Source organism: Phoenix dactylifera, unplaced genomic scaffold (genome assembly GCF_009389715.1).
Source record: "Phoenix dactylifera cultivar Barhee BC4 unplaced genomic scaffold, palm_55x_up_171113_PBpolish2nd_filt_p 001656F, whole genome shotgun sequence".
Taxonomy (NCBI): domain Eukaryota; kingdom Viridiplantae; phylum Streptophyta; class Magnoliopsida; order Arecales; family Arecaceae; genus Phoenix; species Phoenix dactylifera.
In genome coordinates, this window is record NW_024068959.1 from 1 (window position 1) to 71,615 (window position 71,615).

General features: G+C 39.7%; 6 protein-coding genes across 7 annotated transcripts; 2 read left to right on the top strand and 4 right to left on the bottom strand.

Moving 5' to 3' along the window:
* Positions 1 to 7,057: 7,057 nt before the first annotated feature.
* On the bottom strand, positions 7,058 to 8,403 carry LOC120108943 (phospholipase D delta-like). The gene is made up of 2 exons (XM_039122662.1): positions 7,444 to 8,403; positions 7,058 to 7,093 (listed from the first exon to the last, which is right to left on the bottom strand). The coding sequence occupies exons 1-2, from the start codon at positions 8,401 to 8,403 to the stop codon at positions 7,058 to 7,060; spliced, it is 996 nt and encodes a 331-aa protein (XP_038978590.1).
* Positions 8,404 to 9,436: 1,033 nt separating this feature from the next.
* On the bottom strand, positions 9,437 to 28,807 carry LOC103703853 (hippocampus abundant transcript-like protein 1). Its single transcript, XM_039122661.1, has 14 exons — positions 28,435 to 28,807; positions 26,049 to 26,160; positions 22,214 to 22,326; positions 20,727 to 20,849; positions 20,428 to 20,636; positions 18,903 to 18,978; positions 16,628 to 16,714; positions 16,400 to 16,480; positions 16,256 to 16,288; positions 13,741 to 13,794; positions 13,591 to 13,632; positions 10,196 to 10,274; positions 10,044 to 10,114; positions 9,437 to 9,967 (listed from the first exon to the last, which is right to left on the bottom strand). The coding sequence occupies exons 1-14, from the start codon at positions 28,597 to 28,599 to the stop codon at positions 9,878 to 9,880; spliced, it is 1,335 nt and encodes a 444-aa protein (XP_038978589.1). The 5' UTR covers positions 28,600 to 28,807; the 3' UTR covers positions 9,437 to 9,877.
* A 3,122-nt stretch (positions 28,808 to 31,929) lies between these two features.
* On the bottom strand, positions 31,930 to 33,719 carry LOC120103782 (24-methylenesterol C-methyltransferase 2-like). Of its 2 annotated transcripts, none has more exons than XM_039122663.1 (2): positions 33,378 to 33,719; positions 31,930 to 33,267 (listed from the first exon to the last, which is right to left on the bottom strand). In XM_039122663.1, the coding sequence occupies exons 1-2, from the start codon at positions 33,548 to 33,550 to the stop codon at positions 32,106 to 32,108; spliced, it is 1,335 nt and encodes a 444-aa protein (XP_038978591.1). In that variant the 5' UTR covers positions 33,551 to 33,719; the 3' UTR covers positions 31,930 to 32,105. The 2 variants fall into 2 exon arrangements, with proteins under 2 accessions (XP_038978591.1, XP_038978592.1); XM_039122664.1 differs by having other exon boundaries at positions 33,410 to 33,527.
* A 4,314-nt stretch (positions 33,720 to 38,033) lies between these two features.
* Positions 38,034 to 39,269, bottom strand: LOC103703827 (thioredoxin-like protein CDSP32, chloroplastic). The gene has a single exon (XM_008786836.4). The coding sequence runs from the start codon at positions 39,183 to 39,185 to the stop codon at positions 38,292 to 38,294; it is 894 nt and encodes a 297-aa protein (XP_008785058.1). The 5' UTR covers positions 39,186 to 39,269; the 3' UTR covers positions 38,034 to 38,291.
* A 10,256-nt stretch (positions 39,270 to 49,525) lies between these two features.
* On the top strand, positions 49,526 to 50,267 carry LOC103703826. Its single transcript, XM_008786835.4, has one exon. The coding sequence runs from the start codon at positions 49,595 to 49,597 to the stop codon at positions 49,991 to 49,993; it is 399 nt and encodes a 132-aa protein (XP_008785057.1). The 5' UTR covers positions 49,526 to 49,594; the 3' UTR covers positions 49,994 to 50,267.
* Positions 50,268 to 54,949: 4,682 nt separating this feature from the next.
* Positions 54,950 to 56,743, top strand: LOC103703850 (putative pentatricopeptide repeat-containing protein At5g40405). Its single transcript, XM_008786867.4, has one exon. The coding sequence runs from the start codon at positions 54,982 to 54,984 to the stop codon at positions 56,476 to 56,478; it is 1,497 nt and encodes a 498-aa protein (XP_008785089.3). The 5' UTR covers positions 54,950 to 54,981; the 3' UTR covers positions 56,479 to 56,743.
* Positions 56,744 to 71,615: the final 14,872 nt, after the last annotated feature.

Genomic DNA, 71,615 nt, shown 5'->3' on the forward strand with positions numbered 1-71,615 from the left:
GAACGTGCCATTGGCATGGTGATGAGGATTCAAGGGAAGATAGTAGCATGGATCCAGGTGCCTTGAGCTTCAAGGACTTTCATCACTGTCACACTATCATTCGAAGGTGGATCAAGGGTGTAGCGCAAGGATACAATAGAAAGATATAGTACTGGATTATAGTAGAAAGCTAAGTCATGCCTACTCCTAGGATAAAAAAAAGTAAAACTAAGATAAAAGATACATAATTCAATAGATTGATCATCAAAGGATCCATATACAAAATACAATTCCATTATTTATACTAAACTACAATAATTGTCCACTCTTGACGGTTGTTATTCACATCCTCCACTTCTAGCGGTTCTAGTAACTGACACTGGTTGCCTTCTCACTATTGAACGATCATTAGGAATCCATTATCTGTCAAAATCGATACTCATATTTATCGATCTTGGATCTATCGTTCATTGTTTTGACCTATATACCATTGGTCAGTGTTCCTTAATCGTCCTGCAACAAGATCTTCTGCGTCTTGGAACACCATCAAGGCCAATTTACTCATCCCTGTATTTGTTGTTGATCATGACATTCGGCCTATTCATAGCTAAATCTTCATCTTTGAACTTGTCCCCTCCATACTTGGAATTTATCACGATCCAACTCTATCAAGCCTGGTAAGGATCACGTGAATTTTCACCTATTTGGACTTCATCCAATCGATCCACATGGCACTTCCTTTTTAAGCTACCATTTAAGCTATCGAGATAAGTGTAAACAATATTGCATTTCCATTTTTTATATAAATATTTATATTTAAATCTTATAGTAGTTAATATGACATGTATTACATAGCCATACCATTCTTTAGGCATGTAACATGAAATATTAAAGTATATAACATTGAAACATCAAAAACAAACTCAACAAATTCCTATTTTCTATTTAAAAGTAAATAAAACTTAAAATACTAAAAACAAAAATTATTTTTTTTTTTGGGTGTACCAATATGGTTCAATATGGTACCTCTCCTACCGTACACAACCCAACACTAAGATTAGGAACCTAGAACAACATTGCATAAGATAAGAATTTATTCAAGTAGATTTACTTAGACTAGAATGGACTATATTTAACTTGAATTTGAGTTTGCTCAAATCCACACATCAACTTTATTTAGATTCAAACATGATTAGGTGGAGATCCATAAGAAGGTTGTGCGTCCTCAAAGGAGACAAAATGGATAGCCTTTCAAAGAAGGCCCATCTCATATTTCTCTGTTCTTCTTTTAGTTAATAAACAAAGAAAGAAATCTGCTTCCATCACTTTTTTCTACTTCTCTGAGCATTAAGTGTTGGAATATTTCCAAAATTCCGAGTCTGCCCTTCTTTGTCTTTTGTCTTTTTGTCTAGTGTACTTTCTTTTAGTCCCACATTGGAAAGGAACAAAACTCAAAAGATCTTTATATAGTATTCAACCTTTTAACTTGGTGAAGCAAGAAAGAAAGTAGCCCACGCGCGCATGAGCCCAATGGAGGTCCAAACCAAAATTGGCGAATCCGATCCGGAAACAGTTTAACCGGGCGCGTTGCGATTATTCACACGCAGGGGACCCCCCCCCCCCCGCGGGTGTGGGCTTGAGTCAGGTTTCTTTTTGCCGTTTTAATTTTTTGAATTGTTTTGATAAACGTCGCGTCTTTAAAACCGTCGCACTCTTTCGTAAAACGACATGTCTTTTAAATACGCCTCTTCATTTCTTTTTAAACCCTATCAGATCCGATAGAGTTAATCAATCAAAAAGCCTCTCTCTCTCACTGTTCCTCTGTTTGTTCCCGAGAGGATACTCTCCTCTGTTCTGTTTCTGAGAGGATACTCTCCTCTGTTCTGAGCGCTTCTGGGCTGTTCGACAAGATCACTGCATCTGCGAGTGTGCGCTTGGAGTGATCCAGTTGTTGTATCCTGGAGGATAGGCCGCCATTACCTGCTACACCGAGATTCATTCTCCGAGGGGCGCGATCTATTCTTAAGGACAGTGAAATCACGCCTCAACTGATAAGTTCTTCCTTCTCTCCATCTATCATTTTTCTTACAATCTTAAGAATAGATCGGCATGGATTCTGCTATGATTACTGCTAGATCAATTCCTGATACTTCTAAAATTGAGAGTTTCAATGGTATGTATTTTAAGAGATGGCAAGAACGTGTTTATTCTGCATTGGATATGCTTAATTTTGCTCAGTATTTAAATCAGTCAAAATCGATAGAAGGGTCTGAAGATTTTGACACTAAATTCAAAGAGTGGGAACATGGAAATAAAATCTGTAGACACACAATTCTGAGTACACTGTCCAATGAACTTTTTGATGTCTACTGTTCATACAAGAAGCTGCAGAAATTTGGAAAAATTTGAATAAAAAATATGTGTTAGAAGATGCTGGAGTACAGAAATATGCTATAGGAAATTTTCTGCACTTTCAAATGTCCGAGGATAGGGATGTGTCATCCAAATACATGATTTTTATAGGTTAGTCACTGATCTTAAAAATGAAGATATAATGCTTCAAGAAGTTTTCCTAGCCGGCTGTTTGATTGAAAAATTACCTGAGTCTTGGAAAAATTATAAAAACAGCATGAAGCACAAAAGGAAACATATGAGTCTTGAAGATGTTATTGTTCATATTAGAATTGAAGAACAAAATCGAGTCAGAGACCGAGAACAATTGGCCAAGGAAATGACTTCCAAAGCCAATGTAATAGTCAGCAAACCAGGTGGGTCTCGTTCAAAGTTCAAGAAGCCTTATCTCAAAAATGATAAGAAACCTAAGTTCCAAGGTCTTGGTTTTAAAAGAAAGGGAACTTGTTTTGTTTGTGGAAAACCTGGACATTATGCTAATCAATGCAGGTTTAGAAAAAGGAATGATATATCTGTTAAACCAAATGCTAACTTGGTAGAGACAGATATTATTGCAGGCAGTTGTGTCTGAAACCAACATGGTTATGGCAGCAAAGGACTGGGTGGTAGATTCTGGGGCTACCAGACATATTTGTGGCAATAGGAGTGCATATACTTCCTACACTCCATTAAATGAAGGCGAAGAACAAGTGTTCATGGGTGATTCGAGACCCTCGCCAGTGGTTGGCAAAGGAAAAGTACTCCTCAAGCTAACATCAGGAAAAGTCCTTTCCCTGAATGATGTGCTGCATGTTCCTAATATCCGTTGGAACTTAGTATCTGTATCTTTATTAGGAAAGGCTGGAATTAAAGTGTATTTTGAGTCTGATAAAATTGTAATGACTAAGAACAATGTTTTCATTGGGAAGGGTTATTGTAACCAGGGTTTATTTGTCTTGAATGTAACCGAAACTATGAATGAAAATGCATCATCTTTTGCTTATTTGATTGATTCTGTTGATGTATGGCATGGTAGATTAGGACATGTTAATTTTTCTTATATCAAGAAAATGAAAGACCTAGGCTTGTTAAATAATATTACCTTTGGAAATGTGAATGATAAATGTGAAGTGTGTGTAGAATCTAAATCTACTAAAAAGAGTCATAAGTCAATAGAAAGAGAAACTGAATTACTTGGATTAATACATTCTGATTTAGGAGATTTGAAAAACACTCCAACTAGAGGAGGAAAAAGATTTTACATAACTTTTATTGATGATTATTCTAAATACACTAAGGTATATCTACTTAGGACTAAAGATGAAACTTTTGAAAAATTTCAGCAATATGTTACTGAAGTAGAAAATAAATTTAATAAGAAAATTAAAAGAATAAGGACTGATAGAGGAGGAGAATATGAGTATAATCTCTTCAATAAATTTTGTGAAGATAAAGGTATAATCCATGAGATTACCCCACCATATTCTCCTGAATCTAATGGAGTTGCTGAACGTAAAAATAGAACTCTAAAAGAAATGATGAATGCTATGTTAATAAGCTCAGGAGTACCTCTTTATTTGTGGGGGGAAGCTATTCTCTCCGCTTGTCACATTCAAAATAGAATACCTTATAAGAAAATTGGTAAGACACCCTATGAGTTATGGGAAGGTCATGTACCTAACCTTACATATCTTAAAGTGTGGGGGTGTTTGGCCAAAGTTCTATTACCTGAACCAAAGAAAAGAAAGTTGGGACCTAAAACCTTTGATTGCTTATTTATTGATTATGCATTAAATAGTGCTGCTTATAGATTCTTGGTATTAAAATGTGAATCTAATATTATGGAACCCAACACTATAGTAGAATCTAAAAATGCTGATTTCTTTGAACATATCTTTCCTATGAAACTAGGTAAAGAAAAAATTGACTCTCAGTCTCATAATAAACAAGAAAAGGAGGCACATGAAAATTATGAAATTGATTTAAGAAGAAGTAAAAGAACTAGAAAAGAGAAAAATTTTGGAAATGATTTTTACACCTTTCTTGTTGATAATGAACCTCAAACTTATAAAGAAGCAATAACTTCAGCTGATGCACCTTTTTGGAAGGAGGCTATTAATAATGAAATAGAGTCTATTATGTCTAATCATACATGGACCTTAGTTGATTTGCCTCCAGGTGCTAAATCAATTGGTTGTAAGTGGATTTTTAAAAGAAAGTTAAAACCAGATAATTCAATTGATAAGTTTAAAGCAAGATTAGTAGCAAAAGGATACTCACAAAGAAAAGATATTGATTATTTTGACACCTTTGCACCAGTTTCTAGAATTTCATCTATTAGAGTACTCATTGCATTAGCATCCATTCATAATTTAGTAATTCACCAAATGGATGTAAAAACTGCATTCTTGAATGGAGAATTAGATGAAGAAATTTACATGGAACAACCTGAAGGTTGTATTGTTCCTGGTAATGAGCACAAAGTTTGTAAATTAGTAAAATCCTTATATGGATTAAAACAAGCACCTAAACAATGGCATGAAAAATTTGATAAAGTATTGGTATCTAATGGCTTTCTAATTAATGAGGCTGATAAGTGTGTTTATAGTAAGGTTGTTAATAATGTTGTTGTGATCATATGTTTGTATGTTGATGATATGCTTATAATGGGAACTGATTTGAATATAGTTATAGATACTAAGAAATTTTTAGCTTCAAATTTTGATATGAAAGATATGGGTGAAGCTGATGTAATTCTTGGGATTAAAATAACAAGAAGTTCTAATGGACTTATGCTATCACAAGAACACTATATTGAAAAAATTTTAAGAAAATTTGAGCATTATGATAGTAAACCCATATCTACTCCATATGATGCTAGTATACATTTAAGGAAAAATAAAGATAATGGTATTTTACAAATAGAATATGCTCGCATCATTGGTAGTTTAATGTTTTTAGTTAACTGCACTCGTCCTGATATTGCTTATGCAGTAGGAAGATTAAGTAGGTATACTCATAATCCTAGTAAGGACCATTGGAGTGTTGTTCATAGAGTACTAAGGTACTTGAAAGGAACCATTAATTATGGTTTGTTATATCGTGGATTTCCAGCTGTACTAGAAGGGTATAGTGATGCAAATTGGATCTCTGATTCAGATGAGATGAAATCCACGAGTGGATATATCTTTACTCTTGGTGGGGGTGCAGTATCTTGGAAATCATCCAAGCAAACATGCATCGCTCGGTCTACAATGGAGTCCGAGTTTATTGCCTTAGAAAAGGCAGGTTCTGAAGCTGAATGGCTTAGAAATCTTGTGGGAGATATTCCATTATGGAATAAACCAACACCTTTTGTGTCTATTCTTTGTGATAACCAAGTTGCTATATATCGAGCTAAGAATAAAGTTTATAATGGAAAGAATAGACACATAAGGTTGAGACATAATATTGTAAGGCAGCTGCTTGATGATGGGATTATATCTCTTGAGTTTGTAAAGTCAGAGTTGAATTTGGCCGATCCTTTGACAAAACCACTAGGTAGAAAACTAGTGAGTGAAACATCGAGGGGGATGGGACTAATGCCTATATCAAAGTCAATAACAACAGAAACCCAACATGTGTGATTGGAGATCCCATGAAGCATGTTCATATGGGTAATAACAAGTCGCTAGTTGACTGTGAGTACACTATCGTATTTAATTTTGAAAATCCATCCCTATGGTGTAGATAGTGCAAACTGTAGTAGATAAGGATGAGGTAAAGCTCTTAATGGATACCATAGTCCTTTAGGATGGTGTGTATACCTGCAGTACACACTTGATGGATCCACCTATATGGGTGTGGAAGTGGGGCCGCTTCCTATGAGAATTAGGCAGTTCTCTAAAGCACTCATGAATATCCAGGTAAGGTGCATGGCCTATTTGCACCAACCCGTTTAGAACAAGCCCAGAACTTGAGAGGTCAATGTGGGCTATGAGTCACTGATTTACATAAAGGACTTTTGGTTCATAGAAATTTCATGTTTCACCAAAAGTTCTGTAAGTCATACTTACTAGTCCTAAAAAAATGGTTCATAGTCTCAAAGACACCAATTTGATGCATTGAACTCTCGCGCTCGTTAACTTATTATTGAATTTTAAAATATGTGGGGGATTGTTGGAATATTTCAAAATTCCGAGTCTGCCCTTCTTTGTCTTTTGTCTTTTTGTCTAGTGTACTTTCTTTTAGTCCCACATTGGAAAGGAACAAAACTCAAAAGATCTTTATATAGTATTCAACCTTTTAACTTGGTGAAGCAAAGAAAGAAAGTAGCCCACGCGCGCATGAGCCCAATGGAGGTCCAAACCAAAATTGGCAAATCTTTCGTAAAACGACATGTCTTTTAAATACGCCTCTTCATTTCTTTTTAAACCCTATCAGATCCGATAGAGTTAATCAATCAAAAAGCCTCTCTCTCTCACTGTTCCTCTGTTCTGTTCCCGAGAGGATACTCTCCTCTATTCTGTTTCCGAGAGGATACTCTCCTCTGTTCTGAGCGCTTCTGGGCTGTTCGACAAAATCACTGCATCTGCGAGTGTGCGCTTGGAGTGATCCAGTTGTTGTATCCTGGAGGATAGGCCGCCATTACCTGCTACACCGAGATTCATTCTCCGAGGGGCGCGATCTATTCTTAAGGACAGTGAAATCACGCCTCAACTGATAAGTTCTTCCTTCTCTCCATCTATCATTTTTCTTACATTAAGTTCATATCAAATGCAGTATTGTTGATCCCATTGGTAGTTGTTGCTCTTGTTAATTCCAGCTAAGTAACTCTTTGCTCTTCTGTCCCTCCTGCGTAATGTGATTCCTGTACTCTGTGGCTGTCGTGCTTTTTAATGCATTTGTTCCCCAACCCCGCCCCCACCCACCAAAAGTTCTTTTTTTCTCCAAGGCATTATTCTATCGCAGGCATTGTATGCAACCGAAAACACAGGCATAATTTCAAACAGCGCAAACTTATGTTAAAAGAAAAAAAAAAAAAAAAAATCCGCCATGCGATAATGAGAGCATCCAAGAGCTGAAACGACTTACCGTCTTGAAGAAGAGCTTGTCGTGGGAAGTCCTATCATCCCACACCAACAAGCACACCCGAACCCCCTCCTCCGACTTGTACTTGAGCAGCTCCCCCAATGTGAGCGCCTCGGACATGGCCGGGATCCTCAGCGACCGTTCCCTCACCAGCTTCACCTTGTGGTAGATGGACCACCCCGCTATGTAAATCAAATGGTGCGCCTCCAGTATCGCTTCGCATATATCCTCCCAGCACTTGTTATGCCGAAACACCGTCCCGCCCTCCAATTCGATGTCGTCCGGGAGCTCCCCTCGCCGGACATGGGCATCCTGGTAAAGCGTCAGCATCCCTCCCTTCCTCAAGGGGAAGTACGTGTCCCGGACCCCTCTCTTCTCGGGATCCCCCGGGATGCCGTTCCGGTACGCCGGATTCTCCTCCACGGGCGTGAAACTCATCGAGACGCGGAGTGCCGAAGCCGGCCTCGGCGGCCGCCCGGAGGGGGCGATCACCGGGAACCAATCGTCGATCAGTTGGCCGGAGGCGATGCGGTCGGCGGGGACGGTGGCGGTGCCGATGAGCTGGGCGCCGAAGACGTCGCTGTCCTTGACCTCGAACTCGATGTGGCCGGCGCGGTGCGCGAGGAATAGCTTGAAGTGCTCGTTCCAGTGGGGTTCCAGGGAGTTGGGGATCACGCGGGTGCGGGCGAGGGTGTCTCTGGCGAGGATGACTTTGACGTAGGGGTCGCTGGTGATGGCCTTGGGTTTGGGTTGGAGGGGGAAGTGGGGACTCGTCTTCTTGCCCGTCCTGAACTCTTCTTCGCGATCGGTGCGGCGGCGGGTGGGGAGGGAGAGGCCGCAGGCGCCGAGGCAGCGGCGGATGCGCTCGGTGAACATGTCCATGTTGGGGAGGTCGCGGGCCTCGCGGATGTGGAGGTCCAGATCGCCGTGGAGGAGGAGGAGCCTCTCCGGGGTGGCGTCCATTGTATTCCTCGGGGGAGTTGGAAAGGGGTCTCAGGAGCCGCCGCCATGGGAGGAGGAATGTATGTAGTAGGGAGGGAGGAATGGGAGGAGGTGTAGGAGAGAAGGGAAGGATAGGTTCTTGGTTGATGCCAGAGGGTTTGGAATCGCCAAGGCTAAAGGAGAGGGTTTTGCGAGATGAGATTAGATGGGGGTTTTGGTTCGTTGGAGGAATAAAGAAATGGCTTGGATCGGCTGGGTGATGGAGGCTTCTTGAATTTTTCTAGAAGAAAAAAATGATGATGGATCGGATGCCTTTGGGGAATAAATGGAGAAGACCGTTGGAATTTTGAGGGTGAGATTTCTCATTCATCGTTATTGCTTTTGGCTGGTATTGTTTCCTTCTCTTGAAGAAGTCATGCATAAATCAGAAAAACTACAAGCAGTTGCCTGATTGCTTCTCTGTTATCTTCAGGTCCCACCCCCAGTTTAATGAGTTATCTTTATCTTTAATTATGTAAATAAGAACATGGTATATATCCTCTATATAGATCATAGGATCTTATGTGAATAGGTAAATTCTCTTTGTTGAGACATTCTTTGCTTCTTGCTGCGAATATGGTCTTCAACCCATTAGGAGCATCCTAACAAATAAATATGGCATAGATATTTAAATGTTCGCTCGGATTAGTAGGGTATCTGCTAAAGAAACATTATACAATTACACTGCAAGTAATTCGCTTGCTAGGAGGAAAAAAAGAAAAAAGAAAAAGATCACTGGAACATGTTCTTTACTTTGTCTGCATAGTTCAATCATGCAAATATCTTACTTTTTCTTCTCCTAGGAGAGGCCACCACCAACTTGTCATCATCATTTCTAATCAAATCATCTATTGAGAATATTGCATGTGCATGGCATGATAACTCAAGGGGAAGGAGAATTTATTAGCTAAGAGTTTTTGGCAGATAATTATGATCTGCTAACAAACTCTGCTTGTTGGTATTGCTAGTTATTATGATGTTGCCTTTTGCAAGGTCAATAGAAAGGAAACTTCGCTGAAGACAAACTAAATTTTTTGATGATTAGCATTTGGTTTATAATCTATACAGAATACCAAGAGAATGTTGTTCATACCTATTGAATCTTGGTTAAGGAAACCGATATGCCATGGAAGCAGCAGCAGTCAGATACAAGGAACAGACTAAAAACCTAGAGAGAGAGAGGGGGGGAGGGCAAATTCATCTAGATGAACATAATTACAAGAAATGATTGTGCATCTTGCCTTCCCTCTCTGGACCACCAACCAAGGAGAGGCTGCCTTCTAAGTTGTCAGAGTACTCCATATTCCTCAATAGCACCACAGAAATCCATACAGATGGAATGATACTGCGATCCAAGATAAGCAGTTTGCAAAACTCTTCAGATGTGATTTTCTTACATGCAAGCGATCACAGATATAGAGGAGGTCATGCTGGGCTGAATTCACATTCTTGAGAATCAGGCCAGCACATGTATGGCATTCACAAGTTTCTGGCTCGTACTTGGAGGAGCAGCCCTCATCATAATACTAAGCATGAAGGCTATCAACTGTATAAAAAATTGATTAATGATACCAAAAGGTCGACAAGATTTAGTGGAAAAGTGATTGTGCTTGAATACTTACTGATGCAAATCCAACACACATGATACTGAAGCCTTTGAATTTAAATGGTGCATCCTCTGATAGGAACCAAGCTAAAGGGAAAAAAAGGCTGTCCTTCAGCTTATGACCTTTTTATTTAACCACAGTGTTTTCTGGAATAACCAATTAAATACCTGTTAGAGGAGTGAAGACTAATGGTGATACAATTGTAGCAAATGAACTAACGCCGGTTATACATCCTTGGGCCATTCCCTGAAACAAGCATCATTTATTAGACAACCAAGAAAACATTGAGACACAGCAAAGATCTCTTGGACTTATAATAGCAGTTCTAGCATTAACAAACTAGTATCTCGGGAAAATTGGATACCCGGTTAATATTTAATCATAATGAAGATCTAGCTTGGACGCCAAAAGGCAGAATGCTGATAATGTTAACACATGTAATGTAAGATTTTTTTTTAAAAAAAAGTGTTAAAATTAAATCAGTCTTCTGGGATAGATCATAGATGCCAATTTAAAGTAGCCACTGCCTGATTATAATAGTTCATCAGGTATTATGTGAGGCTGTTTATCTTAAGTTAGATTTAGAACTAAATAATGCAAAAGTCCATCATTATCAAATGTGCAAATGTGTAACTTGTGAATATGTGTGGGGTAAACAGTGAGGTCAGGTGCACGACCAACGAGGAAAAATAAAAGTTGCAGACAAAGCCATTTAGTGTCATGTGTATAGTAGGATTCCCAAGAATCCTTCTTCGTAGTGAAATCTAGGTTGATCAAGAGGTTAACTTTTAGCTTAAACGGAATTTCAGAAGTTATCAGCTCATGCTAAATTGAGCTGAACTCCTTGAGGAATAGGGAAATGTGCCTTTACCGTGCTATGCTTATTTTAGATAACAACTTCACATTTGAGTCATGAACATAATTTGTCAAAATTTTGAATACCGGTACCAAATCCCATGTCATTTTTATTACGATACTAGTAGGGTATCGATACTGATGGTACGTAATGAAACTGATAGATTCAAAAAAAAATGAAACTTCATTAGAACTAACTAGTACGGAGAATATAGTTTTGCTAGTATACACTGGTACAAATCAGTACAAACTAGTAGGTCTAGTATGTACTGGTATAGTTACTTCGGCATCTTGACACTTGTACCAATGTTAGTTTTGTCCTAAAAAGTGTAAGGTGCCTGTCGTACCATCCCATTCTGGCCTTTTCTAAAACCATGATTTCAATAGTTCCTTCCCCTTTTCTTGTTACGTTTACTTTTGCTTTCTTCTCTCCTCTCTATCAACTAAATCTTTTCTTCATAAATAACAAGGTGCAAGACTCAATAGTCCACAATTTATGTTAACTCCTTGAAAAAGAAACATTGATTTTAAAATCAATGATAGGCCATCCAAATTCAAGGTCCAAAGCATTGAACATGATCTACACTACAAAAAATACATAGAAATCAAAATTCATGTATATTGGTGATCTCCAGCATATGCATCAGGTTGTTGCAAAAATAAATGGTACCAATTGCACTAGTGCGGTAAAATATAATAATAAAGCACATACATTGAAATTTTATTTTATTGATTATGATCTACATATTTTAAAATATGGATAGATTAAAATTGACTAGTTTTGATCATTAGATCACAATAAAAAATGGTATCATGTTGTTAAAACCATCCATCTTGACACTCTCTTGATGATTACATTAAAGACCACCAAATTACATGAATTTTGTTTTTCAGCATTTTTGGTAGAGTATATCATGTTCAATGGTTTGGATCTTGAATTTGGATGGTAAGTATGTATATATACATGTCACACTTAGGACATTTAGGACACTTAGTGATACTTCTTGACACTTCGTACCATCCAATTATGATATTATCTTGTTATATTTCTACATTTGGCAATTCTTTATTAAAGTTTTTGATTCTAACATAATTAGCAGCAACCATTTTAGCAAATTTTATGAACTTAAGGAGAATAGATCTAGATTAGTATTTACTATATGCATATATTGAGATATATATATATATATATATATATATGTATGTATGTATATGTATATGTATGTATGTATGTGTGTATATGATAAAAATGTGTCCTCATGACTAATTTTTAGAAGATTCTCACATCGGATTCTTTTGGACACTTGACACCCGTGTCACATGTCCAAGTAATATTGCCTTCTACAGCCCGGTTAGCCTCTTTTTGCATTTTTCTTATCAATCATTGTCTTAATGCTATATTTTCACAATTCATAAGAGTATTGATTTAAGTGCCCAAATCATGCCTTTTGGCATATGCTGAAAATTTTGTATTGCTAATTTATTGCACAATAAGGTAAAAGGTTTGAATAAATACCATTTGCTCAGATTATTTTCAAATTTACATGAATGCACTTGCCGAAAACCACTAAGTCTGCACTAACGTCACTCCAATATTTTTTTTCAGTTTAAGCACTAATATATCCTCAAAATTTTCAAGAAAATAAGGAAGGGGAACAGATGATTTACAGTAGAATGTTGATCTAGTCCAAAAAATTGGATGACCATCCCCAGAAAATGGGCTTCAGCGGCTCCTGGCTTCTCGGTCAACTCATTCCCACCTGAGATGGTGGAGAATGAGCTGAAAGGCCTTGAAACACACATACCAAGTGGAACCATGCAGTAGTTTAGTTCATTCCCATGCAGATCTAGTTCAGGCCAGCTTTGACTAAATCCAAGGCATAATGGCCCCTCCCATACTGGCTCCTAGCTGATGCAATATGTGCAGACTAGCATGGGGCTGATGCAGGCAGTTTTTGAAATCATGGTAGAAACTAAGAAAGCCTTATTTTAGCAAGGATAAGCATTTGATGCAGAAAAAAATCTAGTCGAATATTGGTATGAGTGTGATTGAAACAATAATTAGTAGTCCGGCCGATAACCAGTAAATTCACCTAGAATTAATTGTACCCTAACAAATGCAACTAATGGAAACTATTCATATATATACTTTATAAAAGTTATAAACCTATCTTGTCTAGAATACTCTAATGATAAGATATATAAATCTAAGATAATAAATATTCAAAATTTGCCATGATAATCATCAAAATCGTTTTTTCCATCAAAATGGTTTCGACTATAAAGCACAATCTAAGTCAAGGTGGCTATAGAATTGTGCAAAGTTTTTTGATTTGTCAAATTATTGGCAAAGAATTTTAGGCTTGAAAGGGGCTTGCCATGAGATCTAGAAACATAGCTGGTATAGGAAGATCACCTTGTGGGCTACAATTTAAGCACATATACCAAGGAACAGACACCTAAGTTCTCCTTAACTTGGACATTGCATAGACAAAAAGAGGGAAGATGACAGGATAACTATATTAATTGCTAAAAGGCCAAAAATGTAAATAGAGAACAGGGAATATGTAAAAAAGACTAATAACTAGAACACTGAAATGTCTCAAACAGATATTCCAGTGATCTGAATGTGGCTTTCTTAAGCTTACGAGAATAGAAGTCATTGGTGTCTAAACCTGAAAAACCTTGCAACATTATGAATTAGTACCTGCTCACTTGGTCCAACCTTTTTGGAAACAATGCTCCTTATCTGCTCAAACAGTGGAAGTAAGAATTTATGCTCAACAAGAGAAAAGGAGAGCAAAGAAAGAAAGAAAGAAGGAAAGAAATCTAGAGCAATCAATAAAAAAGCACTCACACATGGTTGCATGAAAACAGTCAAAACTACAAATACTGCAGCTAAATAAGGAACCTGCAAATAAATGCAATATAATTGTGAAATATAAATTTTGAAGAAAAGGCAACTATTGTCTTTAAAAGAACACATAATTAGTAGATTATATAGAGAAGAAGAGCAATGCTCAAATGGCAAACCAGACTGAAAAACATGTCTAACCAATAAAGGGGCTGCAACCCAGGCACATGGCTTCCAACCCTAACAGCAATTATGTAGATGCTAACCTGTTAATTCAGTGTTGCCTGTAATGGTTCCTTTTTTAGCATTTTTTTTGAGTAATGAATTATTGGCATTGGTGCTTGACAAGAAGAATTGCAGAAGCATGCTGTGACAGCTCAATATAAGACTCCATGCCAACTAGCATCCAGTTCATTATTGTTGAACATCATCTTTGTATTAATCTAAACAACCAATAATGCCACATAAGATGAAGGATTCAAAAACTGCCTGTTGGCCTCTTACTAGCTGATATGTACTATACCTGCCAAGGACTGGCACAGGGGACCATGATTCAAACTAATTTTAGTGAACCAGGCTCAAATCATCCATGTCGCACAGTGTCAACATGAACCATCCAATGCCACATTATATCAATGCATATTAACACATAGTGCTTGGCATGCCTCTCTTTCCTTTAGCTTAAAAAAAAATAATAGCAAAATTAGGTCAAAGTTCTTGCTGATTTTCTAACAGAATATCAGAATATTAAGTTCATTGTTGGGTGCTAAATGAAACAAAAACCATAGTACAAATTATCAGTAAAATAAATTAAAATGGGGAAGAGTCAAAACTGATATTTAGTTTTATCTTTAAAGCCTTCATATTGCAAAATTCTTGTTCTATTAAACTTTCAGATGAGTAGTGTCGTAGCGAGAAATAAGGTTGCAACCCAGTTCCCCACCCCCACCCCTCCCAACTCCTCTTTTTCCGGCCAACCCCTTCTAAAATTCTGCTGCTATTGGCTCTTGCACACAGCATATGCTTGTCAGCACAAAATCCAAGCTCTTCTTTTTATTGCTGGGATCCTGCTTTTCCCTTTTACCAGCAGGTTAAACCCTCCTGTTAACAAATCCATCAGTATGTTTCCATGTCTAATTGTCAAGGCCTGATAGACATTGTTGACCCCTTCCCTATTAGCACAAGCTTGTAGGATCTAGAAGTTAGTTAACATGGCGAGCAGATCTAAAGAAAACATGTTCAAATCTTACTTAGACCAATTTTAGTTTATATCACTTATTTGTCATCTTGATCTCTTCTTGACTCATTCCCAGTTGTTATCTTGAGTTGTTCTCAACTTTTTATGCCTACACGTGCATAGTCCGGGCTTGCGCAGGGGCGTTGTTAAGGCCTGATATACACTATTTACCCATTCCCTAACAGCTTGAGTTTTTGGAGGCTAGCGGTTAGTTAACACTAGCGATGAAACATCACAACAATATGATTCGCTGACCATTGTAAGCATGTTCCAGAATATATGGAACATAACATGATGTATGTATGCAAAACTGTGGGTTAAAGATAACCTATGAAAATAAGCCATCTCATACTCATAACAGGATATATTAAGCAGTTTCACTAGGAAGATCTGGGGGAGGGAGGCATGCACACATGCATACACACACAGAGAGAGAGAGAGAGAGAGAGAAGATTGTGAGGAGGAAAGAGGGGGGATAGAGAGAATCTATGCATCTATTTCTAGAATTTAATTATTAAGTTATTTTAAAAACTTCCAGAAACCTTTAGATTCCTTGGATGAAAAGATGACAGTACCAGACAAGTAATGAATCTTAAGACAAGACAATAATGCATAGCATTACAACATCTATAGTCGACTTCCAAGCACCAATCTCAGTGTGTGTTTATCTAATTCACTGGAATTCATGTAGTGTGTGTACTGGATATTTGAATAACTTTGGATAAAAATAACCCTAGCCAGTCAAGGCCCGGTCTTAAAAATACTAGGTTGAAACTTGAGTTCTGAATGGTGGAAAAGTTCATATATCGATATTAATCTCTGTCAGTTTACTGGAGGTAGATTCGACTCATATTATACTACAAAAAAAACAGTATTATGTTAAATAATCTGTTATGTAAATGAAGCTGTTTCAAAGTCATTTCTGCTGAAGCAGGGTAAAGATGAGATGAACTATCTCTATGCACAATTTGTTATTGTTTGACTTTCTTGTGTGGGTTTATCATACAAAAAAAGACATGATAGAAACATATATTAGTTACAACAAATATATTGACAGATGGACATTCAGAATTAGAAGAAAAAGCCACAAGTTGGGAGCATCTATGACCATGTTTTTGTATTTATCCATTTTTGTAGATGAACAGATGCGTAAATTGTTTCTGACATACATTAATAGATTTTAGAAGAAACTGACAGTTAATATAAATAACAATCATGATTAGACAAACAGTTTAAGAGCAGGATGACTATGCAAATTAACGGGCTTAGAGGAGAAATTACCCAATATGACCATGAAATGCTGTAAAGAAAAATCTGCAGAATTTTGAGAAAATTTCAGCAAGTCAAAATTCGGTAATAAGAGGCTAATAATTAAAAAAAAAAATCAAATAGGAAAGAGGATGATCAAAAATGAAAGAAAATTACATGTGCACAACTTGCCAAGAGACCTATGTTAAGGAGTTTCTCCTCACCCAACGTGGGAATTAATAAGTGCATCAGGAATAGCTGCAAAACCAACCGTTCTTAGATGAAAACTATTTCTAGTTAGCTTCTTGTCAATGCATGTAGCCATGCATGCACATGAGTAAATATGAAATCTTTACAGAAATTATACAAGCAAACAGTGTCAAACACCATCAAGAAAAATCATACCTGTGAGAAGGCTCCTGCAATCCCAAGGATCAGCAGCAGATCAGCAAATTGATCTTTGCTGAACTGAAACTGTGCTTTCAGGTAGTACTGTGTTGATATCAAACAAAAATTGGTAAGTAATCAGAACTTTAAAGACAGGCATGTAGAAATTAAACTTATACATGAAGGAATCTGCATATCATAACTCCTGATTTATAAAAATATTCTCAAATTGAAGGTTGAAAAACATATGGAAAAAGAAAAACCTGCAGATGCAATGTACGTTGACTTCAATTTTTAGAAAGTTGAGTTGTTTCTCATTGAAAAACAAACTGAGATTACCAAGGTATCTATTCGTTCATAAATCAGTCATACAAACAAGGTTTCAATTATTGTTCAATATTTTTCTTAGAGTATCAGAAGTTGGCCTTTCATCCTTAACATCTACAGCTCATAAGATTAATTAGGACAAAGCCCACAAGCATGTGCATTAGGCTTTCACTTCAGTTGCTCAAATTGATGAGTTGGTATTCAGTTGAAACAGTAAATAGTGAAATGCAGATGAAAAGCTTGGCTTTGCACCCACCAATATACATAAAAGTCAAAGAGCCAAAAGAAGAGCAAAGCTCGGTCTATTCATGCAATTATATCATTGGGGAAAAAATGGCATTCAAGGATGGTAAACCTACTTATGATAAATTGCCCATGCTTACCAAGAATAGGGTATGTATTCTTGCAATTATATCATAGGAAAAAAAAATGACATTCAAGGATGGTAAACCTACTTACGATAAATTGCCCATAAATACAATTTGGCTATCTTGAGGTGCATTTTTGGATTAAATCCTGAAGTTGCTGTCCTAAACTCTTACCAGAGCTTAATTTATGCTTATCAACAGCTACCTTGCCAAATTAATGGTAATAAGGAGGTAAGTTGGGACTTGGGACCTTTAATTTATCATAAATTTACAAGTTCTAATATGTACATTTTCTTAGCCAGCTCTTGTTAACCACCAGAATCTTAGAAAATAGATGTTGTCTATTTGGAAGAGAGGAGAGGGTGTTGATGAAGACATTTTTTGTGAGAGAGAGAAGAGGGATGGAAAGAGAGGGGAACATAGAGGGAAAGATAGAAGGTAAGAGAGAAATTATGATAAAATTGTTGGAAACTGTAAAATGATACACATGTTCGAAGATCATCGTTTAGCCTTAAAATGACCCATCACAAAAATGTCTTTTTTGAAAATTGTGGAATGTAGTTGCATCATCTAATTTAAAGCTTCAAATCATGAATATCTCATTATCAGTCATTCAAAGTCAGAGGAACTTCCATTGCTTCAATGAACTGAGGGCCTGTACTTTGCCTGATTTTGGTTGTAGTAAGCTTAATGAAGAAAGATTCTAACTTTTCATATTTCTACACTATGGACTTCATTTTTATTTTGAAGCTATCATGCCTACCAGAGGATCGGTGAAGGCAGTTGAGGCTTTCCATTAGCACTTCAGTGGACTGCCTAGATGGAAGTAAATTGTAAAATGTTCAAATGTTATAATAAAGGCTGAGAGTTGTCGTTGATGATGATAAACTGCTGACTTCTTGGTTCTTGTGCTGTGCAATTCGGAAAATTCTTAGAGTGGCGAAAAGGTGACCGGAACAGTGGTTCAAAATCAAATACTAACAAGGTAAATCTGTAGACTTCTGCCAAAAGTGGATTCAGATGTAGCGCTGGGGAAGCAGATCTCTCAAAAACAAATTCTCAACAGTCAAAAGAAGTTGGTGGGAGCTAGTGTCCTGGGAGATACCAAAGGCTGAGCAGCACCCTATACAGAAGCTTCCTGCTACTAAGAGGAAGAAACCCATCCACCCCAATTCGTTATCCTCAGACATCACACACATGCTGTGTAGCTGTATAAGGTCACCTAGGAAACACATGTTGGTGATCCTCTAGGTGACCCGGACAGCCTCCCCAAGCAATAGGCCAGGTCTATCACTTGGACTTGCATAGGCAATTCGATAACTATGAAATATACATTTTAGCTGCATGAGAGGTAGATTCAGAGATCAACATAGGTAACAGAAAAGTATTATGTCAACATATGCTCTCTAGTCTAGATACTTGCTTCCAAACTTTCTCGGATTTCTGTAACCTTCTTTGATCATTTTACTCCTTTCCATTATGTAGTTTTAGTTAACAAAAGAATAAGATAAGTTTGACAATACCATATTTCTAGCATAATTTACTTTGGGTAAAGAAAATAAGAAACCAATCTCAAATTAGTAGGAGACAAAAGGTACCAGTATTGCACCCTGAAGGCCACTTTCAGCAAGACTGTTGAAAAATACAACTGCTGCTGCTCTTGATAACGTGTTGCTGCATGATAGGGCAGCAAAAGTTTGAGACTTATTCAGTGAAAGCATCAGTCAAAAGTTGAGTCGATTTGGTACAAAAATGCACACATGTTACGGGTGGTGAAATAATGAACAATACATTTACTTCAAATGAAACACTTCTGTATTAATAGACAATGCTGCTCCATGTCCTTCTATCAATAAACTTACAAGGAGTTGCCTTATTAGGTTCCCTTTTCTATCAGAATAAAGACCTGTAAGAAATACCACTTATTCTCAAGCATAGAAGAGTAAAGATAAAAAATGTACTAGCATCTACGGACACCTATTGTATAGTTATACATCACAAGTTGAGGTATCAGTATTGTTAGAGTCAAAGCCAACCACGAGCAAAACATTAAAAAGGAAGCATTTTTTTCTTGAAAGAAAAAATATTAGACATTTGAAAAACAGAACAAAAAACACATCATTTTTCCAGTCCATTCTTTTCCTTACCATAATTGGGATCATGTTATAATTTCTCTTTATTGTGTGCTTTGTGCCTCAAAAACTGATACATTCACCATGTCGAACCTTGTCTTCATCTCTCTTCATTTAGATAGCGTAGAAAATAAGGTATGTATCCTTGCCAGCAACTTGTCTTATATGTTTCATGTATCCTCCTCGATTGCCTTGGTAAGAAATTTAATGAAGGAATTAATGTTGCATCGAGATTGAGTCAGTTCCAGTTCATAAACTTCAACTGATCACACGTTGAGGCATAAAATCAATTCTATAGGTTGAACTAAATTCGTTTTATCGAAAATGAAGAAAATATTTTGAAAGCTAGGTAGACAAAAAACATGCGCATGACACCTAGAAGAGATAGGTAAAGACCGGTTTGTAAACAAGATCAAATGAAGGCAAATAACCTCAACAGTTAGCATATACACCAGAAGTTTAAATTTTTTTCATGAGCTACAACAAGTATATAGAGACAAAAATTATCAATAGAAAGTCAAAGTTTTCTAGCTGCACTTAGATGTCACTAGACAGAATTCTATTAAAGAAAAAATAATCAGGATTTTCTCATAGCATGTTAAAAGAAAAAATACAAACATCTTTCAGACATAATGAAAATTTTCTCTGCTATCCCTTCTCTTGATACAGATCACCCCGAACTTGCAACTCATGTTTAATCTACTTCACCACAGCTTTCAATGAGACTAAATTAAACTAAGTCTGTCTCTGAATTAAAAACATCAGACTTTAACCATTTGGGTCAAGATTGAGATTAGCAAACAGTTTGTCATTTTCTCAACTTTGTTCCAATTTCCAAGCCATCCAAGAGAAAATAAATCAAACCAAATCAAATCAATAATCAAAAAATGGGGACATGGGATTGATCTTAACTAACAGCAAACAAAAGAAACCATTCATTTACCATTTTCTATTTTCTTGAAGCCGTTCCAAGAGAAATCAAATCAAATACCTCGTCCGCAGAATGCTGATCATGTTCTCCAGCGACGGCAGCTTTCTCAGGGCCGGCAGTCTCGGAGACGACTCGCCGTCGGAGGAAGGAGGGGAACAGAGGGGGCGGGAGGCCTCCTCGTCCTCGCCGCCGCAGCCGCCGCCGCGGTCCGTCTCGGCCAGGAAGAGCCTCATGTAAGCCGCCGAGATCACGGCAACGGTGGCGGAGACCTGGAGACGGGGGATGAGGATGAGAGAGAGAGGGGGTGAGGAAGAGAAGGGGAGAGAAGGAGAGGGAGAGGAGGAAGAGAGTAGAAAGACCTGGAAGGTGGAGGACGTGGAGAGGAAGCGGGCGAAGACGGTGCCGGAGACGAATCCGGCAGCGGAGACGCCGGAGAGCACGCCGAAAGCCGACGCTCGCCGCCGCTCGCCGACCTTGTCCGCCTGCGCCGGGGGGGGGGGGAGGACAGGAAAAGGATATCAGCTATAGACACGGGGCGGGAGTCCACTTCCAAATTCGTGCGCCAAATCAAGTTAGGTCCACGGAGGACTTTGAGCTTCGCGCTGGCTATCCGGCGAGCCCATGCCCGCTCCGCGCCACATTTAAAAGGTAACCGAGATCTCACGGACTGGGATACAAACATATTATAGTTTATATAAACTTATTATTAATTATTATGAAATTATGATACATGATCATCTAATCATTAATATTAATAATAACTAATATTATTGAATTATTATAATACATCATAACTATCTTAATATATTATTAATATATTATTATATTATAATATCAATTTTGTTACAGGTTGTAATTTTATATTAAATACTATATTAGTATTATCAAGATATTTCACTAATGTATCATATTGCTAGTATACCTTGAAATATATTATAATATAATACATATCAAAATAGATATATAATAATATAACATAATAATCCTATATTTTAATTATATGTTTTATATGTTGAATTATACGTTATATAGTTATCATTATTTATATTATAATATATATTACTGTAATAATTATTTGATATTTCATTAGATATAATTATATTAGATATTCTGAAATATATATTATGGTAATTAATGGCATTGAATGTACTATCCTGTATCGCTCGTATTTATGTGATAATATATAATACTATCTTGTTTTGTAAATAAATAACATATAATATTGAATATATTACATATCATGTATAGTTGTTTTTTTGAACGATGTATAATTTTTATTATTATTACTACTCAAGCAGAAATCCAACATTAAAGAAAACAATACCAAACTCTTTTATTAGATATCGTTTTTTTGTATGATGTATATTTTTTTTTAATTATTACCCAAGCACAAATCCAACATTAAAGAAAACGATACCAAACTCTTTTATTGAAATTAGCATTTTAGTGTCTAAATATATTGCCGAACATAACGTCCCAAGTGGCCAAAACCAAAAAATCCATATTTTATTTATTCTTATTTAAATGTAGATTTATATGTTGGAACATATTTTTGTTTATTTTACATTTAGCCGTTCGTGAACTACAAATCGAAGGACTAGCACTTGCTAGTTAGCATCATGGTTACCAATGTAGTAAATTATTAAATGACAAATTCTATTAAAATGCCTAGGATAATATATAAGAATGAGGGTGTGGGGGATGGAATTTAAGAACATAGCGAGTATGAAATAAGATTCTCATATTAGACATCTAATTTTGGTGAATACAAGATGCTGCATCTAAGTATATAGAAGTTCTTTCAAAATTTACCAGTCTAGAAGAGGTAAGGTGCTATGAGTAGTACCACATATGCAAGTGAAAGGCATTGCATGTTGCCTTCGCAGAATATGCCAGTGAACGTCTTGACGATGAAGTAAATATAAAAGTAAGCTCTGGACCGATCATAAGCCAATATAGCTGCAAATAATGAAATTTAGTGAATAAATATGTTTAACGATATAAATTTCAGTTTTTAGTGAACTAGAGTTTTGCTCAATGGTCGCATCCCTCTACTTAGCAATCATAGGTTATGGATTCGATTCTTGGATGGTATATATTAAAAAAAAGCTAAACTCTATAATTATAGTGCAGGTGAATCTTCATTCCTTTAATTTGCCTCAAAAAAAAATTAAATTTATGTGTACCTTTTGAAAAACTTTGTGATAATATATGCAAAAGCTATAGAGATGGATGAAAGTGAACAATCATCAACTATATGATTTCTCACATCAAGAATTCACATTTTAAGAAGATGAAGGCCCCATCTTATATATTGCCAAAGATAAATGCAACTTTGTGAAAATAATAGTAAAATAATTTTAACAATTACAAATTTGTGAAATTTACAACTACTAGGCTTTTACATATTGTGACTTGATGTCATGTCACAATATACTTTGAAAATATAATTACCTAAATTGATTTGGTGATTGGCATGAGTTATAACAACCCAGAACCTCACTTAAAATGGCTAGCCGGAGGGTATTATTTGGGTTCTTGATCCTGTATAAGTACCCAAGATCTTCCCAGTGAATAATCAATGTGGGACTAAACACACGCCCGCACGGATCCTCGCATACTCCTCTCGTTTAAGTCCTGATGTACACGTCAGGCTAAGGGTTCAAATCCATTTAAATCTAATTATAAACACCACGATTGGCTCATGGTTAACCTCAATAGATCTGTGCTGCAGTGTCCCCTAATCCACATAAATTATGGGTTGGGTCTATTCTGATACCATTTGTAATAACCCAGGACCTCACCTAAATTAGCTAGCCGGAAGGTATTACTTGGGTTTCTTAGTCCTGTATAAGTATTCAAAATCTCTTCGATGAATAACCGATGTGGGACTAAACACATGCCCGCACAGATCCTCATATCCTCTTCCGTTTAAGCCCTAACGTCCTCGTCGGGCTAAGAGCTTAAATCTATTTAAATCTAATCACATGCACCATGATCTTCCGTGGTCAACCTCTCTAATTATATACCCACCAAATTAAGGGTCGGCACCCTTTAGGATCGAAAACCTCAAGTTCAGTAGTCTTCTTGGATCCATTATACTCATGTTACCATCACTTTTTAGTCCTTGAATTTATGGTTCAACAATACACTGCTGAGTTTATTGCTTTCTCATAGGGAGGGAAAAGCAAAAGGAATAAAGGTAAACATTAAAAAAAAAAAAAAAGGAAAAGGATGTCACAAACGGATTGTGCATATATTCTCCCTAAGATCTTCCTATCTTAGCGTAGAAGAATAATGAACCATAAAAAGAGTCAACTTTATTCTTTTGATTTTATTATTTTTTTTTTGTATAGAAATCCATTCTTGTCGAGACTTTTTGCCTCAAGTTGATGGAAATGTCACTAGGCCAAAGAAAACAAGAAGGGAAGGAGACATGTGGAATCTCTTTGCACATGTCTTGTTTGTCTAGTGCTCATGTTGCTTTGCCCATTGGACATGAAAAGACAATAGCAGATAGGTGATGCATCCACTGTCACTTTGAGGCATCTGGTGCATGGAGAGCTATGAGCAAAATGTAGGGAAATGAAGAGTCCACTTGGGGCACTACCACCTTCCTATTTTCTTAGGCTTTCATATTGGCACGAAGATTAAGATTAGTTAAGATTAATGTAACAAAATACGAATCACATGACAAATAATTCTCAAAAGTACCATAAAAATCGAGATTTGCCACTTCATAATTAACGTCTACATGGTGAGCTTTGAAAATTCACATGCTCCGAATCATTATTTTTCAAAATTTGTCTAAGTTGTCATTAATTTTCATATTTTAAAAACTATGTCTGAATTGTTGTTACTTTAGAATTTCTCATCGAAAAGTTAATGGCCATCCACCTATATTAGAAATGATTTCAAGGTAGCTAAAGAGTGACATTTATGTATGATGATATTATGTCTCTACACCTTTACATTCAAAAGAATGGCGGCAAAACACTTCTTTTTTTTTTTGGTACATCGGCGGCTCACACCTAACGAGTGTAAAGATGGCCAACAAAATGCTGCGCAAAGGCATAGGCACAACCCCATGATCTATCTAGAAAAAGTCTTCCGAGTGATGAGCCGTGAAGGAAGCAACCCAATCTGCAGCACCATTCGCCTCCCGATATATATGCGTGGCCTGGTAGGAATCCGCCTCTCCCAAAGCCCTGCAGATATCGTAGAGCAGCAGCAGGTCCTCAACTGAGCACCCCTCTTCCCGAATCCACTCGATCACCATGGCAAAACATTTCTAATATGTCAACATTTGCGTTAGATATACCTTGTGGGCATACAAGCACTTTGAACCTAAACTCCCATGTGATCGGTAGGTTCTATTTACAATATTTCATTAATATGTCAAGCCTCATATTCTTCTTTCTCAAAATTATCATATGCCTCCTCATGGTGATGGAAAGTGATAATGATGGATAATATCCATTACCACAATGGACTTTTTCTATTTGTCTTAACTTTGGAGAACTTTGTAGAAATATAGCGACATGTTTAATTAACTAAATTCAAATAGTGTATGTGCAAACCTGCCAAATAAATTATTATCGAAAAAAATGTTCATGATTTGAGGTATCTTAGACAAAGATACTTTGCATTCAGTGTGCTTGATCTCATAGCTCTTTGGAAATTAAGAGATCAACGAGTATCGAATAATAATTCTTCTTGAGGTAGGTAGTAAGCAAAAATGATAAATAACTACATATATAATCAATGTCACTTTGTTGTTTATCCATGCAAAGCGAAAGCACAACTATATTAAGCTTAGGCAATAAACTGCTAAACTATGCTACCATACGGTTATCTTTTTTTACCTTCCATGCATCAAGTATGCTCAGAATGAAGGTGCATGCTAATCAAGCTAGCAAATGGTTGTCAAGAGACTTGAGTTCAAAGCCCACATTCATATTTCTCTCTCTATCCCCAAAAAGATTAAAAAATAATACTTTCACCAGGGTTTAAGGACCTAGGGATATTTAGGTAAGGCTATCCCGTGCTATGTAACCTATTATTTATGTGCCTGCAAAAACAAAAAAAATTCATAGATCATGTTCAAGTGCCATCTAATAAGAGACTAGTTCAACTGTGATGTCTTCTACATCGATTGTAAGTTTTTGTAAGACTCACAATCATGTTATGCCTGGCTACTCATGTTCAAACTCCTAACTTATTATTGCCTATCGAATATTTCTTTTTAATTTTTGGTAAAAGAGTCTCATAGGAAATGGGCTATAGTACAAAGGGATAAGCCATCATCCAAATGCCCCTCAATCCCCAAACTTTGGTGAAGGTAGATTACAAATCTAGGGCTCTTAGCAGACAACATGGTCTAACATATGCAAATCCTAATGCAGCCATCAAGTGTCATATAAAATTTCAATAGAAAAAGGATATATCAAAGATGTCGCTTAATAAAGCTTCATGTTTTCTTTTTTTTTCATCACAAGAGAAAACCTAGAAACAACCACATGTTATTGATGCAATCAACCTTTGTACTTCAATAATTTTCTACAACAAACTTCATACTAATGGAAGGTTTGGATTATTGGATCTACTTTGTCAGCAAGAGTAACATTTTTAATAGCTATATATATATATGCTTACCCAGGTTAAATTGGAGCAATACATACCTGAGGGAATAATAGCAGTTGTCATAGGAAGGGTCAGCAAAGCCTTTCGGCCATATCTATCTGATAGATTGCCAATCAAAGGAGTTACCATGAGAGTTCCCAACCCTGTGATCTGCAAGAAATGGGTTGTTAGGTGTTAATTATAACCAAGGTCTATCTTTTTGATCAGAGGTTGATTCGATCATCAGAAGAAGAATTAGGCCAAAAATGTAAATTACACTTAATGACATTCATTTAAACAATGCAACCATTATATTGGGGCTTATTTGCCAAAATATTTTTTATTTCTTTTTTTTAACAAGCCTAAATATTTCTTTAGATGCTTTCTTCAACCTCATAATCTTGTAACAGAATATTACATGTAACTAATAAGGTAAAGAACCATTGTCATGGAACAATATTAAATTATAAGCAATACATACTAGAAATGCAGAGCCACTGCCTAGGTGGTGTCCAAAATTGGAGAAGTGGACATTACTAACAAAAGTTTTGCATCTCCAGTAACTATGATATTGCAAAATAGACATATCTTTATATGATGACCGATCTCTTGATTTATTAAAGAAAATGCCAATTTAATAATATACAATCAGAAGAATTTTTTAAAATTACAAGTATAAAATGGCCTTCTCAAATTTTATATATTTTAGGTTTGAGTTGCTGAATTACTAAAATAGTATACATTAATTTCAACATCAAGGTGTTGTTACACAAGTTGTACAAGTCATGCTAACTATAGTATAATTACTCCATCAAAAAAATTTATAGTTTCACTAATTTCCGGCGATATAGGTTTTTTTATTGATTTATATTACTTTATCCTAATCCTCTCGCACGTGGATAGTGGTAACTGCTAGCCAACCATCATAATTGGACTCTTCTCCACTAAAGCTTCGTCCTAGAGTGATCTCTCATTTCTTTAGGTCTACACCTTATCCATTCGGCCTGCACCCTTGGTGGTTCGGCCTACACCTTCCTCAGTGTATCGGCCTTTAGATCATAAACAATCTAGATATGGCGTAAATACATCGCAATCAACAAGTTGACAATCTAAAATGGGCATGCGCTTCAGTATCCCTTAGTCCACATGGGTCATAAACCTAATCTACTCTGATATCATTTATAACAGTTTAGGATTTCATTTAAAAAAACTAGTTGGAAGATGTTATTTGGTTTTTTCAGATCTATATACGTATCCAAGATCTAGTAATACATAGCCGATGTAGAACTAAATACATACCCGCATGGTCATCCCACGAGGTTATCACCTTTGATGCTAAAAATGCTAAAGCATAGACTTAGAGTATGGTGAATCAGTTCAAACTTGTAAACAGATTAAATATCCCCAAGCAAGGTTAGTTTGGCTTTTCCGGGACTCTCCTACCATTGCTCCAGTAGGCCTATTTCCAAGTAGGAACTTACTTTCCCAAATCTCCATTGTCACATGCAATGGATATCTAGGCCACTTCTAAAGAAGACACTCAATCCAAATGTCAGGACTCAAAACACTGATTGGTTTTAGATGATGGCAGATTGGTGATTAATGACTCTTGGTTTAGAATGTGGACATGGAAGGTAAAGTCATTTCCTCATTTTTATCTTCTAATGAAAGAAAGAGAAAATCCATCCAAAAATCATTGTGTTTAATAATCTTATATTCGTTACCCTTCATGTAGATTCCTTTCAAGTTCAGAGGAATTAATTTGAAGAATTGCTTTTAGTTAGATCAGAGTATCACTTAACACATTTGTCAAATTCAGTGAATATTCTTAAGAGGTTGGCAATTGCTTGTGGAAAATCAACTTAATGCACATATATATACATCTTCCAATTGTAGGTCATAGAAGACCATCTTTTTTATTCTCAAATATAGTATTTCTTTCCTTTTTTCAAAAAATAAAAACTTGAAGGTGATATGATGGTGTATCTGAGCATGTCCAAGACCACAAATGATATCACTGCGTGGCTACATTCATACAATTAATATTTGCCTTAAAGATTTAAATATCAATTTTCTCCAAAATAATTGAAATATTAAAATCCTTTTCGAGGCAATTAAATAAATTTATAGGTAATACCATAACAGTAAATATCATTTTGAACCAAACAGTACTACTGAATGAAGTGAAGTATCCATATTACAGTTATCCTCTGTCCTTTGCCATTCTACATGCTGTCGCTGTACTCAATATATAAGCTGCTAGAGTACTATAGCTGTCTTTCAATCCAAACAACCAAATTTTATTATTTTCTTGAGCTTACCATTCTGTAATGGTTTTGGAGCAAGTCTTTTGTTCGCTTCTTGAGTTTCACCAAAGGAAAAGAAGAATAATAAAGAAAAGGAACCATCTTGAAGGAAGAAGGGAGCCAAGAAGGCGAAGTTTACCACTTGTTGGAAGCCACTGAGATAGATTGCGAGGGAGCACCGATCCCTACCAGGGCACAGCGCCTCGACGGTGATATCGGTGATGGATGGAATCACCATGAAAGAAGAGAAGTGGAAGAGGAAGGCGCATGCAAACAAGTGACCCAACTCTCTAATATCCTTCATCTCTCTCTATCTCTCACTCACTCACTTTTACAGTTTGAGTTTAGGAAAGTGAGACACTTGAGGAGGACGCACTAGAAGGCGGTCCTAATAAATAAGTAGTAGGAATGGCAAGTCAGGACACTAGAAGACATTACTTTCAAGACAAAGAGGAGTGGCTGCTTTGAGAATGTCAAGAGAGATGGCTGTAGCTTGCACGTTGTGACAACAGCATTAGCTTGGGAGTGCACTCCAACTTCTTAGCTAAATCACAAATTAATTCAATTGGATACTATGAGAAGATCTCCGCATGCGAAGCTACTTCAGCTTAGAAGGTTATATGATTGATATCTGTATAGAATCCACAGTGTTTAGTTATATGATTGATGCTAAACTTACACGCTTGCTGCCTGGATTTTGGATCCATTTTGCTTTCCGGTTGAAGTGGAGAGATGGCGACTGAGTCCTGTATACTTATGTTGTGCAAGATATGGACATACATGATTGGAAGATAAGATAATTCTAGTTCAATTTTAAATTAGGAGAATCTTGATAGCTCGAATCCAGGTTAGTCTTATATTTTGTTACTTCTAGAGAAGAGAAATTTCATAGGCTGCTCTTAAGTCACGTGAAATGTTCGATGTGCCACGAAACAGTTGGGAATTGGGGCAACAGATAGAAGTTGCTAAGATATATGGGAGAAAAGTATAAGTTAAGAAGCATCATGTGAATGTGATGTTTTAGCCAACTGATATCTTGTGGAGTTTTTGTGTTTTTCCATTGAGTAAAGAACGTTTTGTAATCTTTTGAAGTTTCACATATTTATAAAGAAGCTACCAGTGCTGCTGATTGGATAGTGATGAGGGGCAAAATGGATCGTCCTACTCCAAACCATCCCATTCCAGCCAAACAGACCTCAGCGCCGATCAGGCCAGACCTCGGTCATGCTGAGAGCCAGTCCGACCTCGGATCTCGCTGAATGTCAGGCCGACCTCGGCCAGATCTCTTCGCTGCCAGGACCTGCAGCGATCCTTGCAGGTAACATAATGACGTCCCGGGCCCGAGCTCGGAGCGTCCTGCAGGATCGACCAAGAGCCGAAGAGGCCCCATCGACCATAGATAACATAATGACGTCTCGGGCCCGAGCTTGGAGCATCCTGCAGGATCGACCAAGAGCCGAGAGGCCCCGTCGACCACAGATAACATAATGACGTCCCGGGCCTAAGCTCGGGGCGCCCTGCAGCGTCGACCAAGAGCTGAAGAGACCCCGTCGATCGTAGGTAACGTAATGACGTCCCGGGCCCAGGCTCGGGGTGCCCTGCAAGACCGACCAAGAGCCGAAGAGGCTCCGTCGACCACAGGTAACATAACGACGTCTCGGGCCTGAGCTCGGGGCACCCTACAGGACCGACCAAGAGCCGAAGAGGCTTCGTCGACCGCAGATAACATAATGACGTTTCGGGCCCGAACTCGGGGCGCCCTACAGGACCGACCAAGAGCCGAAAAGGCCCCGTCGACCGCAGGCAATGACACTCCGGCCCGAGCTCGGGGCACCCTACCGAGCATACCTCATAGCCGAGGAGACTAGGCTGATCTCAGAGTCCGCCAAGCCGACGTCACCAAACATGTTGCGGCCCCCAAGAAGGCCTAACCTTAGTGCTCACCAAGCTAACTTCGCCAAGTATATGCTGCGGCCTCCAAGCGAGTCTGACCTCGCCCACGGCCGCATCCACGCGCGCGCGTACACCCGCACACGTGGTCATACATTACAATCTCATCGCACCATGCTTTGCTTGCTGGCCACTCTACGGCCTGTCGACCAGAAGCCATGCCTTACTGCCAAGGGCCATATCTTGCCACCTCTGTCAGCGCCATATCGTTCACAAGAACGGCCCACACCGTGTGCCTCAAGCAAGCCTGGCTGCACGCAACCTGGCCATGACCATCTCCTCCTATGATGAGGATGGGCCATACCTCCGCCACCTGGGCATCTTTGCTAAGACTATAAATAGCCCACCCACATCAGGTAACGCTTGGGGATTTTTTGGACCAACAAAGATTCACTCTAATTTAAGCGTCGGAGGGCCTTCACTGGAATCCACTGGTGAGACTTTGTGTAGGTACGCCAGTGTACGGAAGGTGGTGTCCATTCTCCAGTCCGGACGGCGGCTCCTCCGACTCCTCCGGCGTGGTCACCCTCAAACTAGATTTTAACCACAACATATAGTTTCTTGCATGGTGAATTATAAAAGATCTACATTATGGGTTTCCTCAAGTATTCTTTCTATTCATATCGTTAGTATTATGTTTTGTGATTTTGAGGGTTGTAATTATTCTCAATTAATTTATATTATCCAATTAACCAAACAAAAAAATATATATTTTGTAATTTTTTTATGAAGGTTTCAAATTTTCACGGTTACAAATCTCAATCTTCAAAAGAGTTGTAGGTGCTTGGATTATGAAAACAGTGATGCTTTTTCTCCTTCTCCGCTCCTGTGGTCGGATAGGATCGGGAGACGGTGGATATGGGGCCAAAGAGATCGGAGAGGAGATGCGAAAACCGATTGAAGACTGCGATGCCGCTGAGAACGTGAGCTCCGGACGCCAGTGGAAAAGAAATACGCCGCTAGCTCCTACAACACGAACCCATACATAGTGGGCTAAGTCAGCTAGCTAGCCGCTAGCTATCTTTGAGAGGCCTAGCTTTATGTCTCTCTCTACCCGCAACCATAAATGCTCGATCTACTTCATGAAGTGAAATGCGCATTTAATGTAATGTTTCGTGGCTACTTAATCTACCTCATAAGTCAAATGAGCATTTAATGTAACATTACATGTGGAAAAGCAGCACACAGTCCCTAACAAATTTTTGGCCAATTTATTTATTATTTATAATAATACTTTAATATTTTATATATGAGTCACTTGAATCGGATCTGAATTCAGTAAATTCGGATCCAATTCAAAAATAGAATGGATCCAATTTTAGGATCCGATCCGGCTCCATGGTCCTCCAATTCGAATCCAGATCGGATCTAACTGTGGCATGGCGGTTTGGATTAAGAATCAACCCGACCAATTTGAGCCTTAGGCAAAACAGGAACCACGATGAGTAATAATATCTTTCCGCTTGCTTTTGTTTTATAAAACCTGACAGTGACCCCACGAGGGCGTTGTCCCCGTCCCGATAAAAGACGACAACCCCAAAGCCACAAGATGCGGTCTGCCTCTTGTTGGCTTTCGTCGCCGTGCACCACCGATTCAAATCCAACGCAATCTCGACCGTCCGATTAGGATCATAACAAACAGAACAGTCCGATCTCAGCACCAAAATAAATTTAAAACATCAAATAAAAAAAAAAGAGAAGAAAAAACTCCAATTCCTTCACCATTAATGGTTCTAGTTCTCCTAAGATCACAAGATAGGTAGATAGATAAATCTCAGAAAGCAAAGCAAAAACGAAATAAATAAAGAAAAAAAGGAAAGAAAGAAAAGAAATAACACAGAAAGGATGAAAGCAGTGGGATTAGGAAGTAGATTCTTGAGGGTTCCCGTCCTCCGCGTTGGGGGTGAGGGGAGGCTTGCGGCAGAGGATCATGTGCATAGGGGTGAAGATACCGGTCTCGCCGCCGCGGGTGAGGTGGCGGGCGGTTTCGTAGAGCATCTCGTGGACCTCGACGACGCCCTTGGGCGCGATCCGGAGGAAGGCGAGGGCCGAGACGAGGAGGTGGTTCCGCCAGTAGGCGATCCGCCCCATTTTGAGGCGCGTCCACCACGGCCCCGCCGGGGGCCGGGCGAGGTCCCTTTGGTCGAGCACCTCGAAGCCGACCTTCCGCGCGATGGCGGCGATCTCGTCGTGGGCGCGGAGACCCGGGAGGGCGTCCCCCCGCTCGATCCCGTGGATGGCGTCGACGTGGTCGGGGTCGTCGGCGCGGTAGAGCGCGGTGGTGACCCACTCGTAGGAGACGTAGAGGGATCCCGGCTTGAGGACGCGGTGGATCTCGGCGTATACGTCCTCGAGGCGCGGGGCGTGGCAGGTGGCCTCGATGGAGTAGGCGCCGTCGAAGGAGGCGTCCGGGAAGGGCATCTGGAGGAAGTTGCCGCAGACGACCTCGCAGAGGGCGTCGAGGCCGGACTTCTTGTTGTGGGCGCGGGCGCGGCCGACCTGGTACTCGTTGATGGTGATGCCGACGACGTCGGCGCCGGAGCGGGCGGCGATGGCGCGCATGGGCCCGCCGACGCCGCAGCCGACGTCGAGGACGCGCTGGCCAGGGCGGGCGCCGATGAGGTCGGCGACGCGCTCCTCGTGGATGCGGGTGGCGTCGCGGTGGGAGCGGCCGGGGATGGAGGGGGAGAAGTGGAAGCTCTGGCCCCAGCCCCACTCGTAGATGTCGGTCACCAGGTTGTAGAAGGTGTCGACGAAGGCCGGGACATTCTCCGACGACGCCACGGCGGTCTCCTTGGGGCGCCTGAAGAAGGACCAGTACTGCTTGTACTTGTCCTGGACCTTGTCCCGCGTAATCGATCCCATCTTCAGATCCACCGCCCGCTTCCCCTTCACCTCCGCCGACCCCATCACCCACACGAACCAGTAGATCAGCCCCGCCGCCGCCACCGCGGCCGTCCACACCACCGCCACCGTCTCCATCGCCGCCGCCTCTTCCTTTCTCCTTACCCTCCCCACGGATCTTGAGAGAGAAGAAACCACGGAAACGTTAGCGCAACCGAAGGGAAGGGAAGGGAAGGGAAGGGAAATGAACGAACGGGATTCGTTGAGATTTAAGAAGAACATTCCCACGGTAAGATGGTCCGGCGAGACTGTAGAATCACCTGGCCGAAACAAGCAGCTCCTCCCCTCCTGGCTCCTGCCCCTGGTTCAAGCCAGGCGCTTGTGGCTCCGAGCGAGCGAGCGAAGTTGGCCCGGCGGAGCACGGCACGGAGATTGGGCTTATTCTTTCCTGCTATGTACATATTATTATCCGTTATATTCTCTTTCCTTTTACCCCGAGATTCTCAACCTAGAATGCATTTACTTGTATACCACGAATATGACGTGGCGGCCATCCAAGGGCGGATCCAAGTAAAAGAACCAATAACATGACGCCACCTCAGACGAGTGATTCCCAGTGTCTCTATGGCTTCGGTGGGTTATTATTATTGTCATTAATAGCATTGTTATTATTATTTAATTTTTTGAACTCGGTGGGTTGGGAAAGGGCGTTGGTGTGCCGCCGTGCTTTCGGTAAAAGTTTTTACTTTTTCCTTATTTTTCTTCTTTAAATCTCGTGTCACCTGACACCATCACGCGTCAGGTCGGTGCCCCCGCTTTTTACCCCCTCCGCCTTTTTTTTGTTTATGTTAAGATGTGGCTCCTCTACATGCACACGCCGTGGAACAACCGTCGAGATTGGAGATGGCTTCTAGAAGCCCTTCCGACGGTGATGATCGCATCTAGATTGCATCCATTGAACGGCGCCCAAGATCCCATCATGATGCAAGGGTATCTTCTCCCGTGTCCTTGGCTGGCAAAAGGACAGGCACTAAAGGACGGAGAAAGAAGGCAAAGCCCACATCCATCCATGGCGGTAATTGCCAGCGAACATCACGGTATCTTGCCGCCATCCATGGCAGATATCTCGCATGCTCATCCTGAATGCACAATCTGGCCGGCCTGAGTAATGGCTTCAGATATTTGCACGATGGGAAGAGGAGAAGGCCTTATTTGGGGGGCTATTAGTAGTAGGACTTTTTGAAATAGAGCGGTTAGAAATAGAGCTGTTTGAAGTATAATGTTTATAAAAAGCTGTTTGCTGTTTGGTAACTACATTTCTAAAGTGCTGTGGTACTTTAACATGTGTTTGGTAAACAAACTGAGAAAGTACTTTTGTGCGACAAAATGACCATAAAGGACATTACCAGTATTATATAACAGATTATAATAAAATATAATATGTATTAATATATAAATATATAATATAGTATAATATTAATGTAATGTAATATAATATTATTATAATAAGGTAATATAACATTATGTATTATAGAATAATAATTTAATATAATATTAAATTATTAAATAACATATCAATGTATTATGATATAATGTAATATAATATTATATTTATAGTATAATACAATAATAAATATATAAAATATTATAATTATTAGTGTAAATTAATTTTTTATCCTTCTAATAACCATTTATCTCTCTAACAAATAGAGAGAAAGGAAGAAGAAGATTGAGAGGGAAAGAGAAAAGAAAGAGGCGGGATAAGGGTTTTGGGGGGAAAAGTGTGATTTTAAATAAGGGTATTTTGGTTCAAAAAACAGCTTCCCAACAAGTTGAAAACAGCATGTTTGGAAAGCTCCAAATTGGAGCTTCTTCCTAAAAGCTGTTTTATGCTTTTGCGGAAGCTAAAAACAGCTTTTCGAAAATTTTACCAAACACCATTTTTTATCTAAAAGTACTTTTGGAGGGCCAGAAAGTGCTTTTTGGCCCTCCAAAAGCTCTCCCAAACAGGGCTGAAATAGCCTTTCAAGTTAAGCATATATATAGAGAAGCCAGCCGAACGATAAATTAGGAGGAGTGCTTAGAGCATTGCATGATTTATTGTTTTTTAATTTTATTTGATGTATTCGTACTCGAAATTTAGCCAAAAAAAAATTAAACCATCTGGCCATACATACTGACCCTACACCAAGTGCACCATCTGACTGTACATCATGCCATTTGACTTTATCTTTGCTCTATAAATCTCATTTTTCTTGCCATGCTGCCTTTCGATTAGAGCACAAATTTTTGTTGTGATGTCTACGAAAAGCGAAACAATCAGGGAGTGGAAACCCTTGGTGTGTCATCACTTTTCGAATCTGATCTATGATCTATTAGCATGATGTGATATATGTGTCTCATTGTGGACATGATGCAAATCATGTGCTATCAACTTGGAAAAATCAGGAAGTGACCACTAAAAGGTTTTAGGACAATTCTGGTGTTTTACGAGATATATAAATAGCTTGAATAATGTTAAATGCTATACAATATGACAAACAAATATCATTTTGTCAGATAATTTTTTTCTTAAAAAAAAGAAGCAAAGTTTCAATGATTTATGTGCCATTATTATCTTAAAAGGTACCAATTATCTGCTCCTATAATTATTAGAAAATAATAGACATAACACACTAACAAAATCGGAATGAATTATTAGGTTATAATTGCTCATAGTGATTTCATTTTGGTATCAATTGCAGATATAAAAACTACTATAAGAATATGAGGCAGCATTGTGGCTTTCAAGTGGCTTCACTGCTTGTCTAATGCACTGTTTTTCTGATAAAGATTTTGTCTCCATTTGCATCGGTTTTGCTGTTGAACCGTGCCAGCATGCTGGATGGATTAATTTAATTGAAATTCATCTAATTTATCATGAACTTGGGAGATAAGATTAGGGTGGGTCCTTCCTTTTATAATGAGCTAGTCTAATGCCAATTTATGTGTTTAAAAGTTGGAGGGATTTTATTGGTATTTGCGGGGTGAGGTGAGATGGGAATGTCCATGGAGCTTGGACAATTAGTCTCTTGGGATAGAGGGGGGCACATTGAGAACACATGACGGGTGACAAGCATGTTAAGCACTGGATGCTGCACATCTCCAGAGGTCCGCTATTAGAAAATAGACGATCATCAAATAATGTGCACTGTATATCATATGGCATGTGCTTATGGACTATTTTGTTTGATGACTGTCTATCTATTAAAGGCAGCCATCCACAACTGCATGATACTTTGTGGTGTTGTGCGTGCACTGTGGAGGATTCGTGCTCTTAAAAAAAAGGTCTGGAATCATAAGGACAAGCATATACTGTCATGCATAACAACATGTTCTAAATTGTTGAAGACTATTATTTATTCTTGAATAAAAAAGAGTGCTTGATGGATCCCTAGTGGAGGCCGATTAGGACTGCCATGTTTTGGGCATATTTTAAGTTAATGGTAAGAGTATATTTCAGACCTGAAAATGTTCATTTATTCAATCGGCTTCTATCACATTAGATTCAATATTTGAATTGATCTAGGTGTAGTTTTAGTTTATCTTTTCGGTATTTGATTTTGTTGGTAGGTACAAATTAGAAAAGAGGAGTGAAAGCTAAAATATATAAGAATAAAATAAGGTTCCAGAGCAAGGAAAGAAGGGAAGAAACAAGAGCCTAGCTCAAAGCTGAAACCTATTCAAGATGAGTAATTTGTTCTAGCTTTCCACTCATGCGATGGGATTGCTGGCTAATAAATTTTTTTGATAAATCATTAAATAAGTTTTTGAAGAAAGAATATGTCCATCCAAGTATCCATCTTGTTTAATGAAAATCGACACAACCGGTTAGTCCATCCTACTATCTGCTATCCCAATCTGTACCTTCCTAATTTTACATCTTCTTCCATAAAAGTAGATTTTTTTTAATAAATTAAATAAATTAAACTATTCGAGTATAAATACATCCATCGAAATCTAAAAATAAAATATTCAAAAATTGAGTAAGAAGATCTCTTGTGTTGTCCCAAAAGCTTGGAACCTCTTAATATTGTACCTAAATTGATCTGGGCAATTGGCATGATAATCATGATTCGAAGGGCTCCGCTGAGATAAATGAGCATCGTGTAGGTCGAGCCCGTCCAATCACAATCATCATCGGCCATGATTGGAGAATCGGCCCTCTCCAATTCAGATACGAACCTGAGAGGATCATGACTCCCGTCTCGATCATTACCGATTGATCAAGGCATCCGATGAACCCTTCATCAAAATTCGTTGGGAATTAGAGAATTTCAATTGCTCTAGTTGTTCTTTAATGAAATGTTGCAGTCAATTAACAAATTTACTGGAAAAAGAATCAGCAATCTGTGTTCACATGCGCAGGTAAGGTTGTTGTTCCTCACATGAATCTTCTCAATTGACATTGGATCCAGAGCAGGGGAGAATGACTTCATTTCATGGAACAGGGAGCTTTTTTTTTTTTTTGAGTAGTAAAATTCTCTGTTCCATGAATTTGGAATGGAGAAAGCAGGGAGAGGAGAGACAGAGTCACATGGATGGAGTTGATCCATCTTTCATAACCTGGCATTTGTTAGCAGCCCCAGCTCTGGAGAAAACTAGTTGGTCTTCCTAATAAACCAAGCCAAAATTTCCTACTTTTTGTGCAAAATACTTCCTAGTTGGCAATGAGATTAATGAATTGTTTGGAATCAATTGCTTACTCTCCCCTGGAAGGCTAAAAAAGTTGCACAATTAGATAAGCCATTATCCCTTAGGATGCTTTCCCCAACTCAAAGCTTGAGATCAATTTCTACTAAACAATTCTTCTTGAAGCAGAGTATATGAGAAAAGATTTTTTTTTTTTTTTGGAATCTCCTGATCCCTCCTGTAGATTAATACATCACAGAATCCTAAGTATATTTACTGTACTATTCCAAAGATGATTAATATTAATGTACATATTGTTATAACAAACAGCACAAGATACAGAGAATACACATATATCTTTCATATATTCTCTCTGTTCCCATATTTTTCCATGTCCCATGATAATTTTTTGCCATGATCTTTGTAAAATACAAATTCAATAGTGGCGCATGCTGCTTCTTTTTTTTTTTATCAATAAATCAGGGAAGAAGAATACCATGTCTTTCAAGCATGAATTCCCCAAAAAATTCCTCAAGTAATCCTTACCCCTTGGTATCTAAGGATCTCCCCTATGAGCTCCCCCTTCCCTGACCCAACGTACCTCCCACATATCTTTCCATCACTTATAAACAAGAAGGTTGGGACCTCCACCACGTCCATGTCTTTCAAAAACTCCATGCAACTGTCGTTCTCGTCGCCGTTCATCCTCGCGAACACGACGGCGTCTGCCATCGACCTCGACAACTTGATCACCGTCGGGTAGACCTTCACGCACGGCCCGCAGTGCTTCAGCCCGACGTCGAGCACCACCAGCTTCCCCTCCTTCCCCCGGTTTTCGTCGATCAGCGCCTCGACGTCTTCCCGGCAGTGGAGCTGCACCACCCCGGAGTGGTTGTCGCCGTAGTAGAGCACGTCCCCGACCAGCTGGTCGGGGCCGATGCCCTCCTCCTCGTGGACCTTCTCCATGCCCTTGTAGAAGGTGAAATGGGGGACCTTGTCGACGCCCTCGCGCCGGCAGAGCTCGCGGGTCTCGTCGGACTCGTCGCCCATGACGAGGAGGAAGTTGACGTCGCTGCACGTGCGGCTGAGCTCCACGATGCAAGGGTAGATGCGGCGGCTGTTGGGGCTGTGGCTGGCGGCGTACTCGACGACCACCAGCTTGTTCTTGGCCGACCGGAGGGCGGCGTCGAACTCGTCGATGGTGTGGACTTGATGAACTCGCTCGTCTCTCCCGACGGGGGGTTTCTGGGTGCCGCTTGTCGCGGCGGTGGCGCGAGGGAAGAGAGGGAGCTGCCGGGGGGATGGTGGAGATCTTTTCTTGGTGGAGAGGAAGAGGAAGGTGGAGGAAGAGAGGTATGGGTCTGATTTGGAGAAGGAGGGGAGGGAGGATGGGATTTTGGATAAGAAGGTGGCTATGGAAGCCATGGGAGAGAAGGGTGAGGTTTGGTGTGGTTTTTGGAGGATGAGGCCACAGGAAGAGGAGGAGGGGAGGGTGGGTTGAAGATAATAATTGGGTTTGGAGTTCAAGGTCATGAGTTTTCCGCTCCTTGTATTTGTGGTTGGTGTTCGAGTTTGCATGGATATTTTGCCCCCTCTTTTGTCTTCTTTTTGGAGCTATTCAGCTTTTCTCAAGTCAAAGCTCATACTAAATCGTAGAAGGCGATTCAAGGCTTTAGGTTGTGTAATGTGGAACTTACCGTTTCCCCTTGCTTGGAATATTTTCACTTTGTCGCTATTCGGAGGTTTGGATACAATTTTCGAGATTTTCTCACACTGATGTAAGGTTATCTACCATCCACGTTGTCTCATTAGTCTCCACTATCGTGACCCCAATTGCCATGCTGCATTGTGCATATCTATCTAGCTCACTGGATGGCCTTTTGTAATAGGATCAATACACACACACACACACACACACACACACACACACCCCATTTCTACATTTTATACTCTTGGAAAGTCCTTAAAGGTTCATTTAATAAAATTGAAAAGAATATATAAGCTCGTAGATCCTAATAAAAAAGGCACATTATAAAATTAATCTTAGAAATTCATATAATACTGCAAATAGAGCACATTATGATCGAATATCAGGATAGAACGGTCCACCTAAGGCTACTTTTAATAAATAATTAATCGACAATATAAGTCTCCTCTTTTCAAAATAAAGCGATCCTCTTTTTTTTTAATGATGTACATTTAGCGAAGAAAATATGAATGATTGAGACAAGGTTCACCGAACCAGTACCAAAGGGGATACCGACTAGCAATCGGTTTAGTACGATATCGGTCCATACCGTACTGTTCTAGAATGAACCGACAGGAAAAGTTTGAGAGGAATGAGAGAGGGGGGAAAGGGAGAAAAGGAAGGAGGGAGGGGGAGAGGGGAAGAAATCGTAACCCTAATCCAATCTCGAGAGAGAGAGATGGAGGGAGGGGAAGGGAGAAGGAGAGAGAAAGACTTACACGTTAGGGGCAAAGAGCATAGTATTTAAGATTGAGGGGCACGGGGGCACTTTTGAAAGAGTTCCGAGCTAGGAGGTGCTTGCTCGATTTTCCGAGCTAGCAAGGGCGCTCGTTAAATTTATTCAAGCTAGAGAGTTGAACCGAAATAAATAGCTGAACTATGTTGGTCACCGATCAATCCAATTTGGTACATTTTGAATCAGCTAGTTTTGCAAATCTTGAATTGAGAATATGTTTAAGTCAAATAAATTTCTTAATATAATACACTATAATTATAAATGAATTTTCTATATTGTAGGAGAGAAAGGATATAAATCTGTATGTACCTTTGGCAATCGTAAAAGAAAATTTACATGATAGAATTATAGACATATAGTTTTGTCTATGTTAGCCTATATCACTGTTATTATAGAGCACAAACTAGTAATCTCATAACTATTACATTGCCACTATCTAAAAGTTGTTAAGTTATTATTTTGGATGCATTATTATTCACATTTCAATAATTATTATATGCAAGAGTCATGTCTACGTTTGTATATGGAAACAATCCATCTAAATAGAAATTACATGATCGAATCATAAGTGGGAAACACATATATACTTGTAGCAACTTGCTACCTCCACCTTGTTTCCAGCACTATAATTGATGCACTTTAGTTGAGAATCCTGTAGCTATAGCATGCGAAAGCCATACTTTTTGAGGCAAAATAGTTTGCATTTGAGGACAATCACATGAAAGAGCCATGCAACTTTGTGATAATTATTATCGTTTTGAAGAAAATTACCATCATAGAGCAACTGATGTGAGTATGGCTTAGATTTCAATGACTTCTCACCACCATCACAAATGCATGGCAAATTGCAATCTAATAGTCATTGCATATAATGGCAAGCAAACTCGGATTCGGCGGAATCTCATTTTTTGGTAGTACGAAGGGGGAATTGGCCCAAAAATTGATAGAGGTAAAGACGCAGCCGGGCGCCGGCGGCTTATTTAAGACCTGAAAATGAAGGAAGCTGTACGGATTTGCTCTTCCAGCAAAGAAGCCACTTTAGAAAGAAATCGTTTTAAACAAAGAGAAAGAAGAAAGAAGAAAGAAGAAGGATGACGTTAAATTAAAAGAAAGAACCGCCTCTTCTTGATAATTATTTACTTCCGTAAATGCACAAATGCTGATACTATGAAAATGCCTTGCCATGAAAATTTAAAACTTTGTGGAATATTAAATTTAAAACAAACTTTGCCATGAAAATGTAGATGGCAGCTTAGATTGCAAGAAGATACCAGTATATATCATGAATACACAATGGCTAGAAATTTATAGTCATCATATAATAGAATTAATAATGCCTCTGTGTGATTGCTGCTATTGTAAAAGCAAAACAGTAGGCACTCCAGTTGCTATTGCATGAAAGTGCCATCACTTTATACCTGTGCTAAGGCTTTTGCTACGGTACTCCAAAGTGCCTCTGTGTGATTGCTGCTATTGTAAAAGCAAAACAGTAGGCACTCTAGTTGCTATTGCATGAAAGTGCCATGTTCACTTTTATACTTGTGTAAAGGCTTTTGCTACGGTACTCTAAAGAGCATTTTTATCCTTTTACCGTGGCTCTATTTCTAGCCATCCAGTTCAATGCGGACGGCTTGGATTTATCTACTGGAGACTAGTTGTAGCTTGTTATGTACATGGTTGGTACGGTAAATACCTCAAACTTCACGGTCATTTTCATACTAAAAAAGGTGGCAGGCCTGATAATTATATCGAACTATAAAGAGGCCAAGGAGGAGAAGAAGAAGAAGAGGCAAGAGATGCCAAGGTAGTGGGCAGGCGAAGTGGGCATCAGTGACGGCGGAGGTGGCAAAATTTCCTAAATACTCTCATGAAATGGATGGTCAAGATATCTCGTATCTTTTTATAAAGTAATATAAAAGAGTACCATAGCAAAACTCTTATGGAAAACAATTGGTATAACGAAAACCTTTATTTTGAAATTGCATCCTCAATTTAGAATCTACCAACCTTGCCACCTCTATCATTGTAGATGCATGATGTTTGGCAATCATCAAAAACAGCCATACCCTTGTGCAATAGATTTTATATCCATGCAATACAACCAGCATTCCTATAGCCATTAAATAATCAAGGTATTTAGGAGCTATCTTTTGGACATGCATCTTGAACTCGCATGGAACACACAAGTTGTTTGTCATTGGAAAAAATGGAAGGCCATGTCACGAGATATGGTGTTTCTTCGGATGATTTCTTTCAACTCTAGGATTTGCCATTTTTTTCTTTATTCAATATACTAAGCACGCTACGTACATCGGAATAGTACATAACATGTAGCTTCAACAGAACCTTGGATCCGGTCCACAGGACTCACTCACAGCGTAGCTTGTTCTGGTGGTCAGGGAGTGGGTCCAAGTTGTACAACAAGTGGGACCCATGCCGTTCTCAATACCAAATTGCCCGGGGCCCACCGTTCCTGGCATTTGGAAAGGAGGTCAGTGGCAACGTGCTTGCCCCGATTATAATCAAAATGGACAAGGGAGCAGGCACCTTGCACCCTTGCCTTCTTCTATCCCTTGAATGTTACATCCTACCTAACAAGATTAAGTGACATTATATTCCATTGTATATTAAGGTTTCCTTAAAGAATAAACCCTTCTTTTGTTAATATTTATGTCATTATTCTTCTAAAATGTAATTTGCTTTTATATGTGGGTGAGTAAAGTTGCTTTATTATAACCTAGCTAGATCATGTATTCGAAATATGGAAACAATATTTTTGTAGGTGAAGGATTGCATATATCTGAGACTATCTAGAATAAATGAATATTATTATTTTGTGACAAACAATAATGCGAGGTAATGGTATGATGCAAGTAGTAGGATAGGAAGTTATATATGTTTGAACTTTTTTATTCTTCCTTGGATGTATGTGTCTGATGACTCATTTGATTTATGGAAATAAAAAAGGACAAAAAGTATGGTAAACAGAAAGATGGAGAAATATTACATATTTGGTTGGAGTTTTTAAATGAGAAAGATGAAAAAATGGCATTTTCATGGAAATAAGATTCTCATATTATATGGAAAAGAAAAATCTATATGGGATATAGAAAAGTTCGGTGGGAATAAAATAAGATCTTTTCCTTCATTGAGAGCATAACTAGTGTTTTACACAATTTTTTTTGAAAAATAGATGCTTAACTAAAATAAGTTATTCTAGAACGTGCTATTTTTCGATGGTTAACTAAAATACAAAAATCACCTCTTCAAGTATTATACATAAGGGTATATCAGCTTTCTAAAAAAATTTATTTCAGTGATAAATTTTTTTTTTGATGAACCAAACGAGTTGTAGGAGACTTATGCAAATTGAGAATCTTGTTGAAGAGAATCCTGCAAATTAAGTTATGTTTGAACTATTTCATTCTTCCTTGGATGCATATGGTCCTTCAATATTAACCCAAGAACAGAAGGCCTTCAAAACCATTACGTCATAACAGCCATTATTTTTAAATACAAACTTTCATCCTGTCATGACAGGAATTGACCCACCCTAATTGTTTTAGATTTTATAATGCAAGTGTTAAGAAGACGGCACCAACTCGAGCCGAGCAGCGGACGCGTTATCTTACAAGTTGGTGCGTCGGCGTGAGAGTCGTCTCTCCCATGTGAGGAGTCGGTGAGTATAAAAGATAGTTTATGGTTTCCCCTAAATGAATGAATCATTGGCCACCACACCACCCTCCTCCCATTTTAATTATGCTTAGTTTGTCTTAACTAAACTAGTTTTGAATATTGCTTCCCTTCATGATCAATAGAACTATCGAGAACTTGTTTGGTTTGCAAGAAGACAATGAGAAAAATATGGTCAACAAAAAATTAAAGAAGTATCTTATATTTGGATAGAATTTTTAAATGATAGAGATGGAAAAGTATCTTTCTCGTAGGGATAAGATTTCTATGTGTCATTGAAAAAAAAAATCATATGGGATTAAAAAAAGCTCAGTTCTTGCTGGCTGAAAATTTGAATAATTTTTTTAAGAAAATATTTTTAACTTTTAGATAGAATGAGATAAAGTTTTTTCTTTTATTAAGGACGCAGTAGGTATTTTATATAACTTTTCTAAGAAGATAAATGCTTGACGAAATATAAGTTACTTTGAAATGTACCACTTTTTTATGGTCAACCAAACATGCAAAACTACTTTTATAGACATTAGATACTCTCAAATATCAGCTTCTCGGAATAAAATATTACAATAAAAAATTCTTTCCGCGAACCAAACTGAGTTTTAGGAGATATCACAAACATAACCATTACATCACCACTTGGTCTTGCCCCCTCCAAATTTCACAAATTGCTTAACAATTTGTGATCTCTGATTTGTGTACAAAGCATTGCATGCTCCAGAGTATCAGCATTGCATGACTTAATTTGGATACAAAGGGGGGAGCTCCTACGTTCCATGGCTAGGTCAGGCCAGAAGGATTTGGTTTTGCACACGGACAACTAGAGTTGGGCAACGGGCCGTGCCGGGCCGGCCCGGCCCAGGCCCCCCGGGCCCAAATTCTAAGCGGGCCGTGCCTGGCACGGCCCGTGAGGCACGGAAGGCCAGCCCGGCCCGGCCCCCGGCCCCTCTATTGGTGGGCCGGGCCGGGCACGGCACGGCACGGGCCGTGCCAGGCACGGCCCGTAACGGGCGCAAACGGGCCGTGCCAGGCACGGCCCGCAACGTCTCCAGACGGGCCGTGCCTGGCACGGCCCGTAACGGCTCCAGACGGGCCGTGCCTGGCACGGCCCGTCTGGAGAGGGGGAGTGAAAATAGCCGTTTCCAACGGCTATTTTCGTGAAAATGACCCTTTTACCCCTCCCAACAGTCCAATAACGGCTGAATTGAGGGGTATTTTGGGAAAAAAAAATTTTGGGCTTCTATAAATAGCCCATTCCTCCCTCATTCTCACCACACCAAACCTCTCATTCTCTCCTTCTCTACTGCTATTATTTCTCTCTTCAAAGTGCTCTTCTAGCAATTTAATTTTTAGTTTGTTCAAGTGCTACACAAGAGGAGGTTCCTGTTGAGAAGAGAAGGTCGCTTCTGTTGAGAGCACAAGAGGAAGCTCGGAATCTCGGCTCTGCCTCTGCCCTCCGACCCTCTACTCAATTCCTCCTTGCGGTTAGTTTTTATTTTTTGAATTAATCATAGATATGTCATCTTTTGAGGAAAGTCAGTTTGGCATTCCTGTTTCTGAGGGAGAAGAAACTAATCCCCAACCCCCTGTTCCTAGTTCCTCTAGAACTGGTGAACCGAGTGAAGGTCAAACCTCTTCTCGTAAGAGGACTAGTACTGTATGGAATGAATTTGATAGAGTTATGGTTGAGGGAGTCTGGAAAGCTAAATGTAAAAAATGTGCCAAACTTTATAGTTGTAGTAGTAGTGGGGGAACAGGGCATTTAAAAAGACATCAAGAGGGTCATAGGATGCATGATTCTCATGCTCAAACTCAAAGTAGCCTTAATATACAAGGGGGATTACTTGTAGGTAATTTTGCATATAATCATGAAAATCAAAGAAAAGCACTTGTAAAATGGATAGTTAAGGATGAATTACCTTTTAGTTTATGTGAATCTTTTAATTTTGAAGAATATGTTCAATTAAACCTACAACCTGCTTACAAAAGAACTAGTAGGCGTACATTTAGAAGAGTAGCTATGACCAATTTTTTAGCAATGAAACAAAATTTAATTGAAACACTTTCTACTTTAAATGTAAAAATTTCATTAACTTCTGATATTTGGTCAGCATCTGTAGGTAGTAATTGTTTTATTGCCATTACTGCTCATTATATTGATAATGATTGGCAATTAAATAAACGTATTCTTGCTTTTCGTGCTTTTGATTTTCCACATTCTGGGCAACAAATTTCAAATATAATTTATCAAACTGCATGTTCATATAATATTAATGATAAAATTATGTCTATTACTTTTGATAATGCATCTAATAATAATTCTGCTGTTGTATTATTAAAAGACTCATTGCATCCCATATTAGATGGAAATTTACTGCATATTAGATGTGCATGTCATATCTTAAATCTTTCTATTCAAGCTGGCATGGGCATGATTCAAGATGTGATTTCAAAAATTAGAAATGCAGTTTCTTTTATTCATGCTTCTAGATCAAGACTTCAAGAATTTAAGGAATTATGCATAAATCATGGTAAACGTTTTAAAAAATTTAAACTTGATGTAATTACTCGTTGGAACTCCACATATAGCATGATACATGATGCATACCCATATAAAAATTTATTAAGTGCATATATTAATGATCGTGGATTAGGATTTACATTGACTGAAACTGATTGGAATAAAGGAAAAATTTTGGAAGATTTTTTGCTTAGTTTTTATAATGCTACCAATGTTCTTTCTGGTATTTATTACCCTACTTCATGTTCATTTTTACAACAAGCATATATAATTAGTCAAAAATTTGCAGAACATAGATATGATGATGTTTTAATGCCTATTATTCACCTAATGGAATCTAAATGGAATGAGTATTGGGACAGGATATGTCCTATGCATAACTTAGCTGCTGTATTTGATCCTAGAGTTAAATTAAATGGCGTGCTAATTTTACTTGATGCATACGCTGAAAATATGAATCAAGATGCTGAATCTGCTAAAGATGAGGTAAGACAACTTCTTTATGATATTTATGCTATATATGATGAAAAAATTCGTGGATCTAGAACACAAATACAAACCTCTATTCCTCCTTCTAGTAGTTCTCGTTCGTCATCTATTTTTTCATTCATTGCACAGAGAAGACACACACATGCTTCAAGTTCCTCTTCATCTTCTTCATCTTTAAGTAGTGAACTAGAATTTTATTTACGAAATGATCTTCAGTCTGCATATGATGAAAATCAAATAGAGAATCTAGATGTATTATCTTGGTGGAAGAGTGTTAGAAATCAATATCCTGTTATGTCTGCAATTGCACGCGATATTTTAGCTGTGCCGATGTCCACGGTAGCATCGGAATCCGCTTTTAGTGCAGGTCGGCGTGTTCTTGACGAAAAGAGAAGTAGGATGACGGGCGAAACGGTGGAGATGCTTCTCTGCTTCAAGGATTGGCTGGATGCTGAGGCAAGACTTCAAGATAAAGGTGGACATAATACAACATCCTCTGATGATGATGATACAAACACTACTGAAGACTGAAGACTGAAGACTGAAGACTGAAGAGTGAATACTGATTCACTGAATCACTGATGATTAGTAAGATTTCTTAATTTTTTATAATTGTACATTTTTATTGTATTCTGGAGGTCAGACCAAGGTCCAAACCTCGGCCCTTTCTTAGTTTCTTATTGTATTCTAGAATCTAGAGGTCAGACCAAGGTCCAAACCTCCCTTCATGTACCATTTTGATTTAAATTAATAAACTGGTAGGGGTCTATGCCAAACCCCCCACCATTAAGGTGGCTTTATATTCATAAATCAAGATTTCTTAGTGTTCAATATTTATTAATTTATTAAAAAAATTTTATCGGGCCGAGCCGGGCCCAGGCCCGGACCGTGCCAGGCTCGCGTGCTAGCCCGGCCCAGGCCCTTATGGGCCGTGCCGTGCTGGCCCGCGGGCCGTGCCGTGCTTGGCCCGCGGGCCTAGACCGGGCCGTGCCGGCCCAGGCCCGAAGCGGGCCGTGCCTGGCACGGCCCGCTGGCCAGGAACCTCTAGCCCAGCACGGCCCTATCAAAGGCTGGTGGCACGGCCCGCTTCGTGCCGTGCCGTGCCGGGCCGTGGGCGGCCCGGCCCAGTGCCCATCTCTACGGACAACAACCAAAACATTCGTGTCCAACTAAAGGATAATCCCTCTTGGAAGTAATTCTTGTTTGATCTCTCATAGAATCACTTAATTCTGAGTGAATGATCAAACTTAAAACTTAAGCGATCCAACTATATTAAGTTTCTAGAATTATCCTTATGAAAAAAGTATTTTATTTTTGTATTATTGATATTCTTGTTTATATAATTATGAATATATAATATATAAAATGTTATCTTTTTTGACAATTTCTTTGTGAGTTACTTAATATTTATTGATTTTAAGAGGGGAGGAGGGGGGCCAACATCTCAGGTGTACTATAATTATAGAATACCTTATTCTCACGAATTACTGACAAAAATTCATTGGTGGGGAGCGTCGACTACACTCCGGCTTTTTATTTTTATATATTATTTAATTACTTTTGTGCATGAATTCACTTGAGCCACAAGTCTACTTGGAGGATTGAAAATTTATATGAACAAGCTTCTAAGCCTCCATGGTGCTTGGCCATTGGTGACCAATAAAGAAATGCATCTTATACATATTTTTATTGTTCATTGAAAAATCACTAGTAAAGTGAATAACTAATGCACCCGCTCATCGAAACAATACTAATGAAGTATATATCTACAGCATTACTTGTACATGCTAGATTTTCATTAGCTATGCAGCTTTGAATTCCTATAATTAGACCTATGGTGTGATAATTTTTTTTTTCTAAAATCAATGACTCGAACCTAGGTTATTGGTACCAACCTCCAATAACTTTATCAACTGCACTAGTTGGCCAAAGATTATCGGGTGGATTCCCATAGAATATGCAACCTCATCTAATTCACCAACTTGAAACATGCTTCATTGATATTTTTTTGTTTTTTAACCTATCAAATCTTCGACATGTATCCATGGGTTCTACAAAATTTGCTACTCAATCGACCAGGTGAAATTATGACATATGAAAGAGAAGATCCAGATTCAATTGGCCTCTCATTTCTCAAAATCTACCATGATGGTCTCCAAGTTACAGGAATTAATTAAGCTCCTACAACATGGATTGCCAAGGATCTGCTGTTGCTATTTTGCCTGTCTCCCGCCATTAGCACTAAACCATGCCTCTACTCACAACTTAAACCCAACTAAGATGCACCCATCGGATGGGTTTAATGATGAGGCTTTTGATCTTGTCATTTTCAGTATGGTTTTAATTAGGACACCCTAAGTAATAGCAACTCGACACGGAACACGTAAGACTTCAAAGCAATCTCAAGAGAAGCATGTGAGGTTGGGACCATCTGCATCACCTAACGCAGTCTTAAACCAATTCATAGCAACCTAACTCTGAACACTTTTTCTTTATTGACAGATACATTTCATACAAAGTTTTCAAGTCTCAGCTTTTCTTCAACAGTTAGCTATGAGCTGGCTCGTTTCTTATATAGTTATATATAAGCCGAAGTCCCATGGGAGAAGGTGTTGGTTCGTTGCAGGCTTGATTAAAAATTGAAAGAAGAGATGGAGAAGGAGATGGAGCAGAAGTTGGCCAAAGAGAACTCGCCTATGAAGAGAGATGGCCGAATCTTGACAAGGTGTCCCAACCTTAAGATTCTGAGGAGCCTCAGGGCCGCCGAAGCCATCGAGCAGGTGCATGGAGGGAAGGTCGTCGCTCGCGACGACGAGAATGGCGTGGTGAGAGTGAAGATTGTGGTGACCAAGCAACAGCTGAGGCAGATGGTTGCGTCGAGGGGCCGAGGACGGAGCAATGCCGGCCATCGTCCCTTGGCAGCACCGGCGCCGGACGTGGAGCAGTTGATGCATGTACTTAGGAGACGGCACATGAAGAGAGCTGAGGCCGAGAGGGGTTGTAGGAGTGGGTGGAGGCCTAAACTTCAGAGCATCCCTGAGGAGAATTAAGACATAAATATGTTGACAGTTTTAGATCTCCTATTCTTGAGGTTGGCTACAACTTGGGTTGAATCAAGAACATCTGTATAGCTTTGTAATCTTTGTTACAATCTCGTTCGTTGGGGTCTAATGGGATGAGGGATCTGTTTGAAGGCCTTTCTGACATTAGATGTTCTAGTTTGTTTCTTTTTACACTTCTTTTATTTAATCTCTTGATGAAGAAAAAATTGGAGATGTAATGCAGCACTCATCATGGCAGAGCCTTTTGGCTATTTAGAATGAACAGATGTCCAAGGATTAGAATGAAAGAAACTGGTTTCACTGCAGGAAAACTCGTAAAAACTGGCATTTTTTTTAAGGATGCTTAACGTAAAGTAAGCCCTTGATGCTATAGAAAGTGTAACAATTCAGGATGTTACTCAAAAAAGCTTATTTGGATTTTTTTGGTTTTGTATAATTACCCAAGATTTACCTAACAAATAACCGATGTGGGGTTAAATACATGCCCGCACGGGTTCTCATAGAAAACGTAGAAGAAATGCCGGCTATGCAAACATTGAAATGGAAATTATAGTAAAAGAATGGAGAGGAAACCTTTTCTAAAGCTTGATTTGAGAAGGGAGGAGGGAGGAGCTTTTTTGTGTCAGATACTTGAACAAAGACCTAATTATCATTGGATCTATGATGGAGTAGTCCTCCATTGTCCAATATGTGGTAGAGAGGTGCATCTTTACTGGACCATGGTGTAGCATTCTGTCACCAGATTGGTGACCGTGCGGTCCATTGTAACAAATTCATGGTTATATATATATATATATATATATATATATATATATATATATATATATATATATATATATATATATATATATATATATATATATATATATATATATATATATATATATATATGGAGTAGCAAGGAAGACATCAATCATCGGAGGGCGACTTCATAAAATCAATTATGTTGTCATTAAAAAATTTGGTGACGTGATTTTGATCATTATGAGATCATCACATGTACCTCCATCGCCGATACTTTCAAGTTGACATAATAAATATTGTCACTTATAACCACCTAGATCCAGCGGTAGAGAGCTGGGGTGGTGATGAGGCGTCGAGGAGAAGGGGAACGATAGAGAAGAGGTGGATTATGCCTTTTATAAAGAAGTGTTAGAGTTTGGTTAAAATATTAATGAGAGGTAATCTTTTTAATGTAAAAATTTATGCCTTTTATAATCTATCCTTCCTCCCAAAGTTAGGAGGATACAAATTGGTGGATTATGATGGACGGGCAATCCTCTACTTTTCATCCATCCTTTATCAGATTTTTTGAACCAATCATCCATCCTTCCAACTCCATTCATGTTAATTTCCTCTCATGACTCCAACTGAACGTAAGGTAAGACTTAAAGATTTTGTGACGGTATTTTGCTGTCACAAAATGTGCAAAGTTTTTCTGACAGAAAATCTTGACCTAAAAGATGTATGCTTTCGAAAAATCATTCAACACAGTGAGTCAAATGGTTGAACTGCTCGACCTGGATGGGTTGAGCTGGTTTTAACCTTTCATTTTAGTTTATTAAAAAATCTGAGAAATAAAAAAAAAGGGTTGGGGGAGTTAACCCTCTTTTAAGCCCTGATTTGAGAAGGGAAGAGGAGGAAGGAACTTTGCGCCAATCCAAAAACATGGACCTATTGTCGGACACGTCGGTGGACATGTGGTGGAAGTCTATCATCACTGGATTTATTGAGTAGCAACCCACCATCACTGAATGCATGGAAAAGATGTGCATCTTCTCTGGACCCACTGGTGAAGTATTGTGTCACCAAATCAGTCCATTGTCACCGATTCCAAGGTACAGAACACCAAATGCAAGACTAGTTTGCTATATATTGTTCAATCTTTTATTTTTGGTGGCCTATGGAGAAAATTCAGTTTCATGCCCAGAGTTCCAATCCTCCGCAGTGCAACTTTTGCACCGTAGAGTTATATGTCATTGCAGATGGCTGCTGTGTCATTTATCTTGAAGATGAACAGCTTTTATTCTTTTCTAAAATATGACGAAGCACCATCTACTTTTCAAATAGATGATGTAGCAGCTATCTATAATATTACAATTTTGTGGCACGTCAATGATACAGAAGTCGCACTGCATAGGATCCCGAATCCATGCTCTTAAGGACTCATTTGGTTTACGGAAAAATGAGGAGAAAAAATGTGGCCAGTAAAAAAACAAAGAAATACCTCTTATATGGTTGGAATTTTCAAATAAGAAAGATGGAAAAATAACATTTTCATGAAAATAAGTTTTTCATATTTCATGGAAAAAAAAACCATAAGAGACATGAAAAAGCTATTTTTTACTAGTTGTAAATTGAAGTTTTTTTTTTCAAAAATATTCTTAAGCCATTAAAACTCAACGATAAAATTTTTTTCTTTATCAAGAATATAATAGGTATTTCATATAATTTTATTAAAAAAAATAGATGCTCAACTAAAAATAAGACTGAATATGTTACTTTTCTATAATTAATTAAATATGCTAAAATTATTTTTTTATATATTATATTCTCAAAAAATATTTTTTTAAAAAAATATTTCAGTGGAGGGGAAAAAAAAAACGTGTTGCAGCACGCAAACGTTCTACAATAACGTACAGGTTCTTCCACCAATCATAGATACATGAACGTACGAGGAAGGCCCCCCATGATGCAAACGCGTCATTTCGGTGGTTGCTTCGCCGCAATGATCGCTTCCCCCATGTGAAGTAGCCGGTGGATTCAAAGCATCAATTTGCTTTGGAGCAATGCTTTCAGTATTACTTTATGCTTTGGCCCTGACAAAAAGAAAAAGAAAAAGGATAAATGGCCACAATCCCTCATGTTATGGACCTATGGTACCATTAAGCAAGATGATTACAAGCATGGATACTATCCTGAATCAAGAGGACCACTTTCACAAATGTGAGCCACCTATTTTCATCACCAAAATAATAATAATAATAAATGCTTCAAACTTTGTCCACTTGTACCTCCATCTTATTGGAAATGCTTAAGATCATGTCTATGATTTGGATTAGATCTTGGGTCTAACATTGATTTGGCTGTTTAGTTATCAGGTTTTACTAGAAAGGATCATAATGAATGAATTTACAAAAAGGAAAAAAAATATTTAATTGAATTCTAGCAATACCTTTTTAGAAGAAAAATTTCCTCAAGAATATATTTTTATTTTCAGAAACTCTCTGAAAGATAATTTTATAACCAATAGTTTGTTTTTGATAGGGTATGATCAGTTAGTTATGAAAGCAAAAAAAAAAAAATCAGACAACCATACACCCTCATTGATTAGTGTCTAGTATATATATTTGTACAAAACTGACACATCTAAGCTCCAATATATAAATCAGTGGGGCATGAGCATGCAAGCCTCGTCGACGTATTCTACATATCATGTGGGATGAAGCCGTCTTTACATTATTTAACATAAAATAACATTACTTGACGTAGTAGAATAGGAAGCCATGTTATAGTAAGCCTTTAGTCTTTATTTAGATGCATTTCTCACCATTAATCTAGCTGCCTTCATCATAGATCTATGAGCTGACTCATGACATCTCTATATAAGCTGAAGTCCCCAGAGACAAAGAGGCCATGCCATTACCTTCAAAGAAAAAGGAGAGGTGAAGATGGAGATGGAGCCCAAAATAGCCAAGATAGATAAGTGGACCTGCCTCAAGACCATCGAAAAGCTTCATGGTGGGAGAATCATCTCCCAGGAGGAGGAGGAGGGAGTAGCAGTGCGTGTGAAGATTGTAGTTAGCAAGCAAGAGCTGAGAAAAATGGTTGCATCAATGAGCCAAAAAAATAGCAGTGCAGCCGATCATCGCATGGCGGCGCCGCCGAGCTTGGAGCAGCTGCTGCATGTCCTTAGAAAGCGGCGCATGAAGGCGGCCGAGACCACGAAGGGCTGCCGGCCGGGCGACTGGAGGCCTGCACTCCACAGCATCCCTGAGGAGATTTGATAGATCACCCCAGTCCTCCTTTAATTTGCAAAGTTGGCTCTAACATGGAGTATTTTTGATCCATATCCATGTAGCTTAAATCCCAAGTTCTAGGTTAGGTTCTCATGCATGTGACCTGGTGGAGAGAGGGACCTAATGGTTGCCATTCATAACTATATCCTCTCTCTGTAAAAAGAATTATTAATGTGGTTTTCTTCACCAAGCTACTCTTTATGCACTTCTCATAGAGAAATTGAATTATTATATGGAAATTCTTGCTTAATTGTTACCATGAAATACTTATAATGCTATGATTGCTGTTCCACCTCTATTCAGTGCCAAAATTTTGCCTGCCACAAGATTTCTAGATTATTGCAAAGTAAAATAAAAAATGGTGGAGTAGAGACTAATTAATTCTTCTTCAAAATATTTTTGAGGAATAGAAGAGAAGACAAGTCTAAAATTATTTAAATACTATGGAGGGATCGAAGGGAAGAGATTACCTCAACACCGAAGTTTAAGGACTGAGATTCTCAATCAACCTTGTAGTCAAATGTCTCCCACCTGATTTGATACCTTCTAAACAAAAAAAAAAAGGTTCTAGTCATAACTTATTGTGATATTTTCATTATGTAAGCTGCAGGGCAGTTAGTATATGGGACCTGGGATAAAGTTTTTTATAAAAGTGATGAAAATAAAATTATGGTTTAAATTTATTATTATTACTTAACTCAAAGAAATCTAGTCAAAATTGGATTTGTGGGGTCAAACTTAGGCCATTATTACCCTAAATCCATCCAGTGACTTTACCAACTTGGCTATCTAAACTCATGTATTTTGATTAAACTCATGGATGAACAACAAATCTTGTTGCTATCTAATTTCATGTCCAAGATAATCATAACTTCTTTTTTTTTTTTGGAGAATATCATTTCCATGCTAAAAAGCTTCCAAACAAGTTGAATCAGCGCTACCAATGCTTCTTCGTCCATGTCCCTCCCCCTCTCTTTCCACGACGCCCGGGCCCAACTCCTCTCCGCCCTCGACTCCCGGCCCGGCCCGCGGCGCCTCAAGCAAATCCTCGCCCGCGCCGTCGCCACCGGCCTCCTCCGCGACCCCTTCGTCTCCGCCCGCGCCGTCGCCGCCGCCGCCCCCTCCGACACCCCCCTCGCCCATCTCGCCTTCCGTGCCGCCTCCCCCCGCCCCTCCGCCTTCGCCTTCGCCGCCCTCATCCGAGCCCACTCCGCCGGCCCCTCTCCCGCCCTCGCCCTCCGCCTCTTCTCCGACATGCTCCGCGCCGGCCTCTATCCCGACAGTTTCTCCTTCCCCTTCCTCCTCCGCGCCTCCGCCCGCCTCCACGTCGACCCTTCCCCCGCCCACGCGATCGTCCTCCGCCACGGCCTCGCTCCCCACCCCCACGTCTCCACCTCCCTCCTCCACTCCTACTCCACCCTCGGCCTCCTCGACGCCGCCCGGAGGGTGTTCGACGAAACGCCCCAGAGAACCACGGTCACCTGGAACGCCATCATCTCGTGCCACGCGAAGGCCGCGTCGCACGAGCGTGGCCTGTCGTTGTTCGTCGACATGCTGACCCATGGTGAGGCCCAGCCCAATTCGGACACTTTTGCGGGGGCCATCGCTTGCTGCGCGGGCGTGGGCGCGCTCGCCCACGGGCGGGCCGCACACGCGCTCGCCACGCGCCGGCTCAGGGGCCGGCCCGCCGAGGTGGGGACTGGCCTGGTCCACATGTACGCCAAGTGTGGGAGCCTGGAGGCCGCATGGAAGTTGTTTGATGCCATGCATGACGTGAGGGATGCGTCCACGTGGACGGCCATGATTGGCGGGCTGGCCATGCACGGCCGCGGGGAGGAAGCGGTGGCGTTGTTTGAGAGGATGGTGGGGGAGGAGGGGGTGGCACCGGATGGCCTTGCATTCACTAACGTGCTGCATGCATGCAGCCACTCTGGGCTGGTGGAAGTGGGGATTAGGTTGTTCAAGGAGATGAAGGAATTATATGGGATCAAGCCGAGGATGGAACACTATGGGACCATGGTGGACTTGTTTGGGCGTGCTGGGCGGTTGGAGGCGGCGCTGCGGGTGTTGGAGTCGATGCCCTTCAAGCCGAATCAGGTGGTTTGGGGCTCGTTGTTACATGCTTGTGCAATTAATGGGGAGTTAGGGTTCGGGGAGCGATTGGAGAAGCGATTGTTGGGGTTAGGTTTAGAGTTAGGGATGGTAGAGGGAGAGGAGGGTGGATTCTTTGTAGGTGTGTCTAATCTATATGCTAGGGGAGGGAAGTGGGATGAGGTTGGAAGGGTTAGGGACAGAATGGTGGAGAGAGGGGTGAGGAAGGAGAGTGCCATTAGCTTGGTTGTGGTGAATGGAGAAGTGCATAAGTTTTTGGTGGGAGATACAAAGCACCCATTGGGAATGGAGATACATAGGATGCTGTATGAAATTACCAGAGAAATAATGTCTGAATGGTAACAAAAGAAGATGAGCATACAAAATATCATGCAGCTCAAACGGGCTGGTAGCTCTCCTTTGCTAAAAGAAAGGGGATGGACTCTAATCATGTTGAGGTTCTCCAAGAGTTTGGGAATATTAGAGGTGTTTGTGAAGTAATGAAGTGTAGCATAGGAGACTATATTTGATTATTGCTTTAGGAATTTATGCCTATTTTGTCCCATGGGGCCTCTACATCCAAGCTTCAAGGCTTCATTTTACTCTAATAAACAAAAGTTTGGTGCCCATACTTTGACTAGTGCTTGATATTTCATATTTTCACTTATGTTGCGAAAGGGCAATAAGTGTGAGTGGTGTGAGTGTTTAGCTTTTCCTTGAAATCAATGGATTGATAGCAAAGTCTAGTTTTCATTGTTGCCACGAAGATTAACTTGATGACTTTTCCAGAACTAGATTAACTTGATGGTTACAAGAGTACTAAAATTTAAATGGAATAAAAAGTCACTTTCATCACAAATCCATATTATTATGAAAGAGCAAAGGAAATAGAGATTGCGGGAGATTTCAATTGTATTGATGGCCCTCAGAAAAAGTGAGGGGGGGGGGGGGGGGGGAGGGGGGGGAAGGCCTTCACCAATAAAATTGAAGGCAGGAAATTCCAGAATTTCATTATGGCCAATGGCTTAGTTGACCTTTGGTCATGAGGCCGATATTTACTTGGTACAAGAGGTTGGGCCAAGCGAGAGTGTGGGAGAGGATTGACGGAGTATTTGCCATAGTCGGTTGGATTCAGAGATGCTCAAACTATCGGATGAGCCACTTGCCTCGGATAGCATTGGATCACTATCCTATCCTGGTTAGTACCTCAACCTATCCTAGTTAGTATCTCGACCTTTATCTCTTACCGTAGTTCATTTCGATTTAAGAAGATTTGGCTCTCATATCCTTAGTCATGGGATGTTATGCGGGAGGCATGGCAGATGTCAGTGCGGGAGGATGCAATATACAGGGTGACCTACAAAGTGGAGATGACCAAGCGCCAGCTACGCAGGTAGAATTGGAAAGAGGTGGGGAACATATTTGGAAGGGTGGAGGAGGCAAAAGTCTCTATAGCCAACCTCTAGTCTCGAGAGGAGCAAAGGGGGGCTGACGAAAGGAGAACATGCGGAGCTCAGGGCGCAGTTATTCATGCATCACTCGCTCCTTCGGCACCAAGAAATCCTATGGAGACAGAAATCGAGGATACGATGGATTTTGGAGGAGGACCGAAATACTAGATTCTTCCACTAGTCGACAATTATCCAGAGACAGAGGAACAGAATCAGTAGCATCAGGAATAGTAGTGGGCAGATGACAGATGACTCTGATACTATCAGGAGGGTACTGGAGCAAATTTTCAAATCTAGATGGATGGATTAGTTGGGCAGCTGGGGGCCGCCTAATGAGCCTGTACCATCGATAAGGGTCTTGCAGGAGGAGAATGCAGCGTTGGTTAGCCCGATCTCAGCCATGGAAATTCAAGAGGCTTTCTGGTCTTTAGTCGAGGAGCCTCGAGGCTAGTTGGTTTTTCTTCAATCTTCTTTAGAAGGTACTGGCATATTCTTAGGTATGATGTGACTGCGACTATCCATCAATTTTTCATAACTACAATGATGCCTCGAGACTGGAAGCAGATCTTTATTACCCTAATTCCGAAGAGGCAGGGCGCCACGGAGCCGAGCCACTACCGACCGAGCAACCTATGCACTACCTTGTATAAAGATATTGAGAAAATCCTAGTGAATAGGTTGATGGGCATCTTGCTCAAGCTCATCAGTCCTGAGTAGAGGGTGTTTGTTGATGGACGCAGCATCACTGACAATATTCTTATGTCGACAAGTTTATGTTCGACCTCTAGAGAGCTCTGGACTAGAAGAGTCTGATGGATGTCAAGCTTAACATGGAAAGAGCTTGTGACAGAATGAGCTTTCAGCTTTTTGACTCACTCATTGGAGAGTTTTGATTTTCATCAAATATAGATCATATGGATTTTGGGATGCATTCGGGCCCTTTCCTTTGCCATTCTAGTGAATGGTACTCCCATACAGTTTTTCGAGTCTTTCGTTGGAGTGTGGCAGGGCTACCCGCTCTCGTCTCTTCTCTTCATCATTTGTGCGGATGCATTGTCCAGAGCACTATGGTATGCTAATCAGACTCAGGTTGTTGAGGCTTATGGACCGATGTGGGATTCTATTCAGATCATGCATCTGTTGTTTGCCGATGATTGTATTCTTCTAGCCCCAGCGACGAGGCAGTCAGTGTTGGAAATTGTGTCCCAAAGCTAATTTTTTAATTGTAAGAAATTAGATTATGTATATGTTTTATTAAAATGAATAAAAATTTATTCTGGCAATTTTCTATTCATCATAAGTGTTACATCTTCAAATTGAACTCCTATGTATTGTGATGAAGTCCTTAGGACTAATTTAGTGGATAAAAGAGGTTTTATCATTTAGTCCTTAAACTAGTTCGCGACCAAATGATGAGCTGTCAATTGGACGATAGCTATGTCAAGTATAGGTCGTTGTGTGCCATTTAGTTGGTTGTCCTCTTAAACCAAGGAGTGTGGAGACACTGTATAGCATACAGGTGAGATGTAGGAGTACATCGTCACTGAATAGTGACTCACCTGCGTAGCACTCCACTGTCGGGAGTTAGCTCGTAAAACGTATGGGCATAAGTACCCCTTAGACCTAAGACTGTCACGGTGACTTGCAAGCAACTCACTGTACTTAGGCACTGGATGACCTGAATTTCTAATTCAGGGATCGGAAGGATGCTGGGTGCAGTCAAGTATTCGCGAAGTCTGTGTATGAGTCAAGATGGGATTGACCGCTCCAGATTTTAGGAGTTGATGTCCCACTGTATTTCAATTCAGTAAAACCTTGGCCAGGGTAAACCAAGTGATAAGTCACTTGATTTGATTAATTGAAATACACTATGAATGACTGGACCCAGAGTTCGACAGTCCACTCTGAGGTCATCTTGAGCATCGATGGTCATAGGGATGAATTATGCAACAACCATACGTCTAGGTTCTTGAATGTTGCTTTGCATATTTGACCTATCCGGCCGCGGGTATCATTGCTAGATGGTCACCTCGATTAGTGCATGGAGTAGTCCATGTACTACCGGCTTAGTGTCCGAACCTATCGGAGTCACGCACATTAGTCAAGCTAAGTAGGAAGGTCTTGACCCAATTTAATTAAGAATTAAATTATGGGTCATTTGGAATTTGGTTCTGTCTATGTTCAGCTAGCACTGAACATGAGGTACATGCTAAATTTTATGCATGAACAACTAATTAAGTCTGTATTTCGGGTCAATCAAGTTTTAATTAATATAATTGAACTTGATCAGGACTCAATTGTTGAGATTGGATTTGATTGGGTCTAAATTAGTGTAATTGGGCTCGATCATGATTTAATTGGAATTTAATTTCGTATTTGTTCTGATTTAAGTCAGACTTGGATCGAGCCGAAACTGGACCTAATTGTATCTCCCATGAGTCAGACTCATGTGGAATTTTTTTGGGTCAAAAATCATTCAAATGGGCTGTCAATTTGGTTTAGAACTAAATAGGCTTGCTTTATTTCAAAATGGGCTAACCCATTTTCTATTTGACTAATCCCATTTAAATGGTTACGGCTGACTTGTTTTTAAACTCCCATGGACCCGTGGACCACTTCCCCTCATGGACCCTTGAGGATTTTTTTTGTGAACCGCGATGGAGAAAAGCCTGGGAGGAGAAAACAGAGCCTTCTTCCTCCCGGCTTCGTCTCCACACCGTGCCACCGTCTGGCCTCCGGCCGCTCTGCCGTCTGGACCGGAATGTCCGATTTTGAACCGGCTACATTCCGGTTAAATTTGATTTTTGAAATCCAGCTGTTATCGGATGGATTTACTGTTTTTTTCCCACATTTATTTTTGAAACGAACGTTATGAATTCATAACGTATGGATTCGTAAAGACAGTTATTACTCCTCTTAAATCCTCTTTGCGTTGGCCTATAGATAGACCAACGTTTTCATCTTGAATACAGAACGAATCAAAGAGAAAAAGGTGTGAATCTGTCTGTGAAATTTTGAAGAAACTTCACAGACAGAGGCGGCTTCGGTGGGATTTTTTCTAAAGTAGAAGAGGAAGAGAGAAGAAGTGGTCCTTCTCTCTCAATCTTCTCCCAGTGGCACGCATTCAAATCCGGCTTTCTAGTCTCCCCTCTTCTCCTCTGCGATCAGTTCAAAATTGAAGCTCTCGGGTTGGAAACGAGAGAGAAGGAAGAAGAAGAAGGAGAAGAAAAGAAAAGTGTTTCTTCTAGGGTCCTTTTTGCAAAAAGTGGTATTGCAAAATACAGATATCGTCCAACCTTCCTACGAAGCTCGACGTGCGTGCGAAGTAGAGAGCTTGCAGATCCAGGCCTCGCAGAGCTACCTTCAGAGATCCAGATCCAGATCCAGATTAGCTCGACCAACTTCCGCTGCGGGCTTGAGGTAATTTTACATAAAAGTTATTTTAATATTTATAATTGTTATAAATAAAATAAATAAAAATTTTAAAACTGATTTTTCATGCCTGGTGTTCGATTTTATTGGACAACTCGGGAGATTTTTCCTTTCAGTCAGTGCAAGCGATTCAGAGGATCTTAGAGGAGTACTCTGCAGCTTTCTGGTAACAGGTCAATCTGGCCAATTTAGCTATTTGCTTTAGCTCGAGGATCAAGCCAAAATTGAAGGCCACCATCAAGAAGATTCTAGAAGTGGATGAGTAAGGGGTACCATGAGATATCTTAGGGTTTCCAACACTGGTCGTCGCCTTCGTAGAGGAGAGTGCTCCACCATTGAGCAGAGCATCAGGCACATGCTTGAGGGTTTGTAAGCAAGTGCTATATCTATGATGGGCAGAGTCACTCTTGTTCGGTTAGTACTCAACTCGATTTCGGTTTATCTGCTATCCAACACCATCATGCCTCTGGCACAGCTGAGGAATCTAGAGCAAATGTTCAAGAGTTTTATTTGGGGCTTGCGAGAGGGAAGGAGCAACATTCATTTGCTGGTTTGGGATGTGGTTTGTCAGCCGACTAGCAGCGGTGGGCTGGGTGTTCACTCCTTGATTGCGAGGCAAGAGATTCTTGCGGCCATATATGCGACCAAATACCTCCTAGAACTTGGGAGTCTTTGGTGCACTCTAATAAGGGCCAAGTATGAGACTCTGCCGCTGTGCCCGACTTTGGCACTGGGCGTCACAGTTCTTTCATCTGGAGGGAGATTTATGCATGTGCCTCGATAGTGCTCCCTTGGATTAGATGGGAGATAGAGGATGGACATGCCATTGATGTGCCGGAGGACAGATGGCTGATAGAGCATCCACTTGGTTGGTGGCCTACCATGATCGACTTGGTGTGTCTGGTTGGATGTAAAGTCTGTGATCTGATCATCCTAGGGGAGAGAAGATGGAATGCGGGTCTTATTCGACATGCCTTTGGGAGCAGCTGGCTGAGAGAGTCCTGGCACTACCGATCCCTATAGAAAAAATCTTGGATAGGAGGATCTAGAGAGTGATTAGGAGGTCGAAGGTAAGCGCCCAAGACCTACATGATCTGGTTAGTGGGGGTTGTTAGATGTATGCCCTAGAAGCCAATCTGGCAGACACATTATTTATTCTGGGACATAAATTTGTACTTGACTTTATTATTATTGAATAATAAATGGGCATCTTTTCATTCATATTGTTTATGTGTCTATGAATCGTCCAAGAAATTAATAAGATGATGATACATATTCTCAAGAGTTGAGAATTTGAGCCATGTATCATTGGTGATTAATTTCTAAATGCTCCTGATCAATGGATCATCACGAGGACGGTGATCGATCCGATCAGTGCACAGATCGCTTTTCTTATGAATGGACGAGACTCGAGTCCACAGTGTAGGGACACTGAAGTGAGAGTGCAGGTGCTTGTTAGAGAACAAGGGTACTGAGCGTGACCAAGACAAGAAGTCACTTAGATGTCTATCCACTCGTCAGTGACTTGCTTGATGTTGCAGTAGTGTGACTGGTCCTTTGACCTGCGGTGCTTCGGCTATTCACAGTGAGGTTGTTGTAGTTTGACTGCACATATACATGGTCTCTAGTCATATGGGTCCTTGTTGTGTAGATTGGCTGCAGTAGGTTCACTGTAGGAGTAGGGTATGCACTTACATGGAATCTATCGACCTTGATAGAAGAGGAGAGATCCTATGTGATTTATTAGACTGAGTTCTAAGACCTTGGCCAGGGCAGTAAATACAGTGGAGAAAGAGTTTTCCACTATCGAACTCAAGTCGAATAAATCTAGACATATGATAGACGACGGGGTTTGACGAGTTATCCATGACCTCCGGTCTGTAGGAATCCACGATAGAAGGACTGTATCATACGATAACTGCACCTAGAGGTTCATCATTCTGTTCTGCTGGGTAGCCACTACATACTGCTAGGTGTCACTGGTGGATGGTGAGACTCACAGGGATCATCTTGATGGTCGATGAACCCTAATGAGTTGAGTTGGAATTGTTTCAACCCATTGAAAGGAGTTTTCAATGATATTGTGATAGAGATTGCAATATATCTCACTACCAGTCAGAATAGAACCTATGGGGTCACACACATTAGAGGTATTGACCGATCCGATGGTTGAATGTGATTAGGAATCACAAATAATCAATTAGATTGATAAATGAAAACCCGCTAAGAGTTAGTGGTTAGAAGAAGGATTAATTGCAATCGGATTGCAATTTAATTTAATTAATTGGATTTAATTAATTGGACTTGATCATGAGTCCTACTTGGAGTGGGATTCATGAAGTCCTAATTGGATTAGGATTTCAAATTAAATTAGAATCCTATTTGGAATAGGATTTCTAAAGTCCTAATTGTCTTAGGGCTGAAATTTGAACAAGTCCTGATTAGATTAGGATTTTCTTAAGTCCTAATTAATTTTAAATTTAATCTAATTAATTTCATGACTTCTAATTGAATTAGAATTGAAGAGTTCAATAGAGTCATGGTTCAATTAAGTCCTAATTAGATTAGGATTGGGAGGAAATTGAAATAAGTCCATACAAGTCCTATTTTGACTAGGATTGGACTCATGAAATGAACCCAAATTACATCACCCTTTAATTTGATTAAATGGTGGATTTAATTGGACTTGAGGGAGGGGCCCACGCCCCTCCCCTTGGTGCTTGCGTGAAAAGAAAAGGAAGGGGCTACGCCCCTCCTTGCTTGCCATCTAAAGGGATAAGAATGTGTGGAGTGATTGATTAAAACCCCATTTGATTTTGATGAGCTCAAAGCATTTGAGTATATCTTTTAATTACTAATGAATTCAATTGAGTGTTTCAGTGAAAATCCTGTCTAAGTGTCCCAAGACTTGGTTCATAATTGTTGGATAAGTTAAGGAGTCTGTTTGAACCAATGTCTGAGACTCGAGTCGACTCCCGAGTATCACGAGTCGACTCCAAGCGTATCAAGTTCACTGGCACGAGCTCGAGTCGACTCCAGATGAGTACGAGTCGACTCCGACTGAGAACAGACAGAAGAACAGAAAGGATCAACTCAGAACCTGTCAACGAGTCGACTCCTGAAGTGCGCGAGTCGACTCCAATGTTCACCAAGTCGACTCCAGGGAAGTAAGAGTCGACTCCAAGCAGTCACAGGCAGAAAAGTCAGAGAGCAGTTTTCGGGTCTGAGATTCGAGTCGACTCCAGTGGAACGCGAGTCGACTCCGATGGTTGACAGGTCGACTCCAAAGAAAGTAAGAGTCGACTCTCAGCGGTACACAAAGAAAGTCAGAGACCATTTTATGGACTCTGAGATTCGAGTCGACTCCCGCAATACGCGAGTCGACTCCAAGACACCGCGACCCCAAGACAGACAGAAAACCAAGTTACTGCCTCTGAGATTCGAGTCGACTCCCAGACAGCTCGAGTCGACTCCAAGACAGCTTCACGTCAAAAGGCAGAAGACCATCTTTCGGAAACTGAGAGCCGAGTCGACTCCAAGGAAGTTCGAGTCGACTCCAAGACTGGACGAGCCAAAAGACAGAGGATCGGAAGTTCGGGCTCTGAGATTCGAGTCGACTCCCAGGACAGTCGAGTCGACTCGAGTGGACAAAATTCAAAATTGGATCCACGGACTTCAGTGGATGAGGCGACTCCAAAATTGCCAAGTCAGCTCCAGAAGTTGACGAGTCGACTCCAGGTCAAGACGAGTCGACTCCCAGTCGTGAAGGCAACTTTAATTCAAATTTGGAACAGTTGCCGAGTCGACTCCGGAAAAGCTTGAGTCGACTCCCGCTACAGCCGAGTCGACTCCTAATCGCGCGAGTCGACTCCAACCCACCAACGGTCATATTGTCAGGCTGCGCAGAGTGTTCAGAACGGGCAGAAAAAGCACTCTAACGGCTAGTTTACGTGGGGGTTGGCTTAAATAGCCACAGAGGACTGTAGCAAGAAAGAGAACAACTATTTCACTCCAACTAATCAAGCATTCAAGTTCTGCAACGTGCTCTTCAACGAAAAAGAGGAAGATCTGCCTTTACTGCTTCCAACTACATCTTCCCAGCAATTAAAGCCTCCTTCTCCTGCATTCAAGTCGACTACTCTTTCAAGAGGAGACCAGAAGTTTAAGAAGCCATTCCTCATCTCCAATCTAAAAGCGTTTGAGGCTTCTTAACTTCATTTATTGTTCATATTGTTTTCATCTGCTTTTTGAGAAGCTCATTTTCTGTTTTCTTTCTACAACTTGTATTTACTTGGTTCAATCGGGGATTGAATCAAGGGGATTGAGGTTGGTTGGTGAGCCGAGTTAAAACCAACGTGTGTAAGGGTTCGATTGTGATCCCGGGAAAACAATCGGGGGTGGTTCTAGTCGGTGAGCCTGGGAAAACCGACCGAGTTCGTTGTGAGCTCGTAAAACAACAAGTTTGGTTGTGAGCTTGGAAAACAACCGGCTGTAATCCAAGGGGATTATAGTGAATTCCCAAGTGAGACTTGGGGAGTGGACGTAGGAGCAAGGGTTAGCTCCGAACCACTATAAAACTTGTGTTTGTGATTGATTGTCTCTCCTTCTTCTCATTTCATATTACTCACAGCACATAGTAATTAATTAAATAACTTGCAATAGTTTTTAATTAATCATCCATAACGTTTTAAATTATCTAAATTATTTTAAAACCCAATTCACCCCCCCTCTTGGGTTGTCTATCTGGGCAACAAGTGGTATCAGAGCCTAAACTCTTCCACCCAAGAGTAAAAGATCGAAATGACAACCCCATTTGGATCTTCCCACATTGAGGGTCAGTCCACCCAAAGACCCCCATTCTTTAATGGGTCTGACTACTCATATTGGAAGGCTAGGATGAGAATATTCATCCAAGCCCAAGACTATGAGATGTGGACTATTGTAGTAAATGGGCCATACATCCCATCCATATATGTAGATGGTGTCAAGGTACCCAAACTAGAAACGGATTGGGATGAACATGACATGAGGAAGGCACAACTAAACTCTAAAGCTATGAATGTGTTTTATTGTGCCTTAGATAGAAATGAATTCAATAGGGTCTCTACTTGCAACTCTGCAAAAGAGATTTGGGATAGACTTGAAGTGACCCATGAGGGCACAAATCAAGTTAAAGAATCCAAAATAAATATACTGATTCATAAGTATGAACTATTTAGAATGGATTCTAATGAGATAATCACTAGCATGTTCACTAGGTTTACAGACATTGTCAATGGCCTAAAAAGCCTTGGCAAGAGCTATACTAACAGTGATCTTGTCAGGAAAATCCTTCGGTGTCTACCTAGGTCGTGGGAAGCTAAAGTGACGGCAATCCAAGAAGCCAAGGACTTGAACAAGTTACCACTAGAGGAGCTTCTTGGATCCCTAATGACGCACGAGCTAACCATGAAGTAACACAACGAGGAAGAGTCCTCCCATAAGAAAAAGGTAATAGCTCTAAAATCTACTTCATCTAACAAGGACTTATCTTGCAGTAGCAGCAGTGACGAAGAAGAGGATGAGGAAGATGATGGTGAGGCTCTTCTTGTGCGCAAGTTCAAGAGATTCATCAACCACAAGAAGTCCTATCATCAAAGGAGAGGCCCCTCAAATTTCTACCGCAAGGACAAAGGTAAGAAAAGGGAAAACGAGGGGATTGGGTGTTACGAGTGCAAGAAGCCGGGTCACATAAGAGCTGAATGCCCTTTACTGAAAAAGGGGAGCAAGTACAAAAAGAAGAAGGCTCTTGTCACGACTCTATCCGACTCCGACTCATCATCCTCTTCATCGGATGAGGAACAAGAGGAAAAGGCCAATCTCTGCTTCATGGCCAATGAAAGTGAGGTAACATCCGAATCACCTTTAGATTTTACTTTTGATGAGCTTTATGATGCTTTTAATGAATTAATGATAGAATATAAGGCAATAAATCTGAAGAATAAAGAACTAAAAATAGCTAATCAATCATACATACTTAAGTACGATAAATTAGTTAAGGATAAGGACTTAATCACCAAAGAAAATATGGAACTTAAGACAAGCAATAAACTTTTAACTCAAAAGACTAATACCTTAACTAAAGAAAATGAAAGGCTAAATAAAGAAACATTAGAACCCAAAAACCATAAACAAATCCTAAACAAGGATCTCACAAAAGAACTTAATGATCTAAAAGCAGAAAATCAAACACTAACTAAAGAACTTAACAAATATAAACCCTTAGTTGAAAAATTTACCTATAGTTCTGAAAAGTTAAACATGATACTTAATAGTCAACGAGCCGTATTTAATAAAGCGGGGTTAGGATATAAACCAAGAAATAAACAAAAACTTCTTAGTAACTTCTTTGTTAAAGCTGGGGAAACTAAAACTAAGAAAATAACCTGCTTTTGTTGTGGAACTATCGGACATAAGGTAAATGTATGTGACTATAGGAAAAGTAAAACAAAAAGGAAAATAAAAAGGGTATGGGTTCCAAAAGGAACCAACTTGACTAACCATGAAGGACCCAAGAAAACTTGGGTACCTAAGATGACATGATTTGCTTGTGTAGGAGTGTCTTGCAGCCAAGGTCAACAAAAACTGCTGGTATTTGGATAGTGGCTGCTCAAGGCACATGACGGGTGATAAAGATCAATTCTTCACCCTCGAAGCTAAGAAGGGAGGTGCTGTGACTTTTGGAGACAACAACCAAGGTCACATCATTGGTATTGGTAAAGTTCAAATCACCCCTTCTACTTTTATAGATAATGTTAGATATGTTGATGGTCTTAAGCATAACTTGTTAAGCATTAGTCAATTATGTGATAAAGGATATGATGTTATGTTTAAACCATCACTATGCATTATAACAAATCCTAATGATAATAGTTTAGTTTTTAAAGGGATTAGGCGTGGAAATGTATATGTTGTAGACCTAGAAGATCTTGCAAAACATAACCAATGTTTAGTTGTTAATGAAACTAAAGAAAATGATGCTAGTTGGTTATGGCACCGTAAGTTAGGTCATGCAAGCATGGACACAATAACTAAACTAGTTAAAAGAGACTCCGTGATAGATTTGCCAAAATTAAAATTTAAAAGGAACAAAATATGTGAAGCATGTCAATTTGGCAAACAATCTAGGAACTCATTTAAATCCATAAAATGTGTCTCTACTTCTAGACCTCTAGAATTATTACACATGGATCTATTCGGTCCAACTAGAACAACAAGCCTAGGTGGAAATAAATATGGTCTAGTCATTGTAGATGATTATTCTAGGTACACATGGGTCATGTTCCTAGCACATAAGGATCAAGCATTTTCTGTCTTTAAGAAATTCTATAAAGAAGTAACCAATGCTAGAGATAACTCAGTAATAGCTATTAGAAGTGACCATGGTACCGAATTCGAAAATCAGTCATTTGAGGAGTTTTGTAGTAAAAAGGGGATAACCCATAATTTTTCAGCACCTAGGACACCACAACAAAATGGAGTTGTGGAAAGAAAAAATAGAACACTAGAAGAAATGGCTAGAACTATGTTATGTGAAAGTAACCTCCCTAAGTACTTTTGGGGAGAAGCCATTAATACTTCTTGCCATATATTAAATAGAGTTTTGTTAAGACCCATTATAAAGAAAACACCTTATGAACTTTGGAAAAACAGAAAACCAAAAGTTAATTACTTTCATGTTTTTGGATGTAGGTGTTTTGTTCATAATAATGGAAAAGATAATCTAGGTAAATTTGACTCTAAATCGGATGAAGGAATATTCTTAGGTTATTCTACAACTAGTAAAGCCTATAGAGTCTTTAATAAAAGAACCTTAGTTATAGAAGAATCTATACATGTTGTTTTTGATGACTCTAGTGACATCTCGTCAAGTAAGAAGATTAATTTTGATGATGATGTTGAAATACTTGAAGAAAAGATAGATGAGATGGGATTTCAAGATAATAATCAAAAGTTGATTGAAGGAGAATCATCAAGCCAAGAGGGTATTGTGGATCATGGGCTAACTAAAGCTTGGAGGTATGCTCATGGGCATCCTAAGGAACTAATTCTAGATGATCCATCTCAACCCGTTAGGACTAGAGCATCCCTTAGGAATTTGAATAACCATCTAGCTTTTGTTTCACACTTTGAGCCCAAACATATAGAAGAAGCCGAAAATGATGTAAATTGGATAAATGCAATGCAAGAAGAACTAAACCAATTTACTAGAAACAAAGTGTGGAATCTAGTAGAGAGACCTTCTGAATATCCAATTATAGGTACTAAATGGATATATAAAAATAAGTTAGATGAAAATGGAATTGTTATAAGGAATAAGGCTAGACTAGTAGCAAAGGGTTATAATCAAGAAGAAGGCATAGATTTTGATGAAACCTTTGCTCCCGTAGCTAGACTTGAGGCTATTAGATTATTATTAGCATATGCATGCTCTAAGGACTTCAAACTATATCAAATGGATGTAAAAAATGCTTTTTTAAATGGGTATATTAATGAGGAGGTATATGTAGAACAACCTCCTGGTTTTAAAAATCATCAATATCCCAATCATGTATATAAACTAAATAAAGCACTTTATGGTTTAAAACAAGCACCTAGAGCATGGTATGAGAGGCTTAGCAAATTCCTATTAGAACATGAATTCTCTAGGGAAAATGTAGATACAACATTATTTCTGAAAAAGCAAAATAAGGATATGTTATTAGTACAGATTTATGTTGATGATATCATTTTCGGTGCTACTAACAATCGCCTCTGCGAAGAGTTTGCTGATTTGATGCAGAGTGAGTTTGAGATGAGCATGATGGGAGAGCTGAACTACTTCCTCGGGCTTCAAATCAAACAGTCTGAAGGAGGCATCTTCATCAATCAAGCTAAATATATCAAGGAGATGCTCAAGAAGTTTGATATGGAGGAAAACAAATCAATCAGCACCCCCATGAGCTCATCATGCAAATTAGACCAAGATGAATCAGGTAAATCTGTAGATCAAAAACTTTATAGAGGTATGATAGGATCTTTACTGTATCTTACTGCAAGTAGACCTGATATTATGTTTAGTGTGTGCATGTGTGCTAGATATCAGGCTAATCCTAAAGAAACACACCTAGCTGCAGTTAAGAGAATTTTTAAATACTTAATAGGAACTAAGAACATAGGGCTATGGTACTCTAAAGAATCTAGCCTAAACTTAATAGGATACACAGATTCAGACTTCGCTGGATGTAAGCTTGATAGAAAAAGTACCAGCGGGTCGTGTCAATTTCTAGGAGAAAACCTTATCTCATGGTTTAGCAAGAAACAAAACTCGGTTGCATTATCCACTGCAGAAGCTGAATATGTTGCAGCCGGGAGTTGTTGTGTTCAAATCTTATGGATTAAACAACAGTTAGAAGATTATGGCATTAAACAAGATAAAATTTCCATTAATTGTGATAATACAAGTGCCATAAATCTAACTAAAAATCCAATTCAACATTCAAGAACTAAACACATTGAGATAAGACATCACTTCATAAGAGATCATGTATTGAATGGTGATGTGACACTCCAATTTGTTTGTACTGATAATCAATTAGCAGATATTTTTACAAAACCCCTAAGTGAAGAGAGGTTTAGTGTGCTTAGGAGGGGATTAGGAGTGATTGATCCATCCTAGTGGTAGTTTCCACTAGATTCATTGATTTTGATGATTACAATGTGGTTAAAATAGAGTTCCTTTTCAATGATCATCAAATCAGATCTTAATTAGGTGATTTTCCCTCATTTGGCACGATTATAGCATGATTTTTAGGTGCGTGCCAAGGTTAGAGACGACTCGAGTAAGTTACAGAGCCGGCTCCTAAGGGGGAGTCGACTCGCGCATTGGCGGGAGTCGACTCGCAAAGATGGCAGCAGAGGGGGAGTCGACTCGCATATTGTCGGGAGTCGACTCGAGGCCTACAGGCGCATAAGGAGAGTCGACTCGCGCATATTCTGGAGTCGACTCGAGGTCGAGTCGACTCGCGACTCAGTGGAGTCGACTCGCAGTCGGGATCCGACTTTTTAACCCTAGATTTGTCGTTTCGAAAACACTTTTCTCTCAAGCCGCCACTGTTCAAAAAGCCCTAGAGCCGACTCCTAGGTCGTCCCCGATCGTCTCCAACCCTTTTTCCGTCGATTTTTCACCGGTTCTTAGGGTTTTCGTCCGTTCCTAGGTCGTCTCCGGTCCGTCCCAAGCTTCCTCCGTCGACCCTTCTCCGTCCTTTAGGTTCTTCATTCCATTTTAGGTCAAAATGCCACGTAAGACCGTGGTTAGGAAGAGGTCCCGTCCCGAGGCCGGTCCCGAGCGGCGCTCCAAGGCGCGGCACGATCCCGCGAGGCATCCACCTCCGGCTCGTTCCCCGCCTAGGGCGGTTCCCGCGAGGCCATTGGCCGGGAAGGTCGTTTCCACCGGGAGGTATGTCGATTTCGACTTCCTCTCCCGGGAAGGGTTCACCATAGGTGAAAGACTTAGGGTCCAGGGCTTAGAGTTCTTCCTTACATTGGACCTCCCCACATATCCAGGGCTCGTTAGAGAGTTTTACGGTACCGTCCATC

What these genes read in the sequence shown, in the direction of transcription:
- LOC120108943 (XM_039122662.1), bottom strand. Translation starts at nt 8,403, where the DNA reads ATGGACGCCACCCCGGAGAGGCTCCTCCTCCTCCACGGCGATCTGGAC. An exon ending in ACAAGCTCTTCTTCAAGACG is followed by an intron (nt 7,094 to 7,443) that starts GTAAGTCGTTTC and finishes GAAAAATGATAG; the next exon opens with ATGGAGAGAAGGAAGAACTT.
- LOC103703853 (XM_039122661.1), bottom strand. Translation starts at nt 28,599, where the DNA reads ATGAAGGATATTAGAGAGTTGGGTCACTTGTTTGCATGCGCCTTCCTC. An exon ending in GCCTTCAGGGTGCAATACTG is followed by an intron (nt 16,715 to 18,902) that starts GTACCTTTTGTC and finishes ATATCAACACAG; the next exon opens with TACTACCTGAAAGCACAGTT. An exon ending in GCATTTCATGGTCATATTGG is followed by an intron (nt 13,795 to 16,255) that starts GTAATTTCTCCT and finishes ATTTATTTGCAG; the next exon opens with GTTCCTTATTTAGCTGCAGT.
- LOC120103782 (XM_039122663.1), bottom strand. Translation starts at nt 33,550, where the DNA reads ATGTACATAGCAGGAAAGAATAAGCCCAATCTCCGTGCCGTGCTCCGC. An exon ending in TCTCGCCGGACCATCTTACC is followed by an intron (nt 33,268 to 33,377) that starts GTGGGAATGTTC and finishes TTCTCTCTCAAG; the next exon opens with ATCCGTGGGGAGGGTAAGGA.
- LOC103703827 (XM_008786836.4), bottom strand. Translation starts at nt 39,185, where the DNA reads ATGGCTTCCATAGCCACCTTCTTATCCAAAATCCCATCCTCCCTCCCC.
- LOC103703826 (XM_008786835.4), top strand. Translation starts at nt 49,595, where the DNA reads ATGGAGAAGGAGATGGAGCAGAAGTTGGCCAAAGAGAACTCGCCTATG.
- LOC103703850 (XM_008786867.4), top strand. Translation starts at nt 54,982, where the DNA reads ATGTCCCTCCCCCTCTCTTTCCACGACGCCCGGGCCCAACTCCTCTCC.